Source organism: Ceratosolen solmsi, unplaced genomic scaffold (assembly GCF_000503995.2).
Source record: "Ceratosolen solmsi marchali unplaced genomic scaffold, CerSol_1.0 scaffold2, whole genome shotgun sequence".
Lineage (NCBI taxonomy): Eukaryota > Metazoa > Arthropoda > Insecta > Hymenoptera > Agaonidae > Ceratosolen > Ceratosolen solmsi.
Genome location: NW_011948422.1, coordinates 1,429,856 through 1,501,944, shown reverse-complemented (window position 1 = coordinate 1,501,944; position 72,089 = coordinate 1,429,856). Strand labels below are relative to the sequence as shown.

Genomic DNA, 72,089 nt, shown 5'->3' with positions numbered 1-72,089 from the left:
CGAGAAAAATTACGGGGCTCGTTCTGCGTGGCCGAGAATTTATTTTGCTAATTTTGCTCTCCCACATTGGCTGACTACCGATCCGCGGACTAGGGCTCCCTGTGCTTTAGATCTTGCGAGATTCTACGGGATCCCGTGATTAATTAGCTTTTTCGTCTATTACGACCAGGATGCGGATGAGGTGGTGTTTTTTTTTTCCCCCTTTCCTTGTCTCTTCCTACGATATTACGTAACAATACGCACAACAATAAACCGAAAAAAGTCTCTTACTTCTTATCTTATTCGGCGTTTTTTATTCGTAAAAGTATTTACAGGATGTTTATAAATTATTATCATTACTTGTGCATTAGCTGACTTTTTAATTTGGGAGCTGGAAATGAAAGTCATGCTGTTTTACATTAATGCTGGAAATGTTTGTTCAATTTTTATCGCCTTCAAATACATTTACAAATACATTTAAACAAGTAATTTTAACGATCATCAAAGTTTGCCTGCCATTCATCGTTATTTTTATTAAATTTCAATTTATTAATTTTTAATAATTTTAATCGTTTTATTTCCTATTAAGATTTGCTGAAAGATATGATTATACATTTTCCTTTGGAATTATATCGGTTAAAGGAAATATTTAAAGGAACGTAGAAATATTTATGAACAATGCGTAATAATAACATTGACGATTGAAAAAGTTTTCCATAGTTACGAACATTTGGAAATGTTTGTTTGCCCTCGATAATAATTATTTTTAAATTACAAAAAAAAATTAAATCTTACAAAGATACTTATCAATATAATTTATTTATATATTTATAAATAGAATTAAAAGACATAGTAAAAGTTAATTCATTATATGTTAATTGATCGGAGTTGGATATATTTTAATTAGTGCCGAGACTAATCGTTTGTAATGCACTTATAAAGGCTCAATTTAATTAAAATAACAATTACATTATTACTGTTAAAAGGACCAATTTAAAAAAAAAAAAGAAAAATTGGAAACCACTTTGAAGCCCCGCAATGCTCTAGAATTATGATGTACATCAAGATGAAATTACAAGTTTCCTCTTCTAATAAATCAACCTATTTATTAAAGAATTATATACTCTTTATTTTTAGCTATTAATTTTGTTGTTACCGTTGTTACTGTTGTTGACATTAAGATATAGGCTATTATTGGGTACTTTCTCATTAGACTTTGCATTAAATAATCCAAGAGATTGGAAGATAATGAACGGCACGATTTAATCTTGATGCGTTAGAAAATACTTGAAATTCGTTCGAAGCTCGCGAGCGGGAGATACGATACTTTCCTCGTTAATTTGTCAGCAATATCGGGAGCACGAAAACACAGGATATTCAATAAACTCGTTTCACAAGCAGCGGCTTAAAATATAATGTAAACCCCTCCCCCTCCCACAAATTAAGATCGCCGATAGTATGCACCCGGCTTGATTATCAATTTGCGCATAAAATTAAAATCCTCGACGCAGTGTCGAAGTCGCACCCGAGTCCATCGTCGGCTAAGTAACGAGAGTCTCGTGGCGAAGGTTCCATTCTTTCCATTTCTTTCTTCGCAGGGGAAGCATTGACCTCGCGCGAAAATTTCTTGTTGAAAAGTGAGAACAGACGATGAGCCGCATAGCAAGAAAACAAAAACAACAACACCAACAACAACAACCCCTTTACCGCAAGAGCTCGAGAGCGTGATTCGCGGCAAATTGAGCGTCCCGCTGTATTTTTACACGGCTTGGGCCCATAGCGAGTTGGTCGGTTTTCTTCACTTTTTTCTCTTTTCCTTTTTTTTTGTTTTTTTTTTGTTTGTTTTGTTTCGTCGCTTAAAAATAGATCTCGACTTGCACCGAGGAATAGGATGAGGAAGTGATAAACAATGACAGGTGGACTTCGGAGTAATTTTACTGGATTTACGCTGCGCTTAGCGCCTGTACATGCGGACCATCGCAGGATCGAGTGAACCGTGAGAAGAAATGAGGGGGAATGAAAATGAAGGAGCGGAGGGATGAGAAGTTTTAAGAAGGTATTACGAAGTACGATTACAAAAGTGAAGAAGGATGTCTGTGATTATTATAATTTTTATATAACATGCTGCGCTACCTGGAGCTAATTGCAAAATTAATTTTACTACTGCCGACATCTCTTTATTGGTCGCTTAAAATTCCATTTGAGTCTATTGTCCTTCGCTTTGATGAAAATATCCTTGTTAGTATTGCACTTCTCGTAAATTCTGCTACGTTAATGAATTGTAACTGATTTTGCGTTTCTAAAATTTTATACTTTCTCTTATGTAATAAGCGAACGACAAAAAACATTGTCCGTAAACATTCGATTACAGAAAAATATTTGTATTGAAGCACTCACTGTAATCACTGTAGTTCTTTTAAAAATATAGTTATGAATTTACAGTATGATTAAAACTATAGAAATAAATAATAAATAATGCTTATTTTAGAAACCTTTTTTTTTTTTTAGCTACAATCTAGTATTTACAAGAATTTTCTCTCGATCGCGGGATAATACAAATTTACAGCTGATAAGTTGTGATGACTGGAACACTACATAAGACAACCATTTATTTTATTTTGAATACATAATATGTACAATGTTTTTATTATTCTTCATCTATTAAATAATATTATTTGAAATATATATATATATATATATATATATATATATAAATGCATAATATTTAAACAATGGGGTAATTGTTATAGGCTGGATATCCATTTCGTCTTGTTGTGTTTCATTTCAATAAAGTACTATTTGGTTATCATTTTATTATAGTGTTGAAGTGAAATATTTTTCATAGCTTTAGATTTGAAAATATTCCATAGTAATGAATACACATAGAATTGAAAATTAAGCGAAAGAGCGTAATGAAAGAAAATTTTCTGCAAGTTTAAAAAAGCTAATAATCTTTTTCAAATTTAAATTTATAGTTGTGATATTAATTTTGACAGTATTGATAGAAAGATAAAATATTAATTCAAGTGAATATAAAGTTAGTAATATTTATCCAACTTAGAATTATTATTAAACTTAATTTTAATTGCAAATAAGATAATACAAAATATAAAAACCTTTTTTTTTTTTATCAATTTATATGAAAAGCTCGTGTTATAGTAAAATATTTTCAAAATAATTTAGTACAGTAAGGGAGTTACGAAGAAAAATAATAAATTGTCTTTATTAGCTGGTGCTGCCAACTAGAGGCATTACTAGTCGAAATTGAAAATTAATTTAAATTTAGATAATTGAAATTAGTAAAGCAGATTATCATCTAAATACTTATAAATCCATCTATGTTGTATAATATTATGGCTTTATGAAGGTCCTAAGAGCTTTGCAAGTTAAATTCTATTCTTCCTTCCGATTTTGGCAAACTGATTGACACTAGAGAAATTGCGAATTGATATAAAAGTCTTTATTAAGCAAAAGATCGAAAGTAATTATATGCTATATTATAAAAATACAGTCAGTAGTTGTGTTTATTAATAAATATGCGAATGTACTGAAATACTAAAAAAATATTTGCTACAATTCGAATTGCAGATGGACGAAAATTTGATACTTTCTCATTGGATTTTTTATATAATAATTTTATAAGAGTAATAACGTAATATTAATGTTATAGCATGTAATAGTGTTGCAGCCGATTAAATTATTAAATATTATCTTAATTAAATATTTAAAAGTTATTTTTAAAAATTCCAATGATAAATACTAAAGCTTGTAAAGTTAAAAAAGTTTCGATAAAAAATGAATATCATTCGGTAATTTTGAGATTCTCGTTAATTATCAAAATTATATACTAAATTCGGTGATGTCTGTGTCGCTATGAGCCTTGAAATTTCTTGTATTCCACAAGACAGAGTTTTACAACGCAAGGGGAAATCAAAAATTTGCCACACCAATACAATGATATGCTTTTACATCACTACACTGTAACAAATTATTGAGTCAGAAGATTTGAAAGATTTTTTTGTATCAAAAAAAAAAAAGAAAAAGAAAAAAAGTAAGAGTCATGGGACGTCGTGCGATTTGGTCTTTGTGACTAGTGTAAGAATAGCGTTTGTTTAAAAATAGAACGAGAGCGGAATGAGGAAATTTAATAACATTTACTTTAGCTGAGTATATAAAATATGTATTTAATGATAAATATATTAATACACATAGAGAAAACTGAATTGTTATAAATAATAAATAAAATGGGAAAAAATTTCAAAGACATTTTATGAAGCTCTGCTATATCATTAATTTGATTATTGCAATTACAAACTATAATTTTTAATTCTTTATTAATTGTATTGTTCGTCATAAAATAAATGAAAATGATTTTTTCTTATTTCCCTTATCTAAATATTAATAGGAAAGATATTGATAATCAAGCCTTTTTTTTTTAAATATTATTATATCATTGTCATAAATGAAATGACTTATTAAACGTAAATTAATGCACTTAAATAATTATTATGATTATTCTACATCATAATATAAATTCACTTGTAAAAGATGTAATAGGTTGTTAATATTTTAATAATATTTTACATATTAGAGTCGTGCTAATATAAGAATTAAAAAGAGCGTTTTCTTTGCCATTTTCTTTTGAGTTTATAAATATAACACTTATAAATAAACATTTTTTTAATCAATTTTTACATTAAAATATGCATGTCCTTTAAACGTCTTACAAATTCTAAATTTTAATTTTGCCTCAAGCATAGCCTCACCCTTGAAAATTCAACATTCTACACTGAACGACTTGTATAAAATTTCCATGCAGTTATTTGATTTTTGATCGATTTTTTTTCTCGTCGATTAATCATCGATACAAAAATCTTTTACTAAAACGCGTGAAGCTTTCAGCAGCGATTCAGCTTTGTCATCCGATAATTGCTTTAACGCACGAGTAGTTTGAAAGGAAACTGTGCCGTTTCGTACGTTATAATGTCGAGAACAGAAAAGTTTTTATGAACTGACTTTTATTTTTACGCTACAGAAACTTTTAAGAACTTGATCATGTTTATATAGAAAAATTTGTACATAGATTTTATCTGTATCATAAGAACTTACATGCGAAAATAAAAACGACAAGTTACCAAAGCAACATGAGCAGCATAATGATGTTGATACTTTTTTAATTACATAATGTGTTTTATAAAATACGCTCGCGAAAGATACGCCGACAAAGATTTTTTACGATTACAGTAAAATTTAATTATGTTGTAGAACATATGGTAAATTATTGCGTCCATAATTTTTTAATCGAATAAAATATATATTGTTTTATTAAGATGCTACGCTACTAACGCGGCACGTTTATTAATATAACGAGAGAAAATAAAAGAAAATTGGAAACCGTTTGCATGGATCAACATCACATACAATTTACTTGCTCTATGAATCATGCTAGAATATAATTCTGATAAGTTACATTAAACTAAGTTTCAAGTGATATAGTAATATATCGGAGAAATATCGGATGAGTATTCTCTAGTTCTGTGTTGTCAGTGTATTCACGATTCAAGTATTAATATCAATTACTATTTATCATTGGGTAATTATTATTAGCCAGTTAATGCTTATGTCATTTATAGCGCTTCTTAATGATTTACATTTTTTTGGGGAAAGAGAAATTCTATACTCTATTATTATCGAGTTTGTGTGAGTAATATTGAAGTGCTGTGTAGGATCGAAGTAATGCCGAATAATGCACGAAATTTTGCATTAATATTGCCAAATGTGGCAATTAGCGAGATTGCGGATGCAATGAATTAATGTATTACAAGCGTCTTTCGTCATTATCGTGTGCATTAGTCATACGTCGCGCATACAAGGCATTCAAACGTTAAAATAATTATTATTGGATGACAAAGCTAAACGGTTTTCATGAGTTTCATGTAGTTTAACAAGGACTTCACGGCTCGATAATGCATTAATTACAAGGTACGAGCAATGAGCCGATTACGGTTTTTTTCTTTTTTTTCTCTCTTTTTTTTTTTATTTTAACGCAAGCTCTACAGCAGCTCAATCCGATAGGAAAATCTCTACGGCCAAAGTTCAAGCTCGTGATATCATGAAACCATGATTGATAAAGTTATATTACGGGCATCCTTAACACCAAGCGAACAAAGAAGTCTCTCGAATGAGCAGCCTAATCAGTATACAAAAAAAAAAAAAAAAAAAAGATTAAAGCGCTAAATTTGATATGGACATTGATGATTATGGTGAATAATTATGGTGTGCGCGCTATCTGCGAGGGACATAGCGGGAACGGAATTGGCGTAGGCTTCGGTTGGATACCGTCACAAAGTGAAGAGTAGACACGGAACTCAAAGACTACGACATATGGTTTCCGTATTAAAGAGTCAAACTGACGCGAATGTCCTACACGCCGTGTCTGCGATAATGGCGATTCTCGCTCGCTAAGGGCCGTGTTGTTATCAGGCGTTTTGTAGAAAAGCGCGACTTGCTGTCGGGACAGTTACTTTTAAAACATTCGAGTTGGAATGCAAAATGAGTTGTAGCGCGATCTCTTTCGTTTCTTTGGCCATGCGTCTTTTCCGGAAGATAAGCCTCGCAGTTTATTGTTGTTAGAATTCAGATATTTCCATTCGTTACACTAAAATGTGCTCTGCGATAAGTTACCTTGTATCATTGAAATTTTCAAATGAAGCGTGAATTAAAATGACGAAGGGTGTATTTCGCGTAGCCAGATTGCAGTGCAATTGTCGTGCGCTTAACGTTGATATTAATTAAAAAAATTACTCGATAATTCGACACGAAATGATTACTGCTCATGATTTATATAAATACTGCGTTTGCATATAATTGCAATTAATGCACATTGCTTGTGAAAATTATTAAGAATTATGTTACAATTGTTACTTTGTCGAAATAAAATAATATCATAAAGTAAAGTATACTATCAGTAGTTTTAATTATCGGTAATAAAGTTATTTTATAGAATCATAATATATATTACATCTCGTCACATTGCGGATATGAAATATAATTTAATGCTTTTATTTTAGATGTAGAACGTTATATTTATAGATATATATATATACAGCGAAAGCTGACATAATTAATCAGATGCATACATCTGAAAATAAGAGAAAGGAAGGGAGCAGTATGTAAGTCAAAATCTAATTAAAATTATGCGATTTGTGCTTTGATTTTTATTATATTTAAAAGTTTCGTTCATATTACAGCCCAAAAATACACTCGAGATAAAAATTATTACGCAATTATTTAAAGTCGACAGATAATAAATCGCTTTTTTGATCAATTTTACTTTAAATTTAATTGTAATTGCCACCCGAGAGCAGACAGTTGGCCATATTTATGAAATACGAATATTATTCATGTGAAAAGGAGAAGATGAGAAGAGAGAGAGAGAGAGAGAGAGAGAGAGAGAGAGAGAGAGAGAGAGAGAGAAGAGACAGAGTAAAAGAGAGGTTCGTGAAAGGATTTTAATACGATAAAAAGCGTGTAATTTTATCAGTTAAACAAGTCCGGCATATTGTATTTAACTGGAAAACGATTAAGACGCCTCAAAATATCCTCGAGACGCACACACGTGCACTAAGTCCTGATCCAAACAAAGTTTGATTGACGCTGGCCCTTCAGACATGATTCAAGAGCCTGCATTATTCATATATCTTTATTGGAAATGACAATTTAAGAGCGATGCGCTTTCCCTTACACTCGGTGCTATCCTGCGCGCGCAGCTTTTAACAACATTCGACGAGTCCGCCCTTGCAAACTTTAATTCTCACGTCCTTCGAGCGCCCCTCGCGATTAGTCGAGCCTCGATTCCGATAATTTTCTGAACTACGAAGGTCCGGTTCGCACTTTATCCTGCCCGGCGACGTCTTCTTCAATTCGCCACTGCCACTTCGGCTCGGGCGAGACAAGGAGGTCAGAAAACAGGTTGGCAGACTACCGTCTCCCAATAACCTCTACATCACCTCAGCCTCACTCCCTTACCCAAGATCTCCACGAGGCACGCCACTAGCGTCTTTCATTTTTCCCGCAGGATTTTACAACCTCATGTCCGAAAAGCGATTGTTTATTCATCGTACAATCTCGATAGGGCCACGAGGATGATGGCGATGGCGGCGGTGACCAGCCCCCTTTTCTTATATTCTTTTCTGGTCCATCTCTTTTTTGTCGCTGCTCCTCGAGCCAGACAAACCATGCCCCTTCCTTCCCTTTAATTCTTCTTGGCCGGGTGCGCGCGCGCCCGCGCGCTCCTCTCAGATGGCCGTCGCTTAGAAATCGCGCCACCATAAATTACGGGGAAGGGAGAGGGGTTCAGTGTGTAAAAGAGCCCGGGCCCAATGGTGATGCGAGATGCGAAGGGACGGAACGCGATATATTTTATCGATCAGCGAGAACGAGGGCGACGGCGACTGCGACGACCTGTAACGCGACAAACCCGCGCCCCTTACATCCCTGCCACGTCCGTTCCTCCATCCTCTCCTTTTTTTACTTTCGCCGGAGATATTATTCGTGATTCATACAGGTCTCAATTTATGTGTATGCGCGTCGGGGCAATGTGAAATATATCGCAGGGCCGGAAATTTTAAACTATTCGCCCGTCGCCGCCGAGCGGACAAACGTTGCGCAGAAAGGAGTATGGCGAGGCGTTTTATCCGAGTGTGTAAAATCGATTCTATTGGATTTAGTTTAATGAAATATCTATGACGGCGGTCGCTCGCTCTGATCCACTGAATCTTTTGCATAGGTGCGCCCTCTCGCCTCCCCACCCCCTCCTCGCTCTCTCACTCTCTCTCTCTATCTCTCTCTCTCTCTCTCTCTCTCTCTCTCGACCTCCCTCCCTGGCTCTCTGGCTCTCTGACTGTCGATGTAAAAGCGAATAGCAACAATTTTTACTTGTCACGTTTTTCAAGAATTGCCACATGATGATTGATGACGAGAATTTTACTTTTCATAGAGACCAATATGGCTCGTAGTGGCTTTAAAAAAATAAAAAAATTAAAAAAAAAACGTAAAATAAATTTTGTTAGCCGAATTAGAAGATGGCTTTTTATGATCGAAACCAAATACTCATTTTCAGCTACCGAAATAATCTTAAGTGGAAAATGATATTCTTATTCAGTTCGTAGCTTTATTTTTAAAACTCCTCGAGGTTTTAATTTTCTAATAAATAATAGTAATCGATCGATACTTAAAAAAGGATTAGCTTCCTTACAATAGCTGTGCCGACACAAAAACTTATAAAGTAATTCGTAATAAGAGCATTGATAAAATCAATATCTACTTGTACATCTTAGGAATTACATAATTTGTTGTTTTTCTTTTTAAAAATTTAATCCACCTTGCATATATTGTACAATTATTTATATATTAATTTGACTCTTAATTTGCAAAAGCAAGCATTATCGTAATGAAAATTTCATATTTAATTTTAGTTACGTAATCATGAATAATGTTGAAACGAGCTTGAACAACGAATTTTGCAACTCGTGTACGAAAGACAACTACTATGCTCATAAATGTCGATGAAATGTTCGATGGCGATTTTACTGAAACGAATATTAATGATAAATTAAGAAAGAGTTGATAATATTTTGTAATTGTCAGTCGAACCGTAGAAGTTTGTATTAAAGACCACAAGAATGAAAATCCATTTGAAGCATATCGATAAACTCAAAATGTCTCTACAACTATTTGCATGGATCATCTCACCAACCTGGTTCAAATTGTAAACGATAATTTACAAGATGTAACGGTAAATACGACATTACCGAAATGTCAGATAAATCAGCAAAAATCATTTGCTTTTATCGGAGGCACCGACTTCCTTCTATTCATTTTTCCATTAAGCAATAATAGTATATTTAAGCCGCGTTCCGTGAATAAGTGGAGATACAAGTTTGTCAATGGGCATAGGCCTCGATCTTAAATTTTGGCTTTATCAATTAGTTCGGCCTGCGAGCTAAGATTCAACATTCCACGGAGCGGGCATCAACACGTTCTCCGCCTTAATTTATTATCGGCCGAGCGCTTTTTGCTAGAGAATTTCGGCGCACCGTTCGCACAACGCACGTCGCATTAATGACCTGCCCTGGGAGAGAAAAATACGGCGAGCAGCGGTCGACGTGCGTCAATGTAAAAGGACCTCGACGAAAATCAATTCGATCGTTAATTAAAAGCGCGTCATCCCTCGGACCTCGACGTAAAAAACGCGACATTCCTCGTGCAAGGCATATTAGGCTGTCGCAGTGTAAAAACGGGCCAAGCCACGTGCGTTACCGATTCACTACGCACGCTCTATCAGAGTTCCCGCTAATTTTGTGCAATAATGGGGTGAAGTGGGGTGGGGTGGGATGGAGTGGGACGAGATTAGGAGCGGAGGGAGTAGTGGGAGGAGAGTTTGTTGGGGAAGCCGGTATGGAGGGAGAGAAACGGAGAAAATTATGATAAGCGGCCCTCGTGCATGCATAAAATTTCATGTCCTGAATTGAAAGGACAATTAATGAAATTCGCTTTCTTAATGCTTAAACTACTTGGGTAGACGCCTGTAGCTTTCAAATTAAATCGTAAAGTATTGTGACGCTGAGGAGTGTATGGAATATCCTTCGGCAATGATTGGATCGGTATCGATACGACTATATGAGCGAGAAATTTGTTGCGTTAAGATAATGATTTGATAACAGCTATAAATACTCTGAAAGTAGTCGCTATTTTAATTAACTTGCAATCAATATTATCAGCAGTAGGACGAATTTCCAAAGGGATTTTAAACGTTGAAATAAATTATACAGACGCTTGGAAAAGTACATATCTAACGTGATTATATTTATTTGAATACAATGCTCTATTATGTATACGTATACCATATATTTTTACGTGTGCCTCTACATTATGACTCTGCTATATAATACATGTAATTCAATTTTCATGCAAGTGATTTGATTCTTATAGGTAGAGTTCGAATGATTTGAAAACTTATTTTCAAAATGTAGCAACGTATGTAGCGATGATGATCGCATTATATTGCCAATGATAGTCGGCAATACGAACGATTAAATAGAAATTAAAAATCCTATTCATTAATTGGATTGAGCGATAATTTCTGTACATGTAAATTCCTTTTGTGTCTGCGGCTGCATACTTATTCCTGGAAAGATATAGAACGAAGAAACGCCAGCTGCTTTAGCATATCTACGCTCGACGCCATTGTACCAAATAAGAAGGAATAAAAGCACGCGGAGACGAGAGAATGAGAGAGGGTGAGAGAGAGAGAGAAAGAGGGGGGGGGGAGAGCTCGAGAGACGTAAAAAAGTAAAGGGAAAGGAGAGAAAGACGATCTCTGTCTTTCGTGTAAGCTTGGGCGCGTACGTCTCGAGTTCGGTCCTCGTATGCCTCTATATTTCTACATACATATGCAGAGTCAGATTTTTATCATTTGCATTAGGAGATATGTTAATACTGGCAGAATTGACGACAAGTGTACGTGTGTGCGCGCCTCGGGCCCTCGTCCCGTTCTTTTGCACTGGAATCGATCGCGGCTGCGCACTCGCGTATGCCAACGCTTATGAATTATTACCGTCTGTAGCTCCAACTCGGATCATTTTAATCGCGTTTATGTCGAATGGCAACATTAATTAGAGTGACAAACGACGAAGGTCCCATCGAGCAACAACTTTAGTCTGCGTATTAATTATGTCGGGGAAGAAAAAAGTATCGGCGATAACTGTCGATAAACAGATCCATAAAATGTTACTCTCCTTTCTTTTTCTTTGGCCATTGGATAAAGTTGCACTTATGCCAATGGCTTCAACTGTATTGTAGAGACATTTATAATGCCGCTAAAGAGTTAATAAGTGCTCTTCTTTGTCATTTTCAAGTTTTCAAGAGAGCCATTTTTATCGCATTCATAAAAATGATGGAGATCTGTTTTATTGTGATTTAAATATATGAAAAATCAACGACTTTAGTTACTTGCCAATGACAAAAGTGCGTAATAGCGATTTTCAATGTACATTGGATACGATTAGCCAGCTCCTTTATCTCATATTATTGATAGTAAGCGCACGTATTGTAATTTATAAATTAAAAAAGACCAATGGAGACTTCATTTATTATTTTTTTTTTTAATCAAGTTATTTGCACAGCCAATTGATAGTTCATAAAATTCTACGAAAACGTTCCTCTTTAATGTACTAATATCATCATTTATAATATTAAATCTTTGCTGATCGTTGTTGCTGTTGTTGAAAATTTACATATTAAACAAAAAGAATTCGAATTAAATAACACGATATCGTACTAATGAAAAGAAAATTTTAATTAATATTAAGTTTTTTAAATTCAAAATTCACCTATAATAATGTATGTAATTTTGGACAGGAATATTTTTGTCAATTTTAATTCACATCTCTACATTAAGTTCAAACTATCGTTCAGATTGTCCTTTGTCCATTCAAATATAATTACATAAAGTATAATTTAGTACATTGAAATTTGATAAATAAAGTCGAAAAAAAGTATTTTTTCCAAGTGGATAAATAAAAAGTCCATTTTAACTACAATAGGATCCATTAAATGCTTTTCAAATGAAAAATATTGTATTTTTATTATTTTTATTATATTGTGTACTTACGTTTCTAGTTCAATACATATATTTATGTGTGCGTTTATGGATGTGTGCGCGTGCGTTGTTTTGTATGTGTGTATTATACTTATAGAATATACCGACAGTAAATCATCTATTACATGTTATTTCTTCAGTTTGATTAAAATTTATCGAAATTAATTTAATGAAAGGGTTGAAAATTTATCTTTGAATAGCATATCGATTTATACTACTTTACTGCAATGGATTTCCTAATTCAAAAGTAGATTAAAGTTACTTCAATCTCTTTTAAATTTATTTAACGGGATTAATACATTTCAAATACTTGCATGGTCTGACGAGTGATTTATATATTTAGATTTTGTAAGTTAATTACCAGAATGTTAATACAATGTTTACCTCAATTGTCATCCGATGGTCAATACATTTGAGGACTTAATGCTTCCGTATAATATAAAAGTAACTTTATTTTTCACGCATCGACACAAAATCATTTATTAATTGCACAAACATTTTCTAACACATTCAAACATAGTTGCCACCGCAATATACAATATATAATTTATTATCGCAGCGCTAAAATAGAACATATGCCCACATTGCATATTTGTGTCTGCGCTTTTGTGTGTCTGTCTGTCTGCGCGCGCGCGCGCGCGTGAATGAATATTAATGTACATTTTTCAAAATAATGAATATGCAAAGAATGCATTAATCATCGGTTATTTGTTAATTTTTTCTTGCCTTTTTAAATTTCTTTCGAATGATATTGTCAATTTAGCAGAGGAAAGATTTGTCTGCCTCTGCATTAGGGTGATATAATTAAAGTAAAACCAAAGACTTATAATCATAACTGTCTGGCAATTATGCATCTTAAAATTGCCTTTGAGAAGATGCGGCACATAAAATTACGATATTTCATTTTATTTGCTGAATTACAATATGACAGATTATTTATATTCACGCAAAGATATCCAAATAATTTTAAGATTAAAAATGAAAATTCATTAAGCGAAATGTAAACTTCGGTGGATAAAACATTCCTGAAATTTAAGCTCACTTCTTTAAAAAAAAATGTATATGAACAAAGAGGATTCCAGATATTCATAAATAAAACATATACATAAAGCTCTTACAGTAAACTAGTTTGTAATTGCCTACTGCTTACATTTAGATGAGCTAAAACTATTATTGTACTTTTACGTTATTACGGGCTTATAAATATTAAAAGATAAGGCATTTAGTATTCGTAAACTGAATAGTCCTTGGTTTCAAATAAGGACAAAATTAAAAACTTTTAGAAATAAAGACACAATACAATGCGAATTCTTTAGGAATGAAAAACTTTTAAAAATAAAAACACAATATGAATTCGTCAGACCCTATTTTACAGCATTAGATTTATGAATTAAGCGACAAGGTAAGTAGAAACTTGTGTGACTTATAGAAAGCTTAAAAATTATGTCTTGGTTGGTGTTTTAATTTTCAATAAAACTTGGAAGTGATGTTTGCACTTCTATAATTATGTGTTTTTAAAGGATACATTCAATATAAAAAATTATTGTTTATTTAGATTGCTTAGTAAGTACTTTGTTGTAATTTTGTTAATAACATGGAATATTGGGCACGTACATACAATTGTGACAAACGTGTAACTTTAAAAGTTGTTGTTGTTTTCTTTTATTTAATTTTTTTCTTCTTTTTTGTCTTTTAAAGTAATGTGAAAATAAAAATATATATTTTTGTCGCTCTCTCTTAATTTAGCTTCCTATCAAGTTCACTTAGCAAATGTCAGGGCATTTGGTCATTAATTTTAAATCTTTCTGAAATATACTTCATCCACTACTTATATTTAACAAAGTTCAATTTAAATCTTGGATATAAAACTCATTATTATATAAAGAAGGCGAACATATATGATTAACTAGTCTTAATAATTGACCGATAATAATTGAAATGCAAGTTAATATTTTCCTGAATTCATCGAAGTAAAAAATTACGAAAGTAGCGCAATACTATTCACAATTATTTTTATTATTAATAATACAGATTTTTCTAATGAAGTATTTAAAATTATTCTTTTTCATTTATTTCTCATCGAATAGAAGTAATTGATTGTGAAAATTGCCAGAATTTTCTAAACGCCAAGATCAGCTTCAATTCAGAAAAGTTCTAGTTTGTAATTGATGGAAAATCATAATTATCAATAATCATTTATCAAAGAATAATAGAATTTTCAATTATTACTAACTATACGCTACTTTAATGCTTGATATTGTTTTTAATACATTTATTGCTTAATGCATAATCTTACAAGGCTTCTTGCCCCAATAGCATGTGCCGCGAACAAGCTGTAGCGTAAAATTATTTACTCCAACGATGTCCAAATAGTATTAATAATTAAAAGTATTTCCGTATAATGTTATCCATGAGAACTACGATGTGCATTTATTGAAAAAAATTTGCACGTTCCGTTCGCTCTATCTCCCGATATTGAAATCCGTCGGTTTTGCCTTGGCGTGCGATTATTGCTGCCGAGGCTCATCAAAGAATGCCGCGTTAAAAAATTAACGATATTACCATTGGATACCGTTTATACCAAATATTTTGAATAATAACAGTGCGCTCCATACGTACGAGTGCGTTATCACATTAAATTAAAAAAACAACTTGGATAAATAAAATCGAGGCTACAATAATTGAGTCGCAGCGGGCAACTCACGTCGACGGCACCGCATTCACGCACAAGTACAAATTAATAATGTTCGTTAACGTTATAAACGTGAACTGCCGGCTCGGGCGAACGTGTCTCAACTGCTAACCACAAGCAAAAAGTCATTCTACACGGAGATGAATTTCAGCATACGTCCATTGGAAAATCCATATTGGAAAAACACAGTACCGGTCGCTTCAGTCGGCACAATATCTCACGGCACGCGTTTCGCTATTCCACGTTCCGCACAAATCACCGCCCTATTATTTTTTCATTACTTACTTAAGGGTGGATGGGGCGAGCGGGTGGGAAAGGGCGAGCGGGTGGGAAAGGGCGAGGCAGCGATTGCGCGGGGCCAATTCGTGCGGTCGAATTGGTAGTTGGCGGAGTAGCCGACGGCCGCGGCGCTTTTATCGACGCACCAAATGAATAAATTAACAAAATCAATCGAGCGCGTTTAACCGGTGATAAATAGAAATAGCTCGACCTAGCGTTACAATAATCGATATTCCGCGTAATTAATTTTCTCGCGGCAATAAACTGGCGCGACGCGTACTCCCGTGTAACCGAAAGGATAATTACAGTGCCTGCACAGCTAATAAAATCGACGCTACCATGCATGCAGCCACCATTTATGACTCGGCCTCCTCGCGCACGTACCTGCACGAAATTCTCGGCTAACGAGACCGTTATTTAAGGGCAACGAGTCGACGGCGCTGCATCCGAGGCAACTCATCAGCGCTCGACGCTTTCTTGCGGCGCGACCGTCGCCGACGGCCCCGATCTCTCATCCAAATTAGAGATGAATTATATACGATGGCGTTCGCCACGCCAGCCGATCAAGGAGAGAATGAATAATAAGGGCAGTGCACGTGCGCAGCTGTTCCAGGATAAGCGCTGCTACCCGCGGCTCCCTTATCACCGCCAAATTATAGCGGAACCGCGTGTAGCGCTAACGTATCAGAGCTGCGCACCTGGACGCGCTACGACTCCCTCGATAACGTGACTACTCGGACTGCTCGAGGCGATCGCGCGTAAGAATAAGAATTCGGCCCTCCGATCAATCCGGCCCACTCGAGGTCGCCTTTTTACCGATGAATTACCGTGCGCCTAATGACGGACCCGCGGCTCGGCGGGCCTACAGCGATCGATTTCCGCCGCTGTTGCTGGCCGCTCGTGGCTACCGCGCCGATCGCCATACTCACAATACCATCGAATAAATTACTTTTATTAATTGCCGTGAATGTAGTAGTCGATTTGCCGAATCATATTCGCTCGTGAAAAATTAATCGGCCCCTGGCATCTCACGCCTCGTTTTTCAATCTCGCGAGCTCGATAATTTCCGCGGTACCGATCGCCAAATTCTCTACGTCGATACTTTACGGAGCGTGAAGAATTTCCTCGTTTGCTCGAAAATTGCGAGTTTATCCCCAAAGTTTATCCCTTAATTTTGTAAGCCATTCCATTTCGCTACGCGTGTCATAAATAATTACTTGATTTAAGTGTTTGCCGGTTAAGTTGAGCGCTCAATTATTCATTAGTAGTCGATTAAATTAACGTGGACGCCTCGTTGCTAAAAGAGATGTTGTATGGGAAGTCAAGGAGGACTAGGACTCGCCGAGCTATCGTGTCCTGCGTAGCTCATAGTTTCCCGAGTCTTTGTACTCATCCACAAATAATAACGACGCATCTTTGGCGCATTGGTGTCGCGGATGTGCGCGAGCGCGAGGGAGGGGGTTGGCGCACGAGCGAACCGGGGCCAGACGACCGCTCGATTCAGCCTTCGGTGTAGCAGAATGGCATAAAGTAAACGGTGACGGTGACGGCGGTGGTGACGGTGGCGATGGCGGTGGCGGTGACGATGGCGGTGGCGATAGCGGTGGCGATAGCGGTGGCGATGGCGGTGGAGGTGGTGGCGACGGGGCGGCGGCGTCGACGTCGGTGTCGGGAAGGGCTCGTGAATTCCGGGGCACTCATAGTCATCTCGAAAATTTGGCTACTCGCTAAGGATAATTCGTCAGCCGCCTTCGCTGGAAAGCCGCAAACGTTTTCTGAGCCGCTGGAGTACGCATTATCTGGCTCGCGTTAATCATCCAGGCACGGGCGAAACAACGGGCGCATCCGCGCCAGTGAGCAGCCGCAAATTCCAGACATCGGGGGACGCGAAATTAACTGCGCGCGAGCAGCATCTTGCGCGCGACGCGTCTGCCTCGTCGATCTCACCGACACACACGTCCATTGACGCGGCGCGTCATGTGCATGTGTGCATTGCTTACGCGTCATAAAGACGCGTGGCGCGGGATAATATTGCGGAGACAGGCGTAGTCGAGTGGCTGGCGGGGACGCGAGGTTGCTGATGCCAGTGGATGTTCCCTTGGTTGCGTAGCTAGGCTAATGATCCGAGGGGGAGGCGTCGCCCGATGACTTTGTACTCGTGGCTGTCGAGAAGCAATTCGAAGTAATGAATGTTGGAGCGTGATTGGAGCGTGGTTGGAGCGTGGTTGGAGCGTAGTTGGAACGTGGTTGGAACGTGGTTGGAGCGTGACTACATGCTGAATGCATATTCGATCGGTTTGGTAGTGAGGAGGCCAACATTTATGCATCTTCGTCTGTGAAATAGACGCTGTTATTGCGCACCAATGTCGCAATTAATCCTTCATTGTTTGAGTAATTTCTACGTTAGCTTTCAAATTACAATGTGCATATGGCGTAACTCATGTTGGAATTAAATTTAAAGGGTAAAAGATATTGCGGACGCGAAGTGTTTGTTTTTGCAAATGAACGTCTGTACGAATGTTTAGACTGAATTTTCATTATGTCACATGGCTTTCTTTATTATCATCGTATCTTTTCTTGCTTCTTCTTCTTCATTGTCTTCTTTTACATGTACTTCTCCGTTCCGCATTTTTTGTTGCTGCTATTTTTATTTATCATTTCGTTTCGAATAATTATCAAGACCATTGTATGGAATATTGCGAATAATAAGGTGAACCTAAGATCCAAATATTCTGAAATTATTCTTTTAATAACCGAGTGTAATCATCGCTGCATTACTTAGCGTAAGTAGTAAAAGAAAAAGCATGGCAAAATATAAATGCAATTTGCACTTCTTGCGATTCCTTAAATAACTCGCTGGGAATGAATGAACCGTTGGCAGAGGAGAAATACGAAAGCTCGGCTTTACCATTTTACGCAGCCCTAAACAAAGCTGAAAACGTCGCAGGAAAATGTTAAAACCTAAAACAGTTTTGGCCTTAATCGCCGTCTAAGCAAGACCTTAGCAATTTTCTGCTTGGTTTACGCGATGTGGGCGCAGTGAAACGTATATTCGTGGGCGTCTGCGTAGACACATCCGGAGAGCTTTTGGTCCCGGCCACGTGCCGGGCGAGCTTGCGGTTAAAATATTTGCCGCTTTCGTTTAAATTCGAGATGGACGCGCTCGAGCGTTCCTTCGCCCATTACCACACACGCACGCGCAATTATACATAGAAAGAGGTCCGAGGCTCTCGGAGAATCTCGCCGAGGGCGAATCACTCGCCGGCGATGTCGGCGGAAGGGTAGCGGACGGCAAACGGGACGGGGGCGGGGAGGCGTGTCCGGGGGGAGGGGGGGTACGGCTAGATAGGACGAGATAGAGGCGGCAGTGGCGTAGTAACTAGCGCCCCACGACGCCACCACAATGACTAATTAAAGAGGATGGCTAAGCAAGCTTTGGAGTCTGGCGCCAGCGGCGACTCCTCCCGGCCTTATACACTTGAAAACGGCAGTTAGGAAGAACGAGGACTGAGGGTGGGCGCGGCGCGGCGCGGGGCAAAGACGATGGGGTAGTATTCTAGGCCGCGAAGCGGCGCACGACGGCGACGAGTCTCGAGTTTCTGGACTCGGCAGATTGTAATGGCACTTTCCACCCCCGCCGTCCCGTCTGAACCCTCCGCGCCGCCATCGCTACCGCTGCCGCTGCCGCCGCCGCCGCCGCCGCCGCCGCCGCTCAGTCTGTACGTGCGCTCGGTATCGCGGAGTGGACTGCAGAATCGACTGCACCGGGAACGAGGACGACGGAGACAGCTCGGGCGAGGAGCGGCGGGCGAGAAGGGACTAGGAAGAGGGTGAGGCGACAGCTCCAATGTGCGACACAAAAGCAAACTAACGTTTCCACTAATTACTCGCTTGTAATTAGCCGCCAATTTGGTCGCCGGCAAGCGTGAAATAAGGGGGTGCATTCGACCGCCGCTGTTCCGTATACTGTCGCTCACTCGCCGACTACTGAGCCTCCCTCTCTTTCTCATTCTCGGGCTCTCGGTCCTCTTCCGCTGCGCACAGGACGCGACGAGTATTGATTCCTCGTTTCAAAGGCTCGGAAGGCATCGGAGTCTAGATGGAGCACCGGCGAAAGGGGCTGAAATGGGGCCGAGGCACGGGGAAAACGAGTGACCCATAAGTCGGGTCTCCCATTAGGTATAATGCAATGCCTTATGTCCCCGAGTCCCCGTGTGCTGTTGTTACGCAATGGGAAACGGCAATCTCGGAGCTATTAAACTTGTAACTTTATATGCCACCGCACATCGTTACGTACTTTGCCGACTGACAGACGTCGTTCTTCTTCTTCTTCTTCTTTTCCCCCTCCTCCTCCTTTTTCTCCTTCCTTTTATGTTTCTTTTCCACTTTCTTGCTGTTCCCCGTCTCGTTCTACGCTTCCATCTCTTACTAATCATCCACGCTCCCTCCCACTTTTTATCGTTTCTTTATGCGTGGCCCATTCATCGCCCCCGCGTGCATATATACGAATATATGTGTGTATGTACGATGATGAAAGTTGGCAAGCGGAGGACGGGATAAACCACATTGCTGAGTGTTTATTATGAATATGCGACAGTGCGAAGTAAACCGCGATTGATGTATATATATATATATATATATATATATGTACATATTTATACATATGTGTATGCGTGTACGTAGATGCGCGTCAGTTATTGTGCTGAGGGATAAAGTTTTGAAGTGACTGGTATGTGCTAGTCGAGATATAACGTTTAATGCCCGGGATGAATTTCGACTCGAGTGCACTTCGGGATGTAATTCCCTATGTAACTTTGTTATTACACGATTCCGACTTACAGAAGGCTGTTTCGTATTTGAGTAATGATTATACGGGAGTAGGATTTTGTAATTTCTTTTAATGAAAATACCGTAAGCACGGCGAAGAGGTGAGGCATTAACATTTTTGCGTTAATTCGGCGCGCGACTGCTTCAATCTTTATTACATCAGTTATTCCTTTAAATCACCCCATTGGCTATCATTTATTTTTCTCTTATCTTATTATGCATTCTACTGCTACTCGCTCTCAGCCATCGCGCCACATTAAACGTCAAAATCTATTTTAGCGCATTTAGCAAAGGCATTCCGAAACTTTAAATTACTATTTTACAACCTTGGTGAATTTAGTTTATAAAGCGATAAAATCAATTTTGGCGCTCCAAGTGTGCGAAGCTATTTATATGTTTGACCTCGAATTATCGAAGTCGCTCGGAGTCCCTTGGCCCAGGTCGCAGGATTTAAGTAATGCAAATATCTCCTGCCTACATTTCTTTTCGAAAGCTCGCACTCAAAGTCAACTAGCTATTTCACGTCAATTATAATTATTTGTCCGCAAACATTCTCACCCCACGGCTCGTACAGAGAAACGAAGAGTAGCTCTCATAAAACCTCCTCGCCTCTTATCGATGAACGAAGGAAGAACCCTGGACTACAGCGATGGCGAGAGCGTCGCTGAGGCCGGGAGCCGAGTGAAAGAAATGGATGGCGAAGATGCCCAAGTGGGACGGGGAGAGGAGAAAAAATAGCACGGAACCGGTAAGCCTCGCCTCTGTTCTCAAACGATATCTCGGTATATTTAGCATTACAGAGGTGGTCTCGGTACTCGAGGTACTCATCGTCCTTGTCTCGCATTATAACGAGGACTGGAGGAAGAGAGATGAGAGAGAGGTGGATAAAGAGACGAGCGCGCGGCATTGCGGAACACCGCGGAATTGGTAACCGACTCTATAATCTTGGTGGCCCATTTCTGCCATCCTATCCACCCTACCTCCCCATCTTTCCACTTCCCATCGACCCCATGGTCCATCAACTATTGCCAGGCTGCAGTAGCTGTTGCGGCTCGGACTAACCGCCCTTGTAATTGTCCTCTAGTGTAGGTGCACCCGGGTCGCTATGGGCACCACGAGTATTACGCAGAGGACGTAATCGAGTGCGCATCTATGCGTGCGTGCGCGCGCATGCGGTGACGAATGAAAATCCGACCGTTGGCGAGCGCGTATGTGCCCGGGCGAAAGTTTATTCCATCGGTGGGGCGGTGGGAGTGGAACGGGTATATGCGATGAGTATCTTAGCTAGCCTGGCTTGGCCGAGGCAATCCAAGCCAGAATTCCATCAGGAATGGGGATAACTATGCGAGTTGGTTCGCTTCTTTCCTCTCTCCGTTCGCTCTTTGCCCGCGGACCCTTCCTTCCCGCGGCTCCTCTCGATTGGCTTCGCTTCTCTCGATCATCCAGCTTGCCCGTCCCTTGGCTTCAATTGAGCATTGTGTGCCACGGATGCTGCGGCGCATAGAATGACCGCTACGTTCGGTAAGTTACTCGTGGCGAAAAAGTGACGAGCTCCCGGCGCACACCGTTCAAGGACAAAAGAGCACGCAAGAGTGTCCCATTATAAATTGATTCGTCGCACGGGACGATGTTGTGGGTGGCGGTGAGCGAGTAGCGCCAACATCAGCGTAATCGCATGTATTTACGTGGCCAATTGGGGCTACTTTGTGTTGAGTAGCATAGCGGGCTGCGGTACACGCACAGTGGCTCCCGTAAATAAAATTTATTTCACGTGAGCGCGCAATGTTTATCAATTTACCTTTATGAGCAATATTTATCGTGCAATCATCTTCTCTTATTTGATTGGACTAGTCGCGAGTCAAATAAAGTAACGCCAAGGCAAATACCCGAGTTAAGTACCGGCCTTTTTAATCTCCCCGCGTATTTATTTACGACTATATCCTCGGCTTATCCGATTATCATTCGAGCTTGGGAACGAGATTGAGTATGACGTATGGCGCGCGGTGCGCAACTATTTCGAAACATCATTGCCACGCTGAGAGAGATAAAAATACGGTACAATAATTACTTATCCCCCGGTGTTTGTTGTAATAATAGGCGAGTGGCCGCGGGCGAGAACAACGTTGGCGCTGCCAGTGTGGCGCAATGTGCGCTTCGTCTCGAGCGAAGAGCCCAAGTCCGTACCGTTATTACCGCGGATTAATCATTGCTTTAAGTGTATCATTACGCAGGGTAAAAGAGCCGAATGTAGCTTTCTTCTCCCTATAGCATAGTGATCGAGTGGAAATTAATGCGCTTTCAATCTCAATCGGAGATGCAACGAACGAGCCATCCGCGATTGGTTAAAAAAGTTATTTATCATTCTTTTTAAATTGAAGTGGACCTGCTTATCGGCACCTCCCAATGCAAAGCAAAATGCTCGTCCTTACTTAGCAGCGCATTAACTGAAATATAAGCCGAGTGCGCGCCTCGTACGTAACAGAAAGCACGGGGAGGCCGTGAGCACGGCGATCGCCTGATTTAAGTGGAATATACTTCTGCAAAACATCGGTAAATAATAATGCATCTCAGAACGCGATAAGTAAGAAGATTGTGTACGAAGATCTTGGGGGTTTGAAAAATGAAACGTGCCTGCGGAGCCTCCTGGATCCCCGACAGTAGCAGCATCAACAACAGAATCATCATATCTCGGCGCATCGCGGCATCGCGCGCGTACGCTCTCGGCCTACACGCGCCTTTCGTCCCTCACCCCTCGCCAACAGCTCCGTTCAGCCTAGTAATCCCCCCCTCCCCCCTCCCCCCTCCCTCCCTCCCTCCGACCACCACTTCCACCACCTGTGATTCACGTAGCCTCGGTCTTATCGTATTTACATACGCTCGTATCTTAATATTATTCCATCTGGGTTGGCACGGGTGGGGGTGGCTGGAAGCGGGACTCCTCGATTGCTCTTTTAGCCGGGGGCCCGATCGCGGCAACACTCGCGCACGCGCGACTACAAAAACCTGCCAGAAGCGCACGCCTCGATGATAAGAACTCCCCAGACGTGCGGAGAGGCTGGCAAAACTCATTTCTTTACGGTATTGCGGCAGTAGAAAGACCAGCAGTGACGCGGAGGACGACAACGGCTACGAGACGCTCGTACGATGGTCCGCTTATGTGGAAGATAACACAGAGAAGATGGAGAAACGAAATTCCTTTATTCGCATAAGTCATTCTGTCGGGGGCATTTTTTATGTCGCGGGCAACAATCTTATCCCCCGGGCTGGTTTTATAAGGTGGCGAAAGCGATCTTAGACCATGGGAATACGTGCCCATGAAATTCAGCATTTGTTCGGAATATCCCGCGTCCTCTCCTCTGCGCCCAGCTCGGAAACTCCATTTTTATCGCATCGGTGGCTAGCTTCTTCTTTTATTTACAATTCGTGGAATTAGGTTTTCCAACGCAACTCGGAGCCGGCAATTGCAATAAAAAGTTATTGCCTTCAGGTTGTTTTGTGCCTGGAATGCTAACGTAGACTTGAAATGCGATACGATCTTTTCATCATGGATAATTAAAAGTTGGATGTTAAAGGTGAATTTATTTTCCATCCGTCGCGTCAGCTCTCGATCTGAAATTCCTGTAGAACAATCGTGGTTCCGTTTACGAAGAATCTCAATCTCGCGCCTTTTATCTATTGAAATATTAGTAATTTCAACTCGACTTGCCCACTTCGTCTCTTAAGATTTCTATAACACCGATCTCTGATAATGGTGATAAAAATTGCCAACTTCTCTAAATATAGTTATTTGCGTTGAATGTGCGTCCACTGTGGCAGGAAAGCGCAATGAAATCCAGCTAAATAATCATAGCGATCTTATGGCCAATTTTCACCGCATAATCAATGGAAAAATATTGTGCGCGCGTCGTCACATCTCGTGTCCATAGGCTTCAATGCAGGGCCCTGTGGCGTGGGGGGTCGGTGCTGTTCGTGATATCCTTCGATCCTTAAGCGAGAACATAATCACTTGATGTGTATGCTACTTTCTCCATACTTCACGAATACCGTTCTTGTTTATTCATCCTAACCAATCGAATCAGACATGTAAGTAATTATTGTGCAATTTCATCGTATTTTGTCGACCGGGTAGTCGTCGATGGAAAATCATACTTAATGCTTAATATTTCATACCATTAGACGGTATTTTTAGAATTTAAGTCGATCGAATGGAATTATTTCGAACCCTGTAATATGTGTACTCGAGATCGCTCTTATCGTATTTCCAAGCTTTCATAAAAGTTAAAAATGTAATTGTAAAAATGGATAATCCTTCGAGTATTATAACAGTAGATTATCAATGGGCGTAATTTTCTGGTAATCACCTGTACTATTAGATTCACAAGATACTAACACTTCACCTAACATTATAAGAAAGTTTATGGTGAACAATGTTAAACAAAGCTATTTAGCAGAATTACGAATGACAAAGTAGATAAAATATTACCTAATTTGTCATTTAGCTTCTTTCATTCATAAATATTATTCTATAAGCATGAAAATATTAGATAATCATTCGGATTATCCCTTTCCTACAAAATTTAATATTGAATTTAAGTTCATTTACTTGCACCATTGCATTCGCATATTTTTATCCTTACATTATGCAAAGAGACGTTGTCCTTGTCCCAAATAACAAAACAAAACTTGTATATTAATTTATTAATAATAATGATAAGTGCATTAATAACAGGTATGGCAAAGCCCTTTCGCACATAAATTGAATGGTATATTTTAAAATATTTGTAATGATTTTTATTGTGCTATATAGAATAGAACTTTTCAATCGCAAATAAAATTCGAAGTCAAAGTTGTACAAAGATCTTAAACAGATAAAGAAAAATACGAGAAAGGGCTTGAGCATTATTGAAAAAAACTTTCTAAAAATAGGTACAAAGTGATAAAGAAAGTGCTTCAAGTACTTCAGTTGTTACAGTTGGTCCACTTACTTCTCCTGGTTCATCAATAAGTGAGGAAAAGATTTGAAGTTTTAATCAAAATTTTGAAGCGGCATACACGAATGGCAGTATCAATTACAAATTTAATAAAATTCTTGAAGAATTTTTCTTAGTTCTAATAAATTATTTCATACATTGAAATAATGAGTAGCGAGATAGCAAATAGAATACATTTCATTAACATTTATACAGCTTTTCTTTGCATTTAACGTATTATTCCAATTCGTTGTAAAAGTAACGAAAAAAAGAAGAAAAAAATAATGCCAAACAAAAAAAACATAAAATATTTTTCAAGAATCTAATAAAATTCAAACTAATATTCAGACTGTAAACAGCATTATTAACGATAAACTACTCAACTATTAAGTATAAAATTTTGAATTTTACAATCTGGTAATTTTGATCAATATGATATAATATGCATTGAGAATGATAAAATTAAAAAATCGTTAATCGACGGATAAATGATAAATACTCTATGTTAACTTTGCGAAAAAGATTATAATTTCATTACATACTTAATAATTTTGTATGTTATAATAATAAATGTATTAAAATTTATCGCATATGATATAATATCAACTTGCTGGATATTCTTATTATATTAAAACAAAAGCGGATTGAAAAGTTTTTGAGTGATCGTGTAAAATAATACAACAATTGTTTTTGTAACTTATTCCGTAGGAATATTTCGTGTAACGAGAGCTATTAAAAAATTTTAATCTAAATATCTTATTTCATTGTTTGCTTCATAATTCATATCATTAATGATGCATCTATTTTATAGCCGGAAAATATATTTTTAACTTTGATGTGAATATTTATTAAATTATATACATTTATATAGTATTTAGTATATTTAGTATTATTTTCCAAGTTTTTTCTCCATTGTATTAACGTTAGTGTATAATTTACGTTTACAAACTTAAACTTTCGTCACTCTCGCTTATCACTTCAATAATATTCCCGTAATAATAAGTACTTCCCCCTTATATTCCATGAAATCTACAATTTTGGCACGTTACAGCCACTAGACCTAAATACCATCAGTCTTTAAATAAAATCAGCAATAAAATCAATAAACATTCAACCTAAATCGCTCGTCTATAACAGTATTCGATAAATTAACTATTAATAAACCGTTGGCATTGAAGTATGCAACTATTGAACTACAAATAACATCCATAATGACTGCGGTGTTATTGCATGAAACTGGAGTAAAAAAAAAAAAAAGAAAGAAAGAACGAAAAAAAAAAAACGAAGTAGAAAGAAAAAAGAGTATAGAAATTCTTGCATAAGCCGCGAGCTACATTTCATTCTAAATCATTTATTCATTTTGTGCGCAATGCGCAAATGGAAAGCCGCGAACGAACATGCGAAAAGTATAAGCCTCTCTCAAGTATTTTCAATATTCCTCGGTTATTGACTGAATTAATAGCCAGCGTCTCGCTTACTCAAAACTATCTTTTAATAAAGTTATAACTTATGCATTCGTCGCGCGACGTTGCTCAATGCTTAATTTATTTCACAGAGGAAGCAGAGAGAAAATTACTGAAAAATTGCAATTCTCTCAATTTTATCGAAATCGATGAAACGAGGTGGAGCATCACGATGAGCCTATCGAGCAAACCCCATGAAATGTGTGACCATGAAATGGTAATTCGTATTTATTTGTCACGAGTCTGGATTCCGGATCATGCGAGTAATTACGTAGCAAAGATATGGCAAAGTCCCGTGGATGTAAAAATTCCGGGCACTTTGTTGGCAATCGGCAAAGATTAGTGGAAATGAGCGAGGGGAAAAGGCGAAGGAGGCAGTGCTCACCTTGACGAGTGCCGTGGAAGCCAACGTGCCTTCGGCGAGGAAGTCGGCTCCTAGCAAAGCCTCCGTAGCGTAATAGAGACAGCGATGCTTGCGTAATGGATAATCTAGCGGAGGGATGAGAATAAGGGCCGAAGGGTCTTCGGGACTGGCATCGTCCGCTAGGTCGTAGGCGCGAGCGGTCGGTCCGCGTCGACCGTTGTTGCAATAATCTCAAATCTCGCGCACTTTGTCACCCATCCCTCTTGTTCGGAGAAGCGGCGCCGCGATCCAGGAGGGAGATAGGAAGCTGCTGGCACGGTTGGTGGTCGCGTAAAAAAAGACGTCGTACCGAGGTCTCGGGCAATCGCGCGCCTATCTCGAGCGCATCGGCATCATGTCCGCGGTCCGGATGGCGACGCCCTTACGCATCGGCGGCCCCGGAATCGGGACTGGCCGCGTATGACGACCGGGGACAGCCGGCTCAGGAGAGTCCCTGCGATTTCACGGCTCCTGAATTAAGTCGCCCTTTATGGCCGATGACGTCTTTTTTCCCTATTAGCCTCGACTTAATTATCGCAGGGGCTCCCGCCTGCTGCCACGACTAGGTTGTAAGGCGGATGGTGGGGTGGTGGTCGGGTCGCGATGGGGATTGTGGAAGGGAGGAGTCGAGGGGACGCGAAGATATAAGTATGACAAAGGAAGATAATTTTTACGTGAAACTGTCGCCTATGGGGAATGTTATGGTTTGTGTTGGCTGGGATTGGTAGAATAGGATCAGTAGAGCGACACAATGGCTCTAACGAATTTTTCTTTTCACGCGGGATATGAGAAGCGAAGGTAGCGAGGCCGCTATTGAGAATTACACGTGAATAGTATTTTTTTATTTTTATTATTTTTTTTTTTTATTAAATATAGATGTGCTTATTTCGGAAAATGGGATGAGTGGCTCGAGATGAGAGATCGTCGTTGCGTCCGAGTTAAATAAATTTTTATCCCGCGCTCTTTACCCAAATAGTCGTGCTTTTTTTCTCATTCATTTTAATACCTTAAATTTCCATAAATATTACCGTACTCGTTGAACGCATTTTCATAAATTATATGTATTTCGCTGCGATCAATTGTCAGGTTAAGGATGAAGCTTGTTGTTTGTTTACAGAGAGGCTTTCGAAAGCCAAAAGCCAGCGGGATTCGTAAGCCTTTGTGGCAAAGCGCACACGTTTTTGAAATAATTAAGTTCTCGGAGGTGCGCTTTTATGCTGAATTCGCGGACATAAGTAGACACTTGAAACTTGCTTTCAAAAGCTTAAAATTAATTACTGAAAATTGCAAGCCGCGAAAATAGGATTATCAAGAATTAATGACAGTGATGAATGGTAAATTTTTCCACTGAATTTTCACGACAATAGTAGTAAAAAAAAAATTAATCATTTTATTATACAGCTAATCCTTAAATTATCCTGATTCCTGATTCGACGAGGACGTTATTAAACTTTATTAAGTTTTATTAAACATTCGGAACGGCTAGCAGTGAGTCCTGAGTTCTACTAAACAACCATGGATAATCTTTAGTTCGCACGTGTTCGAATAGTAGAAATGACTGTGACCACTATTACTTTTTCGATAGTTAATAGTTGGAAATATAACTTAGAGAGCAGACATTCGTTCCTAATAAGCAAACTTGTAAACACTATTCCTTCGTACGACAGAGCCAGTTACATAAACATTTACATAACGTCTCGTAAGCTTAGCCAAAACTCGCCCTTGCCACACTTACGTAAGGTCCCGCGGATATATCGTTAGAGCGACAACTTCACACGCGAAACCGTTGAACCATATTATATACAGGGAATAACCATACCAACTGCAAGACCATTCCTCATTCTCCCTTTAGTATACGGAGAGTATTACCGGAGTAATTGCATTGATTGAAATAAATCACGTTTCGCAGGGGACCTGTATATTCCTTTTTTCTTCCTTCTATCTCTCCGAACAAACAATCCCCATTACAGCAGCTTCCTTCGCCCCCCCCCCTTATCACCGCCACCCTTCTTCCTCTCTCTCTCTCTCTCTCTCTCTTTATCATTCCGTTTCCTTCCTTTTCTTCTTTGTCGCGAAATTGGAAAAATAAATATCAGCGGGATTCCCCAGAGTTGAAACTCTCCTCGATGTAGCCGATAGATGGCTACTGCCGATAAATGAAAGTCTCACCGAGGCATTTGTCTGAATCTCTCCAACAGGTCGGATAAAAAGAGAGCGCGCTTATATATTTTACCATGCACTCATCCCTTGTCTAGTAATAGTTATAACGATATACGAGCCTCGGATAAGATGGCGGGGGTGGGGGGCCGATATATAGATACGCGAGAGATATATACGTGTCATGGCGGATTATAGAGATATTAGTTCGCCATAAAAATTCGCGCGCCTCATGGTAGTCGTGGCGTAGGAGAGCCGACAAATTTATCGCGCTCTCGTGACTCATAGATATCTCTAACTCGAAGCACCCACTCGTCTTTCGCCCTTCGGCCCTCGCCCCTTAAATCACGCACCCTCGGCAGGTCGCGAGCGATCGCGAAACTCTCTGCTGAATTTTCTCGCGGCCCACGTTTCCCTCGACGAATTTCGATGTCGCGCTCGAGAGATCTGAAAAAAGAATCTCATCCACGTGATATACGCTGATGCTGCGGTATGACCGACAATCGCTTCGAACCCTCGATGTGCCTGCCGTACGTGGTGGGCTCGAGGCTCGAGTGCGCGTTTGTACGAGGCTTTGCGAAAATATGCCTCGTTTTTCCCGTATTTCCCCGTTTTTCCCATGCCTCGCTTTTCCTTCATAATGGTATTCGGGCGAGTGATTTATATATATATATTTTTTTTTTTTTTTTTTTTTTTCGTTGACGTTCAAGCGTTCATCTCAAGATATGAAATAAATTTTTAGGATTAATTTTTGCACAGACAAATACTCTTTGTTGCTAAATTCTGACAACTAAACGAAGAAAACGTGATTACGCACGCGGACACACACACACACACACACACACGCGCGCGCGCGCGGATTGCTATGTAATTGAATGATAATATTTTGAAACTTAAAATAGTTTTAAACTCATTAATATGGGTATTTACGTGTATTATCGATGGTAATAAATACTAAAATGAGTATTTCTCATAAATAATAATATTGTTCGAAGGTAAATATTCCGCAGCATCTTGGATTATAGTATAATACATTTGATAGTTCCAGACACGCAAAAATTATCATCATCGAGCAAACATCCGTCTCGAGAGCATCAAATATGTGAATGCGAGCAACACTCTTGAAAATCACGACCATTCTTTGCAAAGTACCGCATCTCCTCCCCCTTCCACATCTCGATTACACCCTTTCGATGAATCACAATCCCAATTCAACGCCGACGTCGCGTGCGCCGAGCGCACTTTCCTCAGGAACGCAGACTCGCGGATTTTTTAAATTTCCCTATCTCCCGTCGGCTATAAAATTTCTCTCTCAGCGCTCCTTTGCTTCCCTTAGTGTTCCCTTGACTACAGCCGCGCCGAAAAAGGGGGAGCCCGACAGGCACTACCTCTCAGGATCTTTCACGCCCGCGTGCCTCGAAACTTTTGGCTGCGTCTCCGAGATTCTCCGGAAAATACGGGGTGGAGAGAAGCCGCGCCTGCGAGTAACATGAATCAGTTCCCATGTCTTAGCCACCCTGTTATTCTCTCTCACTATCTATCTCTCTCTCTCTCTCTCTCTCAATCTCTCAATCTCTCAATCTCTCTCTCTCTCTCTCTCTGTCTCTCTCTCTCCCTCACGAGTACAAACTCACACAGTGTATGTCCGTATGCACGCGAGCATCTACACGCACGCATTAGCCATAAACACACGTATGCGTGAATTTGTGTGAGTGCGCGCACGTACGTATGCGCGTGTGTTTTTATGTACAAACCCCTTGTGCGACAGGGGAAAGAAATCGCATAAGCCTTTTGGAAAAGCTAGCGATATCTCGGACTGTCATCTGACGGTATTTCATGGCTGCGTCGCCGCCGAGTCATACAATGGCTTCCTCGTGCGCCCCGTCACCTGGAAAGAAAAAGGGTTGCCGAATATTTCCTTTGTCCCATATAGCGGCTTAGATTTATCAGTGCAAGCGCTGCACCGCGAGCTCATGCCAAGATTTAAGAGATATTTAGGCTTTTCTCTTCTTCCTTTTTTTTTCGGTCCTCTTGTCATGTGCGCGTAAATGGCCCTGGGAGTGGGAGAGGGACAGCGGGAGTGGAGAGGCTAATGAAAAAAGAAATATAGGATTTACTGGATTTGCCATTGTGACACTCGCTTTATGCGCGCGCGTGTATATGTGCACACATACGTATGCACCTCTTTTTCTCCTGGGCGTCGTTCACCTTTCGGAGAAGCGAATGCTAACGATTTTAGATAGTTTTTACGCTTCGATTGAATTGGGATTATGAGGAGGAAGAAGGAAGAGAGGAATGCCGCATCGGTAACGTTCGTGCAGCCGATATCCATCATTCGGTCCTTACCCTAATCCATTATACCAAATCCATTCTTTATCACCGCCGCCGCCATCTCTTTCTCTCTCCCCCCCTATCTATCTATCTATCTATCTATCTATCTATCTCTATCTCTCGCTCTTCAAACTTAGAGTTACAAACTCTAAAGCCGCTAAAGGGAATGAACGGATGTTGATTGCTTCTCCTGTACAATTCTTTTTCGGCTTTGTAAATTTATGCCTTTCTTTGATTATATTTGCGTGTGTTAAAAACCGAAGTGAATTACGAGTGAATCGCTTTTCTGAATCTCGCATTCGGCGAGAAGAAGAAAAAAATATCTTTTATCGCTGTCTTAAATATCGCTAATCCATTAAATATATTTTCTACTCCCCACAATATAAATACATTGTAAGCCGAGCGCACCAACTCCTTATTTCATTAGCTGTCACAATCACCGCTACATAATTCCTACTTACGGGAATAATTCTCTATCCGTTCCCATGCTGCTACGGCACTCTTTACTATCATGTCCAAAGTAATAATAAATGTGGCGCGACACAATTCGGTAGATTGCATTGCTCTAGAAGGGCTCCATGCAACTTACTAAATATTATCAAATGATGCGAAAAGGAAATATTAATTGACCCGGAGAGCAAAAGAGCAAATAAACTTGCTCGACATTAATAAGCCTAACGTCACCTTCTATTTCAGTATGCCTGGGCCAACTCAACTTTGACGTTGAAACGCAGAAGCGGTAAATATTTCACAGAGGAATTTAAGATTCGTAGCTGCGCGAATTTAGGAAAAATAAAGAGTGCCGCGAACCATTGGGCGTACACTTGTCAACTCCTAGCCAACTTGCAAAGCTCGCGAACTCAAGTAACCAAGTCTACACACTCGGGGAAGACAGCAGCCATCGTTTCCGAACATTTATCAGGCGGAGCGTCGATAATGCGAGATACGATGATTCATGTTATTCGGGGTGGCGTGCGATAAGGGGAAATCGAGATGACGGCGCCCCGGCCGAATTAAACGCACGGCCTCGGGAATTCCTCGTAATGGCTCCAATTTACATTTCGGGAGGCATGTCCGCGAGAGTAATTTCATTTCCCCGTAGCTACATCTCATGCCGCCTACACTCAGCCCCAACCCCCCGCCCCTGTCCAACGACCGCCAAGAACTTTGTCTCTCCAACGTTTTTTATCGTTTTTTATCGGTCGCGAGTCCGACCGTGGCACTCGGCCAAAATTATAATATACGCGAGGAATTCGAGATTTTCTTTCGCACTTGCTCTTACACTTATGCTCAGTTTGGCTGGAGCCCCTATCTGGAGGACGCCCAAATAGTCGAACGTTAATGCAAGTGCCGTTTAGTTTGCGAGAGGGGAAAGCGTCGAAGCTCGAATGCGCATTACACCATTTTCACTCAAGCCTCGCGTCACTGTGTCGCCCCGTTGGGCGTGAATTTTCCGATTTACCAGTCGCCAAATTTCCTCACTCAATCGGATATACCTTTTGAAATATCCCCGTTGCCGCCTCCGAATCCATCGTGCCGTCCAGTACTACTACGATAAATAACTCAAAGATCAACAAAGTACCGTCATGTTCTCTTTCTCCCGACTTCATTCCTCATTTAATGATTGAATTGCTCAATATCGCAGGAGTTCGCACACTACGACTGTAATCGAACAAGAAGATCAGACGGAGAAACGCTCCGGCCGTAGATCGTAGTGAAAGAGACGAGAAAATTTGATAATTCGGAAGACCGACAGTGCTTGTCGCGCGGATCGTCGGTGCTCATTGCCGCTAACTGTCACTGTCCGCATCCCTTCGGTCAAAGTGCGAGGTTCGGTCGCGTTGGTGGAGACGTCCACGTGGTCGCGCGGTTTTGTTCGCGGTAGGCAGCGAGCGAGTGAACGTCGAGGAGTCTCCCTATAATCCAATTACGTAAGTTGCCATCTACGCTTTACTTATTTGTCTACGTATTTTGTCGTTTTCTCGATTGCAAATTCGGCCAATACAGTAGCAACTGCTGTTTCGACGTTTTTTCTGGGTGGGAAGTCTTGTTACCGAGTGAGCTCGTTGATCTTCCAGCAACGAGTGCTTAAATGCTGGAACTCTGTATAAACAGACAAGTATTTTAAATTACAGGGGTGGAATGTTTCGAAAGTATGGACGACTAATTGACGCGATTGTAAAAATAGTTGCGCAGAATATGAAAATGTAGTTATTATTATATTTCCAAGCAACACTGCAACATTTGATTATTAGGGTTGCTATGACAATGAGCGATTATTGATAAAGTAATTTTGCCATAATAAGCTCGTTCAAACTTGTGTGATTTACTTCTAAAAGTCTATGTGTAAAAGGGCTTGAGAAATCATGTCAATCCGAATTGATGTAACAATTTTAACGTCTTATATAATAAATTTTATGTTGTATTATGGGTAGACTTTATGCTTATATGTTCCAAAAATTTTAAGTAGATTTTTAATTTACACTATTGTCTAATGAATAAAACTGTAGAATAGTTTAAGCTTATATAATACAGTATAAGTATAAGCGTATTTATGTTATATAATATAACATATATTATATAACATAAGTTATATATAAGCATATAGTATAAGCATTTTTATGCTTTATTTTTTATTATTGCATAATTTAACAATACACAACGTAATGATCTCGTTATCGTTTGGCATAATTATTATAATATTATAATACATCCATATTACCTAAACATTCTTATATATGACATTACGTTTATATCGATAATGAAACGAATTCTTATAGTTTTGTGTGTGCCATTACACATTAATGCGGCAAATCCGTTCTGGAATTTCATAGGTACAATACTTTTCCGACAACAATCGTAACAATCGAAATAACAGGAAGTTACTCAGAGCGAATATGCAACTTATTTTACTTCGTTCAGTTAACGCTTTCCAACTTCGTAACAACCTTAGCAAATGACAAATTCAGATCCAGTAATAACTTGGGGTTAAAGTGAACTCTCAATAACAGTAGTTATACAAAATTTACTTGGAAATTATAGTGGTTGGTGAACCATGTGTTATTTTCTTATTCATTATATATATATTTATACACGTTTGCCAAATTCGGTAAAAAATATTAAAAATAAAATTAAATACTTAAAATGGTAGGTTCGTGTGAGTGTATAGAATATTAAAGGTATTTATTGACAGTTGGTTTTATCATTTTTTTGTTTGTTTGTTTGTTTATTTATTTAATCGACTTAAGATATTAAACGGAAGTAACAAAATTTTTCCATCGTCATAAAAATATTTTGATAAAATTACTATAAAAAGTTAAACATCACTTTTCATATAATTTAACTACTAATAATATCTACTGTTTCGTCTTTGCAAGTTTAGCAAACTCGATTTAATCCCTATAATAAATAAATAATATACAAAATCAATAGTGACTTTATTTTATTTGAATTTTGAATGACAAACGTCCAGTGTATTATTCATTATATAAATATATTATAATATTGACAAAGCATTTCATTTCTTTTTGGAAATTGACCAAAATGCTAGATAAACTCTGTAACCAAACTAAAATATTGATTCATCTAATAGTAAATTGATTTTAAACATTTATTGGACTTTCTCAGATTTTCAGGGTATTTTATTTTATTATACACCATCAGATATTTAATATTTTATTATTTATATTTCAATGAACTATTACGATATATTTAAATAAATTTTGTAAATGGCTAAAACAATTATATGCTTTCATACATGAGAAGAAGTAATGAGAATTACATGAGAATATCAATAATATAGATTTAGCAAGAATATTTTTGTTTTAAAAAAAATTTAAAAAATTGTTCCTTTATTTATTTGTTTGGAAACACCATTTTCACTTATTAGTTTATTTTCAATAATTATAATTTATAAATACGATTAATCTAATATTATTTTTGTCATAAAACTGTACGATCATTGTATTACGAAACTTCTATATGCAACCTGAAACAATCATTAACAAGTTATGGGTTTAAATAATTGATAGAAATACGTTGTAAATTATTGTTTATAACTGGAAAATATGTATGAATGTATATAAAAAATAATGTTGCTCATTTTCAAAAACTTATGCTACATGTGTGAGCAATCATTGAGATCTGAAAAAGACATTATTAAAAAAAAATATAGAGAATGTCATTTGAAAATCAAACTTATTTTCCATTAATTTTTCGATGAAATTTATTATAAATCAAAATTTAAAATCTGTATATTGAAGAATTAAATTAAAGAACTATTCATTTTGATGTCATATTTAATATTCATTGCAAAAAATTTTATTACATTTTATAAAGAATTTGTAAATAATAATAACATAATACTAACGTCTTTTGGCATTGAATTTGTGTATTGCAGTACTAAAAATATAATGAAAAATATATCATAATTCGACTTGACTACAATCAATTATTAATTATTCTAATATTTAATTATTGTCAGCGCTGATAATGCCATGACAGAAAAAACTATAATAATTAAATTTTAATGGTGATGCAAATATATGCAATTAGAAATCATAACAGAGTTATTATGCATTTAATGAGTTGTAAAATAACATTATCATCATTATTATTATTAATTTCTACATGACTGCGCTGAATACAGAATACGGAACTGTGACTTAGGAATCGAGTGTGCGAATTTGCTCGGTCATGAATCGAAGCAAGAACCTTTCGTTTTTGCAAGGGTCCTTCGATACTATTGACCGATGTGTACATACTTTCTCAATAAATTCCAATTGTTCGACTCGTTCTTAGATTATAATTGCAAAGTGTACTGCGTCCCATATATAGTAATGTATAATTTAATTGAGCGTTATTTTAAAAAATTTACTACTATTTAAAAATCAATAATTTAAAAAAATGAATTTCGATTGTATTTCAGAACTGTATTGATATATATATATATATATATATATATATATATATATTTAATAAATATAATTTGTATTTAAGACAAAAGTAGAGAAGCATATCTCATATTGAGCAATATTTTTGCCAATTTAAAGTTTTTCAAATATTATATCTATTAATTTAAATAATACAAAAGTCTTTTTAATAAAATGTTATTTTTTAATAATTATAAATGTATCTCTATCGCATACTAAGATTTGTCTGCTTTCGATATTGGAGACAAAAATTCACCCAACGCCATGCACTTTGTGCAATATTTTCAATCAAATTAATAAATTAACAGAACAAGTAAAAAAAAAAATCATCGCTTACATTTTCCTTTTATTATATGTATTTGGCCAAGTCTGCCTGGTAGGTGATTTTCCTTTTATTCCATAGGATATTAAGAATTAAGTAAATGCATAAGTTTTCAGTATATATTATGACATTAACTTACCGGAAATTATTATAATAAAGCTTAACAATATTAATATAAATAGGAAAAATAAATGATATTTTATAAACATGTTGTTTAAATTTTCATATGGAATTACAATACTAAATATATCTTTATATACCATTCAATTCGTGCCTGTGTAATAACCATTATTTTTTTAATGCCACTATTTAATGTGAATTTAGGAAATATATGATAAATAATATATTTTTATTATTACACTTTTATTAAATATAAATTTATTAAATATTTTATCGACAAAATCTGAGACTTTTTCAAGAAAGCCATTAATCAATAGCTCGTCTCGGAATAATTTTTTTTTTTTTCAACAACCTCGTAATAGTCATTAAAAATATTCGAAAAATAATACCCTCTGAAACCATAAATATATATATATATATATATATATATATATATATATGTATAATACAAATAGATATAGACATGTGCAAGCGTGCACACATACTCATATATATATATAATATTAACTTATAGAAAAAAAATTTTCTACAAAGCTGTAGGAATTTAATAAAAATTGTCGACATCAATCTTGAACATTATTACTCTTTATTTATTTTTACAAATAAGACATATAAGGTAGCATGAAAATTTAAGATTTTTGTACAATAAGAATAATAATTTACAAAATTTTATTACTGCAATATTTATTTTATATTGATATAAATTTTATAATATAACTATACAGTTGATAAGATACGATACAACTGCGTAAATATAAATGATAAAATTTATTTTATATGCAATTTATAAGTTATTAAATAGTAGATAGTTTTTATTTCAAATAATATATAGCAGGCTCTCCTTCTAATTATTATTATATAGTTTAAAATGTTTATAATTTAATAAATAAATACGTTTTCTTTATTTTAAGCTATTTCGTGTTGGTGTTATGTGTCAATAAGTAGATAAATAATTGTGAAACTTTCTACATTACAAATACATTATTCCACAATACATTTTATTATTTGTATAGAAACAAAAATGCCTTTTTTTATCAAATTCAAATATGCCTATATAATTTTGAAGTTTTTCAGTTGAAAGTACACATATATCTTAGGTTCCTTCTTTTTGTTGTTTTATTATATTATATCTGATACAATGATTTATATACCCCAATTAAAATAATATTAATAAATAATTTTCAAGTGTATATTTTGTTTTGTCTATGTAGATAATAATTTTACAATATGGAATTATGTAGAAAAATGTTAAAATTCTAATTAATATATTATCTTATTAATCATATTAGTATATTCAAAAATTATAAATTAATTAACATAAGTGTTTAAAGACAAATTTTAAATAAACAGGTTAAAATTTATTTTCATTAAAATATAAATTCATATTACTGTCAGTTTTATCGAAAAAGCAGATAATTTTACAATATTTGTAGACCAAGAAAATAAAATTCTACTTTATTAGAATTTAACTAAATTGTTATTAACATATTGACTAAACTATTATATATTTATACAATTTGTATTAGCTATATATATTAGCTTATATCATTATAAACATACTACAAAATAAATGTGTAAAATAAATTATTATGTCTTTCGTTTTGATATGATATTACATACATCTTATATATATATATATATATATATATATATATATATATAATATATAGATGTGTGTGTGTGTGTGTGTGTGTGTGTGTGTGTATAAAAAAATTATTTCTTTAAGGAAAGAGGAAAAAATTTAACATATATCTTTCAATATTAAAATTAAGACAATTTTTATTAGTGAATATAATTATTACAATAATAGAGTTTATCAACAGTTATACTTGATAGATATGTTGTAACAATTATAATTTCTATACTTATCCAACAATTATAATAATCTATAATTAATGAAAAAATATATATAAATTGCTTTAAGTCAAATTTTTAAAATAAACTATGAATGTAAGTAGAGTATTTTATTATTCAGCCTATTATTCAAATTATAATTGTATACTGGTACTTTAATTCATTTGAATACAGCTATTTCATTATTTTGACTACTTCTTATTACAGATGTTTATAAAGCAAAAAGTTTTAAATATCAGAATTTTTTAAGCTGTTTTATTTTCTATATTTTTTAATTTATATTATTACATAACTATACTGTATAATAATTATAAGCTTATCTTTTAAACATAACTAATATAATTGTACTTTTGTATTTTTGTAATATAATTGTATGCCATATTAGAATAATGTATTATCCGTATGTTCAAAAGTTATCAAATTACAATCATTGTAAATATAACATATTGCTTATCTTTGAAATTTATTGGATAAACATTTAAGTAAACTTTTTGTAACGTCCTTATACCGCACGATATAGTGTAAATATATAAAGTAAATCTATATTATCAATATATTATGTATATTATGAGTAGAGTAAAACATGAACTTATTTTCAATGGATAATGTATAATACCTCATTGTTAATAAGATTAATAAAAAATTTTAAATTTTAAATTAATATTAATATGTAGATATTATAAGGACCATATATTTATGAAAGCTCTTTGGGTAATCGGTGTGTTGATTTATTTTATTGTTACAGTTTTATCTTAGTTAGGTAATGTTTATTATTGTTATTCGATAGTTGGTAATGAGAAATTTAATGATGAGGGAATATATTGTCACAATTATTATTGATTATACTTTTATTTCAGTTAATAATAATGAAATTAGTCAAGAAACTAAATTATTAAAATGTAAACTATATTGTATTAAAAATATTACATGATATTAATAATATAATTTTTTTGATATAAATGTTAATATAAATTCAGCTTATATATAATATATGATATTGAAATGTTAAAACTGAAAGTTATATAATAGGATATAGTAGGTAGCCTACTTACGTAATGATATATCATAGAATTATTTTTAATTACGTATGTAATTAAATATTGTAAATAGATAAATTTGTAAATTTCACAAAATGATATACATGTATATTAACACAGCTCCATTATTTTTTCATTAAACATGAATTTGTACTAATAACACTTTAGTACTGAAGAATAACAAACTAATCTTTTTTTATCAGGATACGATTATTCTTTACATTTATTACAATACATAAAGAAATTTTATATAGGATGTATAATATAATATATATAATAATTGATTTTTATAAATCATTTATTATATTTTATAAAATTAAAAAACTACCTTGAAATTAGCAGTTGTATTATATAATGATAAATTTAAATTTATTAGAATGCTATTGTATTAAATATTTTATTAATATATAAAAATTCATTTTACTTAATAATTACTCAATAACTCGAATAATTTTTTATTAAGTAGGTGAGTATGACTTGCAGTAATTGATATTACTAATAAATTGTTTGAAAACATGTTTTCAAAAATATCTTTATGTTGAAGAATTAATTTGTATTCTATAATTTATAATATTTAATTTATATTTCTATTTTTAACATTTATCTTCTGAATGTTAAAAAGCACGAAATATTGAAATTGTATATTTTTTTAAATAAACAAGTATGTCGTTTTAATCAGAAGCAATATTAAAATATTGATAATAGAATTTTAATAAATATAACTTTAATAATGTATATCGTACAAAGTGTAAAGCACCGAGAAAGAAATATTGAAACATTTACACATAACACAAGTAACAAGATTTAATACAATTCAAGCATAGTTTACCAAAGTAATTTATCATATTTTTTTGCACAAGATATAAATACAATAGATTGGCAGCTAAAGCATTAAAATAGTTCTTGAATAAATATTTTAAAATAAACTTCGTATTAGAGGATTAGATTTTATATGAACTGCTATTATATTGCAGAATAAAAGCTGTATATTTTGTTATTTCAATAAAATATAAGCGATATCCTGGAGATACAATTAATTATTCGATAACAATTAACTATTAATTCTTATAACTTAAAATTTTTTATGTAATAACTTGTTATAAATATTATGAAATGTGCTAAAGTTGTTACTTTATACTAATAAGAGTTTCATAATAACATTCATTTCATGACGTAAAATAACAAAAAATATACATACATATATATATATATATATATATATATATATATATATAATTTTGTTATTATATTTGTTTAATCCAGAGTTTCAGGATGTTCCGTAGCAATTAAATTGATTAAGAATCGGAAGGATTTGAAATTTAAATTAATATATATAGGATTATATTTAATTATAATTTCATGTCTTTAATACCTACTCGTAACAATCCATGTCAAAAGTTATGATTTACTTTATAGTATTTTTATTTGCGTTTCTATTGCTGTATCCTAGTGACTAAGGATTATCATTATTGATGGAATTTTTCTGACGTTTACATAGACAACACTAAAATTCATTTGCTGTTAAAATAAAAGAAAGTGTAGGTTTAAGAAAGTTTGTTTATTGGTAAGATGATAATTTATATCACGGTCGAAGCATATATAAAGGTATCAAGTAAAACTCAATAGGGTCACACATTATCCATAAGAATATTAAAATGTGTTCTTTTATTTTCTATATAAACTTTAGATCGTAAAATTTCGATAATAAATTTACCCATAGTATTGAAGAAATCTTCAGTCAGCCGACAATTAACTCTAATAAAATCTACTTTAATGTTTTTCCATGACATGGTGATGAAAAATTATGATTATTATTGAATTTTAAAAAAATATTATTTGTCAAATCACATTCGTCCAAATATCTTCTGTTTTTCATACAAATTATATATAATTATTTTGCATTTTGAACACCTTCCAAATGCTATTAATAATCAAATTCATATAAGGAATTTTATTTATATATGATATATGATGTTTTTAATTTTTACATATTTTGTATTATTTTTTAATTTAATGTTTTATGAAAAATACTATAAAATATTTTATATTAAAGTAAAACCGTCAAATGCTAAAAGAATATTGATTTAATTATATCAAATTATTTTCAATTTATGTTTCAAGTATAAGTTCAAGAAATCTCTATATATGTGGGGTATTTTCGGGAATTTTACTATATATTATTTATATAAACTTTATTCAATCATAAACTTATAATAAATTTTACAATGTCATTTTCATGTACTGAAATATTAATGACTGCCAGCTAATCTTTAATTTATGCAAAATCTGTAACTGAAACTTATTTAAGTAGTAATTATGGCTTAGTTAAAAAATAATTTCAATTATTATGTGTGATATTTACATTTGAAAAAAAAATATATTTATGAAAATAGTTCAAGTGATCCGTCGGTAAAAAACTAATTTTAAAACTTTCTCGTAAACAAGTGCTAACCGTTTAAAAATAAAATTGACAAGTATAAAACTTACCAAAGCACTAAAAAAAGCAATAAACTTTTAATAAATCATCATTTTTATAAAATATTATTGTTCATAGTGTACAAATGAAAAGCAAAATAAACTTGGAAGTTTATTAACGTACATATGCTAAAGAATTAAGTTTTATTCATTATTTATGGGGACACTTGACAACAATTAATAGATTATTGAATATAATGCAGAGCAGTTTGCAACTTTCCTACACTGATCGATTTCATATTGTAGAGAGGATATTATTCAATTACAAATTTTGCTTACCATTATTATTAGATGTGCTTGTATATATAAAAAAAAAAAAAAAAAAAAGGTTTCTATGTTTATATGCTTGGAATTTAATGTTATAAATATTATTTGATTTTCATACCTACACACGATTTACAAATATTTCTATTTCAAAATAATTATTTAATTTTCAATTATTTAGATGAAAATTGATATAATTGATGTTATATATCACATATGTTGTATTTAGAAATTGTCATAGAAAAACATAGTAAGAAATATTTATTGTATTTGCTTTATTTTATGGGAGCTTGAAACGTAGTTGCGAACATTTTAAAATATTTATATAATAAATGATTACTGGAGAGTGTCTCAAGTAAATATTCCAAGTATATTATTTGTAGTTAGACATCTACTGGGTATACTTTTTGAACTGTAAGAAAAATAAAAAAATTTTAATGTGAAAATTTATTTAAAATCGATTGAAAAATTTTGGTATATAAATTATAATATTATACTGCCATTTATATTTTGTGTAGACAATAATTTAAACCAAAACTTTTATATAAACTGCACTTCATAAATTCATTAATTTTTTATGAAATATCGCAAGATCAATCGAAAGATATTCAAACATTATTGACTCATTACTATCTGGTTATGAATTTTCAACGTAATGTTATTTCTATACGATAACGTTATTTTAATCTTTTGAAATATTTCATAATCATATATAATATTAATTATTCGCAGCTTTGATAATATAATTCAATATTATATATTAAAATTTACTTGTCGTCATCACAATAATAATATAAATATTAGTTATGCCGATATATACTTACACTTTCGAAATAGACAACCAGAGGGAGGTCTTGCACTACTGGTAGATCTATAAAATAAATGTAATTTTTTAAACTAAATTACCGTTTGAATGAAAATTCAAATAAACGAGAATCAAAATTATAATATTTGTATGTCTATTTTTTGTAATTCAAATTTAAATCTAATATGAGAAAATGTTATTTACATTATTCAGGTCGAGGTTGATTTATTTGTAACTTTTAATCATTTTTAACGAGTTTTAAAGAGTCTCCTGATTAAAAATTTTATCAGTAAAATAAATTTGTCATTACTTTTTATATTTCTAGAACTAATATATGTTTTTGTTTTTTGTTCTTTTTTTTTTTATTTTAATAAATACTAAAATTACTGTATTTTTTTTGTAAGCCTTCTAGCAACTATTAAATTATACTTAACGAAAAATTTTATGCAGTTATTATTTTTATATTAATGCGACTATACTTGTAATTTTAGAAAAAAATTTCATTTCTGCATTTCAAGAAGATACAACCACCACTAAAACAAAACAAAAGCTTAACTTACGTTGTAACTACTCTAACTGGAGTTGTATCAAAAATCCAACGTGTTGCCGTGGACGCACCTTGATAATACAAAATTAATAAATTAGTAAATTTCTAATTATGAATATATGCGTTTAATTATAAGCAAACCTAAAGAGTTTTCCACAGCACATATGAAAATTGTGAGAACTAATATGAGGAATTTCATTTTTTTAACTCAATAATGTTGTTTAAAAAATTGTACTTAGTGCTATACCGTTATAGATATATTATATTGTTATGTCGGATGTCTTTTTGTTTTATAGGAAAAAAAACATTATTCTAAAACTTACAGATGTACTTTAAATTTAAATTTATGTGCACATAAGATAGTCTTTAATCTAGTGTGCATGTTTACTTATTGTCATACACGATAAATTATTATACACTACTAATATTACTCATGTGTGATGAAACCGATGATTTATTTCTATAACGAATAATTGATAATTTTTTGCAGCAATAAAATTCTAGAATAATCCGATAATACAAATGTATATTTCGATTTTTTGTATTTTATATGTTAATTTATAGATAATATATTAAAGAAAACATTTTTTTCTTTAACAATTTAATATTCTGAAGTTCGTAACTACATTGATTTTTACATGTTTAGGCTTTACTTAGGAAAATTACTGTTAACTATTTAAATAAGCAGGTGTTACTTTAAAGTATCATGTTTTTGTGAATTTATTTATTTAATATTATGCGATCGAAAAGTCGACATTAATGCTGAATAAACAGATAGAAGGACGTTAGTGGTAGCAGATTAAATAATTAATTGTGACTGTGATTAATTAAAATAATACATAATAATATAGAACTTATTATTTTACCTTTGATAAAATTAATTTTATCCATATAATATTGCTTCTTGCGAGAAGGAGATATCAATAATTTATAATTTTAATAATAATTGTATTCTATTATGTATTGGTAAAGTTTATATTTTGAAGTATTGGAATATAATCTAATTAGTAAAAACAATTAATATTAAGTACAATACAAAAACCATTGTATAAATCGATAATAAATAGTAACAATAATTATTATTTAAATTATTATTTTGTCTATGCTTATTAAAGTATGCGTGCATGCGTGAGTTTTTTTTTTAAATGTACTTGGACAGATTGGATACAAATTGGAGTCTAATTCGTGTAAATTTAATTGCTTAATATTGTTTTTTTTATAATTGTTACTTTGAAAAATTACGTACAATGTATATTATTTAAATTAGATATATCGATAGCATTTTACAAAGACAAATTGTCTTAGATAAATTATTAGTAAATATTATCACATAATTTTCCATTTTTGTAATTAAAATTAGATAAAGTAGATTCAGTCGGGTATTTATTTTTTGTTTATTTTCAATTTGTCTCTTTATTTATCTTTACAATTGAGCGCACATGTAGCCGAAAGCGCTCGAGCGTCCGTGATCATGTGCGCGCGCAAGAACAAAATAAGTTTTAATCAACTTATTGGAGATAATAGAAAAATTAGATTCGAATGTATGAGATATAATTAATAAAATGCAATTGTATATAAAAATTGCATTATTTAAAACTTGATTATTTATAGAATTTATAGACCGTACAATAAAGCGACTTTATGATGATATTCATGACATTATTCACGCCATTACAGTACAGATAGATAGTACAATTTATTATTTTGTTGAAGAAAAAATTCGAATTATTACTATTTCTAATAAAAGCATCGAGCGACAGCATGTAATGAAATATCGAGGGAATAAGAACATCTCTCGATATTAGTAATGATAACGGTAGAAGAGAGTTTGAAAAACTGAGCCAGGAGACTAAAGAATATTTGAGTGCTTAAGTGTGGAGTTCGTGACGGTTGCAAGTATTTTGCAACGCAAACGCACGTCAAAAGAAATTTCAGCGATCTATTTGTTTAAGTATTTATGGCTAATAGGCCTTATCGCTCTAAAAATGCCCGCATGTTGCGCGTGTAATTACAAGCATTGAATGCGAATCCCTGCCATTGGCGATATCCAGTCGGGCAGCAAAAAAGATGTGGGCTCGTCGTCATCGTGTCCAACATTAAAAGTAAAAATGAAAACACAAGATAAGCTCGTTCGAAATCACAAGATAAGATCGGCTCACCAGCGAGACCAGCGAGATATAAAGGAATAGCACAGTGGAGGATGGTTGAATGGCAGGCGATGGTTAGAGCGATGGGCGTTGGGCGTTGGGCGGACGGGCAGGTGTGTGTGCGCGCGTCTCTCTCTCTCTCTCTCTCTCTCTCTGTGTGTGTGTGTGTGTGTGTGTGTGTGTGTGTGTGTGTGTGTGTGTGTGTGTGGATGGTTGGGTGGGTGGGTGGGTGTGTGGGTGGGTGGAAGGGACACGGGTCAAGGAGCTTGGCTCCCGTAAAGATCAAATGCGACGCGCAGCTGAAGAAATGGTTGGGTGGGTGGGTGGGTGGGTGGGTGGGTGGAAGGGACACGGGTCAAGGAGCTTGGCTCCCGTAAAGATCAAATGCGACGCGCAGCTGAAGAAACGCGGCACAGGATGCGAGTGCAGCTATCGTCAGCATCTGAAAGTAGTTGGTGGTCGTGAGTCGAGCTTCAGCAGAGACCGGAAAGAGCCACCTGCCATGACGGGATGCGACGCGCGACACGCACATGCCTCCTCCTGAGTGCGTGGGCGTGTGCGTGCGAATGCACTCGCGCTGCTGGAAATTCGGCTTTTTATGCGCAGCTTGAAATGACAAGTCATATTTAATGGCGACCCTTGCTTCGGGTATCTTTCTACTTTCACCATGTAATATTTAAGAGCAGAATGGCTTTGCGCTACATCTTTAATGTCACTCAAAGAGGTTTCATGTCCGTCTTTACATAAATTCTTAATCAAATTTGTACGGACTGTTTTTTATTATTAAAGAGCATTGTTATCGGATTGTAAATTTACACTTGTAAATATCTTCATTTTAATTTCCTCGACATTTGTTGATGCTTGTAATGTCAGGAATGACAGTATCAAAGCCTCGGGCTCGTCATTTCTTTTTTTAATAAAATAAAAATACAACGCAATTTATAAAGTAGTATTTATTAGGCGATATTTTATCGCTCGGTGGAAGTTCCTAGATACTCACTATGGATTTACGTGCTGATTTTTTAAAAACATTATTGATGTTTTAGTATTATGATGAGATGAGTGCATGTGATTCAAATTTACTATAATATTACAGTAAATGGACTCTAAGATGAATAAATTAATATGTATGGATACATAAGATAAAAAGTGATTGTCCGTTTGAGATGAAGTATATACTTTATTCTTCTTATGAGCAGCATGAGAAAACTCGTTCCAGTAATTGTATATTACATTAAATTCTACGTGGGTGAAGAAAATTTGATACTACGGTATGTATATACGTATGTCCATACATACACACATAAATATATAAATATATAAATATGTGTGTTTGCGCGTGCGCGTGCGCGTGCGCGTGTGTGGTTTTACATCGCCTATAAAACATGGATGTGCGTATGATGTTTATACAATACACTCTGCTTACTTTCTATAATATTTAAGATTAAATTGTGCCATTCACTATTTAGGATATGTCCTTTATAAACGAAGTGTTATATATATATATATATATATATATATATATATATATATTGTGCATCTTTTATACATTTTCGTAAAAAAAAAAACTTAGGATATTTGCATACATATATTTTCTGTCATTCCTTTAAAATGATAAATTCTCCTTTCAAGAAATCTTCTATATCATAAATTACACATAAAAAATTCTTACGCTATTAATATTTATATTGTAAAGAATTTAAATATGTTTTGATAATGTTTTATCATAGACTAACATGAATTAATAAAATAAATAAATTAACTTTTACTGATAGCACGTAATGTAATAATATATTACATTTCAGATAACTTGCAAGAATATAATGTACTTTACACATACATAATTATTTTTTAATTAGTAGAATCCTTCAAAGGTATATTAAATACGTAATAATGACATATTTTTAGAATATAAGATAAAAATATGAATAATGAGTGTCCATTTGTTAGACATAAATAGTTATCAAATATTGAATAGTAAAATAAAACATTAAAGCCTTATATAAAATATTGATAAAATATTATTGAATTATATTCTAAAAATACATACGATATTGTACGAAATATAAATTGAATTCTTTCTTAATATTCTGATTAAATAAATTAACTACATTAATTAGAATCTTTTGAAAATATGGTTAATTTAAATTAATAATGTTAAAATCACTTTTCAATCATGAATATGTAAATCTGTCCTTGTAGCATTAATGCATTGGACATGTTAATAATTTATAATTTTGTAGATAATAAATTTTATAGTAATTGCTATTATTGATTAATTATATATTACTTTCGTTATAATTATTTAATAAATTATAATAATCCTCATATAAAATTTTCTAATAAGCTGTTATTCTTGTATAAGTTAATAAATCAAATCTCTCAAAAAATATAAATAATATTTAACTATTTTATACTGTAATTAGGTTAGTTCAAATTCTCGTAACAATTGTTTGTAAGTAATCATTCGAGATATAATTCTTATCCTATAACAATTAATAATTAACAATTAATTACTATATAATGGATCAATATTTCAAGAATTTTTGTTAAATATTTGACAATTCTGATATTCAGTTATTCACATGTCGAATTTCTATTCATTAATTGAATTATAATAACATTTTCATTTGCCTACCAGTATTAATTTAATACTTTGATATAAGATATTTTTGTAATTCTAGCCAGTTTTATTATTAATTATTTTGTTGAATCTTATTAATGACGAATCATTTCATTAATGACTGCGTATTTTTTCACTATTTAACGATAATAAATAGATATATAACTACTTTTATCATTAAGCATATATTTAATGTGAAGAATTATTTAAAAATATTACTATTTGACTAATTTGCATTCATTCTTTTTTTTATTTACGCACACACACACTCACACACATAAAAAATGTGTTATCTAACTATGTTGTTTTAATTGATTGAATTTTATTTATTCTGTTGATATTTTTTAAAATTAATTTGTTAAATAAATCTTTGTTTGATATAGTATATTATCCAATTGTAAATGTATCGTAAAGAAAATTTGATAATTTGAGTGGCTTTGAATATAGTTTCCTCGCTTCGACATTATATCATTTGATCGTACTTTATCTTTGAATAGTTCATCATGAGTAGCATTTTTATTCCACTATAAAGAACCCTCGATACATCATATGAGTTGGCTATTAAAAATGTGGAAATTCTTTTAGAACTTTATGATTAAAGTCTCAAGTTGGTATTAGGTTTAATGTCGATTTGTCAATGTTACAAAGAAGTACTTAATTATTATACTAAAACATAAATAGCATTTGCTTGCTGACGCTTAGTTAATACAACAAATATTATAATTAAATTATTAAGCATTCTTATTTATTTACATATAAAATTAAATTTCTAAAATCAACCTTCGATAATTTTGCTACTTAATAGCTTATCTTATTCTTTGGCATTGATAAATTATAATCCAAATCATAATGGCGATATATAATAACATTAAATTTTCTAAATAATTATTCTTATTCGATTATTAGCGTTGTTCATTATTGGAAATAATAGTTTTTAAGTACTATTGAAAATTAAAATACTCTAACGTAAAATATAATATATTAATTATTCATCAACCACATAATTAATCAATGATTATTCCTAAAGGATTATTTTGTATCATTTTTAATTAATAATTATATATAATTTGATGTAAGTAAATATGCTTTGATCATTAATGTATTTTTTATTTGAATGATCGAAATTATGAATAAAATTATTGAAAAAAATGATACTTGTGTTACAATTAAATAGGTAAATTTAATTGTATTATATAAATTTAATGTCACTCCAAAAAAATAATTAAAATCATTATTTAATATAATAAAAACTTATGTTGATTTATGTATTTAGTAGGTATGTTAATGTATTTTAAAAACAACAAACGACGATACTAATAATGTTTGATATTTATATTATTATCAATTTTTTAATATTTATAATTTTATTGGAGAGCTTAGGTGAAGTACTAAATGAAAGTTTATAGAATTCGATTATTATTCATTACTGAATATTGTAAATTCAATAAATATTGTATGATAAATTAATTATTAAAATAATGTGTACACGCAACACGCGCAATATGTGGCGACACAAAAGAATTTTTACACAAAATGTCTTTTATATAGAATTTCGTTACAATTTGTTTCGTTATATGTTGATATAGTTTTTTAAAATTTATTTCACTATTTCCATATTAATGACCATTCAGAATTTATAATATTATGGACTCTCTTTTACAAAATAATGACTATATTTGTCATAATTATATAATGAAAGAATTGAAGTTTATCAACATTCTGCGTTCCATGGAAAACCATGAATTACCTGACTATTACAAGTTTCTTTGCGATTTTAAAAAGTCTCGGTAAAGTAATCTAATTACATATCCCTAATAAAAGAACATTCATTGAAGCAGATTTCAATAAACATAATCGAGTTATCGTTCTCTTCGAATTTAAGGAAAGTAATGCAATACAAATAGAGCATATTGTAATATCACTCGACTGCCTAATATCCTAATAGTCAGCTCATTTCTTCTAATCAAGTCTCCTTATAAAATAATCCCATTTTCATTCTCGGAATCTAAATGAAACGTATGAAGAGGCAAAAATAACAATCTCAATTCAGTTCACGCACTTGAGTAAGTCGGTTCGCCCGTCGTACAATCGCTTATTGTACGCTCGTTTCGTTAATCTTTTATCGCTGACGCAACGTCACGCCGAAAACCCTTGTCCGGCCTCCGTACAATAACTTCGAGACTCGCCCCACAATGCCCAATTACAATAAAGTCATATCATCAACTAAGAAGAAACCGAGCAGCAAAAAGAACCTCGGCAGCATCCCCATTACTACCCCCAGCAGTGTCTGCTTACGTCAATTATTAGGGCTTTTAATTAGATTTGGTTTTGCGTGCGGCGCATTCTCGATCGCCATCCCATTAAATGCTTTATTCCCTCTCCACTCTTCGTTCTTTATTTTAAAATTTTACGAGTACGATCATCGATGTGTGGATGCGGGCAATTCGGCGCAGATTAAAGGGCCTGAAGCGTGTCCGTCGATGGTCAAAGAGCAAGCCGCGGCTTTTGTTGTGAATTTCTAACGGTCGACGAGCGCTTTTAGCCGTAAAGTAGTCCTGCATTGACCATCCTACTTTTTCAGGTGTACACGTGTGTAGTATTAGCTTTCAATGGCTCACCAAGATGTTAATCTTCAGCTGCGCTTTAGCTAAGCGACACACACAGAGAGAGAGAGAAAGAGAGAGAGAGAGAGAGAGAGAGAGAGAGCGGCGACGAAGGGAAGGACGAAAGGAAGATAAACTGACAAAAGTTTAAGGAGCTCGTTTCTTCGTCTACATTCTCAACGACGTTTAGCGTGTGTCTTGAGTGCTCGCCACTTAGAAAATCAAGGAATCGAAGTCTCGGAGAGACAATATATATTGGGCAGAGGGAAGGGACAATGCTGGGGAAGACATCTCGCGTAATATCGAGGAAATCGTGCGACAGTTAAAGGCTAGATTGGATTGATATTTATATATACGAGGCTGCAAATGCACAGAGTGCTGTAAATATTTTACAACGCAGTACAAGAAGATACTTGGATGTAGATTTTTTTTCTTGATCAGAATTCATAATGAATGAATACTTTCTTTTAACCGCGACCATGTTTCTTCTTATTACAAACGGGAATCGTTTTACGAAAAATTATTGCCACTACCCTCGTATATTTTCATTTCGTGTATGTTTTTGAATAAGTGTTGCGTCGTAGAATTATAGAATACGGAGCGAATAACGCTTGTCGACAAATTGCCGTCCACGTTTGCCCTTTTCCTCATACAATTCTTATATCTATTTGCCATATTGCATCCCAAGAAAAACTGATTTTCAATCTGACCATATAGTGAGAATGTTGGTTCTGTCTTAAAGAAAAAATGATAAGTATCCCAGGAAGCGAGAGCGATGCTCATTTCCAATAATATATAGATTTCAAAGTATATAAAAGCGATGCATTTGCTAGCCCTTAACATTTTTTAGTAAATTTCTCATATCAAAAAGAGCAAATAATTTTGTCCCATTGTAGCTTCCAGAAGTGAACTCGTACAAAAACTTTTCATCTATACGCCGCGTCTCTTATATTACAGAAAATCCAGCAATAATTTCAAGTATAAAGAATATTTAAGGTGCAGAGAATACGAAGATAAGAGGTAAACACGGTAATAAATAACACGCGAACAAGAAATCAGTCTCGATCGCCTTATTTTTGAAGTAATAAAAACGTGGTTAAGGGTGTAAATCTTGGTGCGATGCGTCGTCCTCGTGGTGAGGTACACCCGGGCATACGGGTTAGCTCGGAGTGCGTCCGTCGCCGTTACGCTCGCTCTCACGACTAGCTTTTAGCGTCCAAGAAATAAGACGGTGAGAGAGAGGGGGGGGGGAGGAAGAGAGACAGAGATGCTCTCGCGATGATAAACCCAGCACCGACAGAGAGACAGTTCGTTCCAAACTAGACAGAAATCCTCTCGACTATAACCTTCCATGCTGCCGCCGAAGAGCCAGGATAGCAAAGAGTCAGATAGAGATAGATTTATTTTATATAAAAGAGAAGGAGGGATTTGAGAGAATACGAGGGAGAGACAGTGAAGAAGGCCCGAGTCGCTCGCTCCGAGAGATAAGTGTACAATGGCCGAAGAGAAGCTCCCCCATCCCCCCTCCCCCCGCTTCTCACCGTGCTCCATGTCCACAATCTCCCTCACTCGCACGTACGCACGCTCTCTCTCTCTCTCTCTCTCTCTCTCTCTCTCTCTGACTCACTCACTAAGGATCCCTTCCACTCGGCGAGTTTGATAAGATCGGGCTGGTCATTACGAGTGTCTCGCAGCAGGGGGGATACCGCCTGGACATGTCGGCTTTCGATTCTCATCCGGGCGAACCGAGCACGAATCTTTTATTCCTCGGTCTTACTGCATCATCGTCGTCCCTCTCCTTTCTTCCTTTCTTACTTGCGCGCGGCTCCCGCGAGAAACCCTTTTCACAGATGTACGTGCGCGCGCTCGACGACACCCTGAACTCCTCCCCCGACGATAAAAGTCCTCATTGTTAACTTCTAAGCGGCCGATGGTTTTACGGCTCCCGGTGTCGTTATTGTTAACGCGTAGCTGCGATATCAGCAGCACGAGGCTAAGCACCTCGCCCTTACGGGAAATCAATTTCGCCTGCGAGGCGAGATATCACGTGAAAATCTCGCTGATTAGAGAGATGGGATACGCTTGGCTCTCGCGTCCCTCGGAAATGGCTTCGCCAACGAGAGATCCTCTCTCACTTTCAGATGTGTTGTACGTCGAGATCTGATGTTGCCATCTATACGAGAAGCTGCTTTCTTTTCAGTCATATTCGAAAGCTATCTTGCGAGAGAGTACTCCTTGTTTATTGGAGAAGAACGTTGAAGCTCGCATTTGATAAAGACGTAGTTAGCCAATGTAGCCTCGGGCTCTCTTCTTTTTTTTTTCACAACCGTCTCGATTCTATTGGTCCACTTCAGGTTGGCAGATTCGTGCCTGGACTGACGTTTCTCGATCGATCTGCTTTCCTTTACATGGGAGCAATTTTTGTAGATTTTGTTGTGGATGGACGAAGAGGGAATCGGTGGGAAAGGTAGTGCCCGCCGGAGGGGGGGGGGAGGATAGGCCTTGAACTACGTAGGATCCCGCATCTTGTCACACGAGGCGCAATACGCGTACTTAAACAGCATTAATTTCATCGGAGCGGCAATTAACGTTGCCACAACCATAGGAAGGACAGGGTAGTTTTGTAAAAGATGAAATTATCCTAATATTCGTCTGGAAAGGAGAAAAGGAAGAAAAGAGTAGTTTACGAGGACAAGCGACAGATGTAGTGCGCGAGCGTTGAAGCTTTTCAATATTTCGTGAAGAGGATGCAAAAGCATGTAAATAACGGTGTCTCTGCCTACGGTCTTCCCAAAAGCAGAAATAAAGGAAAGGAATGAAAGGAAGTACATCCTGCAGCTTGTTATCTCAAATACTCCCCGAGTATCTGCATTCGTGTCTGAAGGCGAGGACACTGGTTTTCACTCATGAGTGCATACGCACACAGGCCCCGTCGTACCTGGAGAGCGGCGGTAGCTCCAATGTCTCGCGTTGTCTCCCCCTTTTGCCGAGCAGCGAGAGGGAAAAAATGCGAGAACGTAGACGTGAGTGTCTCTTTTCTCTCTCTCTCTCTCTCTCTCTCTATCTCTCTCTCTCTCTCTCTATCTCTCTCTATCTATCTATCTATCTATCTCTCTCTATCTCTCTATCTCTATCTCTATCTCGTTCTCTCTTCGTCTCGACGGGCTGGCAGGAGAGGGTTAAAATTTCGAAAGGACTAGGAAGGAAGCGGCGAGCCGAGAGCGGATAGACAGGAGCCCTTCGCCTCATTTAAGCCCCTCGACGCGATGTCGCCCAGGCATAATCCGGCATTAGATCTCACGGCGAAGAAAGAGATTACATCTGCAGTTTAGTCGCATTTTATAAAAGATGCAAGCCCGGACCCCTCCTGCCTTACCCTTCTTTTCTTCTTTTCTACGATCTACTCCAAGTTGAGTCCGCGCCGAGTCGCGGAGCGAGAAAACGAGGGGGGAAACGCCGCTACAAGCCTTTGATGCGATGAGCTCATTTTTCTTGTCACTCACTCACTTTTATACTTGGTAATCTCGTGCGCACTCCGCGTGTAATGCGCACTTTTCCATGCGGAATTTAAGTTCGATCTATCTTGCCCGGCCCGTATTAGCGTCCCGGTTGGGGCACGGCCGAGCCCCATTCCCTTCCCCTTTTAATTATCGCGGCTTCGGAATGTCATTTCTATGCGGAATTTCTGTGCGCGAGTACGGGCGCGTGTGCGCGGTCGTAATTGAATCCTGCAGATTTCCGAGGCCGAGTTAGCGTTAAACCGAGCGACAAATGCGCGAGATGAATATTAAAGGCCGGATGTGATCCATCACAATATTTAAATAGCCCGTTACGGCGCTTCCTTTTTTCTTTTTTTTCTTCTTTTTTTTTTTACACCTTCTTCTTCTCTCTGCTCACTCTCTCGTTAAAATAATAAAAAGCCGAGAAGAGTGCGTCCGGAGAACGGGGTATAGCGAATCTTATCGCAGCGCTGAAAAAGTAATGCGAACCGAGACTTTGGATGCTTTCTATTGTATTCTGTTTTTAGTGGTGGAGTACTTTGTGCCGCCAAAGCGATTCGTGCATTTTTCACTCGCAATTTCAAATGTCGAGATTCTTTACTTTTACAATGATAATATGCATTTTAATAAGTATGCTTTTTTGCAAGTGATACGGCAAATCTGTGCAATGTTCGACATTTTTAAAGTTAATAATACTGTCTACTGCCATTGTGTACGATGATGATTTTCCCCTTTCGTTTCCTGTTTTTCTCTGCTTTTTTTTCTTTTCTTCTATTTTCTTGTTTTTTTTTTCTTTTTTCATATTGATTGCAATAATTTAGAAAATAATTTTTTCTTTACATTAAGTTTCATAAAATCTATTTTTATAATCGTAATTATTATTATTAATATTTCTCTTAGCTAGCTCCCTTGTTCAATATGCACTCAATGTGCTAAGTGTTCGGTGCTAAATGTGCGCGTTGGCGCTCAACCGCATTACAGAAAGAATAAGCCACAACTTGACGTAGAAAGATACGCTAAAGCGAGTAAAAGACAAATAAAGGACTGGATATCATGCGTTACCGAGAGATATTGTGAGCCGCGATAAATAAACACCGATTGGTGCATGGCAGCAAATTTCGAGAGTAACAAATGACGTCAGCAGTATATAAGGCAGACGCTAATTCAGGTGAATATAAAATTGTAAGCATTTCCGGAATACGTTCTTTCACTTTAACCAAAGTACTCATTTCTAATTGACAACAGCCAACGCCACACTTCACCATACTTAACGGGTACTGATAATCTCAAATACGCTTCTCAAGAGAGCCGAAGGAGAAAAGACCAAAGTAAGATAAAGAGACGCTTAACGTCGTGTAATTTTCGAGGCTCCGAACACCCACCTGCGAGCATCAACTCGCGCGGGCGTACTTACAAAGCTCGCGGATAATAGAAGATCGAGGTGAGATGAGTGAAGGATCGTAGGGTGGGCGGCGGTGGGGGAGATGACGGGTGGTATGGGGATTTACTGGCGGGGGGACGGGGGAAGATTACGAGTTGGAGGAGAGGACCGAAAGGTTATAAAGCGCAGGGAGGAAAGGTGTCGGAAAGTCAATGGCTTGTGTGTTGGTGGAGAGGGGACGGTGAAAGGGAAGTCGTAGGTGGCTGAGAGATCCCTTTAAATCGGGGAGAGACGATTCTCACGCTCACTAAGACGGGGCTAATAATTGCCTTTGATTGATCGGGAACGTCTACGGCCAATGCATCGATACTTACACTCTCACCAAACGAAGTGTGGCGTGGTTCTGCTTATCGGTACGCCAATTGATCTTCTTCCGCTTTTACGTTACGTGGCACTTCCCCCGTGCTTTCCAACATATAACATAGTCCCGCTGCTTGGGTGTAGAGTAGTACCGTTGACAGGGTTGGAAGATTTTACGCTTCGAGGGCAATAGATGGGGTGGTTTTGCCACTAAGGGAATGAGACCGAGAGGTTCGTTTCTTCCCGTGGGATATTATGTTGTTGACTTATAAACAAACATATATCAAAACACTGTTTGTTTTTCGATGCTCTCTCTCTCTCTCTCTCGTTTTCTTACTATTTCTGGTTGTAGATGTAGGGATGATGACGTTAGTCATGATTGTTGGTTCACTTATTAAGTAATGATTTGTTGAATATTAGACGCACGAGTACCATCGCTGTACTGATACAAAGTACAGCAGTATATTAGTTGCTTATAAAAAATGCCATGTAAGATATCATTCAGCATTAGGTTTTCCCAGTTGCTGTGGACTATAAGAAAGTTTTGAGTTTAGGTTTAAAATACCAAAAAAAAAAAAATTAGAAAAAAGATAAAACTATACTCAAACGATTTTGAATTTCCGGTCTTTTTTTATCCGTCACTCATTACTTTTCAACGCGTGTAAGTATATAATCCAACCCAATGAAGTTTCTTATTGAAGTTGAAAAGAAATTAATGGCATATAAAAGTGAAGTAAACCAACTTTAAAGATACTGACGGTACGACTAATTCGACATATAACCTCAACATTTTATAATTCTTTTGTATCTTTTATTCTTCTCCTCTGCAGTTTGTATAATTTTTTAGTAATATCGATCATCGTATTAATAAATAAATAGGATGAATATTAGATATTAGAGAACTTCAAATTCATAAATAAGTATAATACTTATGCTGAAATAAAGCAGAAAAATGGATTTCTTTGGATTATTATATCTCATTTTTCCAGTTGAGAGTTTCAAATTCCAAGAATAAAAATTATATTGAATGCTTGGGTAATCCAAGTATTTATAACGGATAATTCCATTACAAGTATATAATTGTTTCCGCAATGTTGCGTTTTTATATTCATTGGAATGATACTGTAAAATATGTATTGTCTATTTTATAATTCTGTTTGTATAAAAGATTAAATAAATAAGCCATTTTTAGAGCATAAAGAAATATTTCAGCTTAAAGCACAATGAATTAAAGGGTTGATAATGCGATATTCGAAAAAAAAAAAAAAGAAAGAAATGGTGCATCGAAAGCAAGTTCCTATGGAAAGTACAATTTGTGTTGTCTATACCTACGGAAAATCGCATCCTCGAAGTTTTCATTTCATACGAGAGTCTATCCAGCGTCATTCGTCAAACGAGTAAATCCCCGTTTGAATCTCTCTCTCTCTCTCTCTCTCTCTCTCTCTCTCATTCTCTCTCTCACTCTCCTTCTTGTTCATTCGTTCGCTCTTTGACCGAACAATGAACCTCATATATACCCATGTAATATTAACAGATTTGAAATTGTTCTTCCTCCGTAATAATGATTTGCAACGTCCGCGTCTGGCGAGCCCTCGAGTACGGCAACGAGTCTAGTCGTTTCCATATCCCAATAAGGACGACAAAATATCCGAGCATCTCCACGAGAGGCATATCTCTCAAGCATAAATTCGCTCGTTCGGTTACTTGGGGTGAAGGACACTCTCTGCTCGGGGTACGGAGTTCGGGCATTAGCGCGAGTATTTTCCTGACTAATCGGCGTCTGGTTGTGCTCGTATATATACAATTGCATGAAATATCCTTAGGCGTTTGACGGAGTGGATGGGTAAGGAGCAAAGTGACTCATACTCATGTCTACGCGACGGAAGCGTTTTGATTCGGAGATGAAGAAGGCACGCAGGTATTAACATTGACAATAGCCGTCGATGGTGATGCGGTGGGTGGAGAGCAGAACGATAAACAGCATGGGAGTAGAGGGGGTGGGGTGGGAGCGAGGACACAAAAGAAAGGCCGATTCTTCAGGCTGCCTTATAGGCTTTAAAGATCCGTAAAAGGTATAAGCTACTAAATACTATTGTATACATATATATATATATATATATATATATATATATACATGGACATGTTTGATATTGCGCTGGTAGCTTATATAGGCAATAGCTGTTTTTCGCGGAGAAGGAAAAAACTTAGGACGATAGAGGCGACAGCGAGGATTTCCACAGTATCACTTGTGCGCGATGCGGAAGTAAGTCATCCACGTGGCAGAGATGGTCGAGGGGACGCCGACCGTGGTAACTTGGCCGGTCGGTGGGTGGACGAGAGGGACCGCGAGGTAGAAAGAATATAAGAAAAACAGCCGAGACTCATCCGGAAGCAAATCCCGGCGGCCAATACAATGGTATATATATATATATATATACGTATGTATGAGTGAACTTGGCGGGAGTTTACGAGAAAATATAAGCCGTGTGCGGTAATCTTAAGAAATAAGTGGATTTACGGCGTGCGAAAAAAGAGCGAACCAGGGTAAGACGGTAGCAGTCTGCGTTACTTCCTTTGGAGAAGCAACGCTGGCAGAAGAAAAAAGCCGAAGGAAGGTGGACACGCGGAGGGCTTTCAGGTGCTCCGAGTTTGGGCTGCAAGTCATTGTGACGCGGCTCAACGTCCCTCCATGTCGAGGAACGCCTCCTCTCGCGGCATCTCTTCGCCGCCTTTATCTCGGGAATGAGGGAAAAACAAACAGCGCCGGCCCCGTTGATTTTCTATAATCGTAATTGGCCATCGTCGTGGTCGTCGCGCCAGCCTTAGCGAACTTTAATCTCGATTGTTTCCGAGTACTCGCCGCTAAAGCCGCAATTAAGCTCCCGCCGGCCGAGCCATTGACAATCTCGCAGGCCGATTTTTGCTTTATCAGGCCCCTGGAAAACCGTCTTCTCCTCGGCTTGTTCATTTTTCATCTTTGTCTTCCTTTCTCGCCCGCCCCCACCGACGGTATCCGCCACTCCACCCGCGCCGTTTAGCATTTGTTCTATTTAGGAAGACGAAGTAGATTTAGATTTAGATTCGTAGGTCGGCTTGAAATTTTACGCGGCAGGTGCGTTTGAGGTCGAACGGATTTTCACCTGCGCACCGATGAACGTTATGGCCAAATTCGTTTTCGCTGACTAATCTTCGGGATTTCGCACTGCCTTTCAAGTATTTTTTCGTGCTCTTTCTTCTTTTTTTCTTTTGTTTTTGCTTTATTTCGTCTGGTTTTGTTGTTTTTTCGTTCAGAGTAGTAAATTTGTTACGAATTTTTATCGATTAGTAAGCGTAGCGCGCGGCGCCTTGTCTTGAATTTAAATTACTTTTTTGGAAAAAAAATAGCACAAGAAATTTCTGTACAAACACGTGTGCTGCCTTTTTACACGACATTGTACAATTATTATGTATCCCGATGAAGCGAATCGTAGAAAAATATTATTTGCAATATTATTTCAGGAGGAACAATTTGCTTTGTTGATGTGCGATCGAATGGAGCTTGCGTTGTTCGGGAGGCATTCGCATATGATCACGAGATCCTTTAAATAAGTGTATTTAAAGCTTTATACAGCCAAACATTAACATATTTTAAACATAACGTCATATTTTACATAATTCTATGCAATTAGTATACATAAGTCGGTTTAAAGGAAATTTCCGAGTATTTCATGCAATTAACATTATGTTTTCCATTCTCAGAGTAAAGTGTATTTTCTTATTTCTTTACCTTCTTGTTCTTTCGTTTTTTTTTTTTTTTTTTGTTTTTTATTTTTTGATCCCCAAAACTATAATGCAAAGCTGTCAACCCAATGAAGTTGTACGCCGGTTATTCGACCGGTCCTCCACTTAAAAACATACTCAATTTTTCGGCGATTACGAGAGAATCCGTAATCGCCGGGAAGCCGACTGATATTTTCAAAAAATAACTTTCGTCGCACAAGATAATTCATGTATCGTCCAAAACTTGCCCGAAGTACCTTACCGAACTCTCTCCCTCGTGCTTTTTATTTCCCGGCCACTTTATCTCCTACCTCCTACCTCTCATTCTCGGTGCGTAACGACGGTTGTTCTCTCGCTCCCTCCACCGCGAGGGAATCACTAATTTGTTTAATGGCGTTCTCGCGCACAGGTCCGTGGAAGTACCGTATTATGGATCGTTAAGAAAAATGACGGATGCGCCCGCGGCGGCACGTACAGCTTTACTCGCCGAGCCAACGTAATCCAAATCGTTGATTATGGAATTGGGTGATTTAATTTAATCGGCTGGTGGAGTGCCGCTCACTTCTTCGCGTCGATTGAAATGTCGATGGGAGTAATTGAGAGGGAAATCATAAGCTGCGTGCCGCGGGAGAGTTAAGAAAATAAAGGAAGATATAAATAATAATAAAATTACTAAGATGGCCTGGCCGACGTACGAGTACGCTCGTGCTCTATGAGCTGTATATCCTATGCGAAGAAACTCTCCTTGTCATTATTATTATTATTATTATTATTATTATTATTATTATTATTATTATTATTATTATTATTATTTATTATTGTAAATCGTCGCCTCTCAAGCTCGGCTACTCTACATTTGATTAATTCACCTATATCCTCCTCCGCGAAGCGAATCTGGAAAGCACCCGAGTCCACTCTCAATTATTAGGTTCAACAGACTCTTAATGCTTCATTTGCTGAAAATAAAAGTTAGCTGAAAAGCTTTTAAATTTGAAATTTTAATGACGTCATATCTCGTTGTATAATCGCGCGTTAAAAGTCTTAAATTTACTGTTCAAGTAGCGACAGAGAGAGAGAGAGAGAGAGAGAGAGAGAGAGAGACACACACACACACACACACACACACACACACACACACATATATATATATATATATATATATATATATATATACACAGACAGAGTCGGCATTGAATGGGCAAGGGAAGGATAAACAGAATATAAAAACAAAACGAAAAATAAAAAAGAAAAAGGATAAGGAAAGAAAAGTACAAAGAAAAAGAGTAAATGAAAAGGTAAGAAGAGGCAAAGGAAGCGCCTATTTAGGCATTCAGCATTAATGTCTGTATCACGCCTATCTCATATTGCCGAAATGCAAATTGTCCGGGGAATTTTAATGTCGGCGGCGGAAGAGTTGCGAGTGTTATTTGCTAATACACCCACATCATGTTCCACGAGAGTCACTTGCTTGGCGCGAGAGCGCGTGTACGTGTGTGTAGTGTGCCTGTGCGAGCGCGTACGCGCGTATATCTCGGCTATCTACTCGTATAAAAATTAACGGTTTGAAATAATTAGACGGCAGTGTTGTATAGGGAAAAACTGGTTTAAAAAAATCTGGCTTCTCCAGCGAGCAAACCATGTGTGGAGAGAGAGAGAGAGAGAGAGAGGGAGAGCGAGAGAGAGAGAGAGAGAGAGAGAGAGAGAAAAGTGGGAGGGAGGCGTATATGAGGGCTATATACGTATGTACTTTTATACATACACATGTTTAAGGAACATCGAAGCGGCTACTTCGCGTAATTATGCAAAAGCGAGCGCGCATTCTCTCGATCTATGGGCTCATTAACGTTCGCCATAAACACGTTATACCATTTATCTAAATCGCGTCTTTCGTGATTCCCGAAACGATACCTATTCGCTTTGTGTATACTAATAATTTATAAAAAAAAATATCGAACGACATTTACACTCCAAAAAATGTATTTCTTTTCTCGTTTTATGTATTTTGCCTGGTAGCGGTCCCAAATAGAATGCACATTACTCTTCTCGGCCATTTTTATAACTGTTGCTTAATTCATGGCACTTAAGAAATTTGCATTATTAGAGTCAACGTACTGGAACTCCTTCGTCATTAATTTAAAGAGGATGGCTGCGGCTCTTCTATTACCAGACCGATTCTTTCGACGAGTTTACTCAATTAAACAATGTTTTATCTTAACGCTGCATTGCGCGAGCGCGTGCACGATTGCAGAATTATTTATAAATTAATGAAAGAGCGGCATCAGCAGCTCGTTTCATAAAGCTCTAAATACAATAAAAAATATTTGGCCCTTTTAAACGTTAAAATTATTGCAAATGAGCCAATGCTATAAGTGCACATATAATAAAGCGATAAAATCCGAGAAAATCACTTAACCAAGTCACAGTATCTAAACAATCGCTTATGAACTTTAAACGCTCTTAATAATATTATGTTGAATATTTATATTGTAGCCAAGGTGTAAAGCCAAGGTGTGACGATTAAAATTCATGCAGCACATAAAATATAAATGTTTATTTTGTAGTGATTATATGCATTTAATAGCCGAGTGCAGAAAATATCTTAATGTTCACGAAGTAACAGAATTGGATAACATATGGTTATTTGGCTGGATTCGCTGGTAAAGAAAAGATGGAAAAGAAAACTTTCGACTAACTGAGCTAATCACTGTTTTTCTTAACATTTATAAATAATGCCTAAATCTGAAAACGACACGGCAACATAACGACACGCTCTTCAATCGTCTTTGTACGCGACACAAGTGAACGTCGTTGGATTTGGCCAACCTGAACATCTGAGACCATTGCGTCGGCTCACGTCAACTCCTTCGAGCCCCTTCATCCGCATCCCATTGGCACAGAAGTAGCCAAAACAATTGGAGCACCATGGATCGAGAAGAAAGCAACATCAAGGGAAAATTCCCGATAGGCTCCCGTAATCTCAATGCGCATAGTCACACGTACGATAATGCCAATTGCCAATACACCGAGGGTACTCGTGAAGTCGATGAGAAATGTAAATCGTCGGCCCGCGAAACTTTCTTATCAGTCGGAGCCGATAGAGTGGCCATGGCAAATCATACCTTCGTCCTTCTTTATCCACCTGCTAAATTGTACGGCTATTAGCCCGAACCATTGAATATAAATCGAGCCATTACTTGAAGAACGAAGAGCGAGGCCTTCTTTTTCTCCCCATTCTTGCATCGCAGACTCCAAGCGTGAATGTTAACTGTCTACTGCGCGCGAATGTTTGCCGTTGGAAAAGAAAGACGTGCGTGCGTGCGTGCGTGCGCGCGTGTGCGTGTCGGTGCGTCAAGAATTCCCGGCTCGAAGGCAATGTGGGAAACACTCGGATTAAATGTCTCCCTCAATGATAAATGGATTTTAATGTAATGGGGTCGATGTCCAAGATCCGTTGCACACACGTACGTCTAGTTTCGTCTTCTTTTTCTACAATTTTTTTACTTTTCCCTTTTCTAATTAAAAATTTTTTAACTATTAGGCTGGAATTATAATGGTACATTATTCGATTGTAAAGCAATATGGTATTCCAACTCAATATGGAGCGAAGAAGGATCTACAGCTCCATTATCTTTACGTTACACTTTACAAACATCTCCTTCTACCGTCATTATTATTATTATTGATAATGCTGTTTCAATTAAGAGAATAGTATTTATTCAATATCTGCATCAGGGGACGAGCAAATTAATATCATTTCTTAATTAATCAAAATCTGCTTTTCAGCTTTAGCATTTAGGTAAAAATTTAAATAATACTCCTAAGATATTGAATATTGCTTAATAAAAAGGAATGTCAAGTAAAGTCATTGCAATGTAATTAGTAATCTGAAATTTCCTTTCTTTTTTCATTTTGTCTTGGTAAATATAAGGTAAAAATAATATAATAAGAAGATATTCATTTGTAATCCGAGGTCGGCTGTGTGCACGATAAGGATTAGTCCTGTAATTTAATAGAAACGTAGAATTTAGTCTTTAGAATAGTTTAAATAGTCTTTTTACTCTATCTATGTGTATCTTGTATATTTTAATTGAATGGGATGTATCCGCAAGAAGACTGTCCCACCTGTAAAGTATTAAACTAGTTTAAGCACAAAACATCCGGTAATATTTAGATAAGAATATAAGAGTATCCATTGTTGATTAATTTTTGTTAATTAATATTACATCCGCATAAACGAATCTTCTTATACATAGGCATTGGTAAAAAAACTTTTTACAAAGATTCTAAATACTTCATCTACAAATACTAGACGATTGTTGTAAATTTTTATTCTGTCAAATAAAGTAGGTTGCTCTATTAGAAAAATTGTACATTTAAATCATACTATAAAATAAAATACTTATTGGTTGATAATGTATCATTTTTAAATATGAGTATATTTAAATATATGTACATGTTAGTTTACCTTTTCAACTTATCTTTCCAAATTTATAATTAATAATGTGTTAAGGCTCAATGGATATATTAAGCGAGTAGAGTAGATTACAAGTTGGTGACTTATGTAAGATTAATAATACAGTTATTGAACTGAAAATTTTAATAATACCAACTAGTTACATTTAGAAAAACTCATATAAAACAATTGAAATTTTTTTATATTTACCTGAATACACAATGCAACAAAAAAAAATTTTTTTTTTTTTTTTTTCAATAGTACTTAGTCTACGCTTATATTCAATAATAAAGATACGATAATTTTGAAAGAGATTAAGCAAAATTTCTGTCATTTTCATTTATTTTATCTATGATAAAATACACCCATAAGTATATACAATGAATTTATCATTATATTCAATACGCACAATTTTGATAATCCATACATTGTTTCAATCTATAATATTAAATATAATAGATATTCAGAGTAAAAAAAAAAAAAAAAAAAAAAAAAAAAAAAAAAAAAAAAAGAAAAAAAAAAAATAGGATCGCTTATATTTTCACTTGACCGAGTATTGTTATGCATATCGTTATTGCTATTAACCATATCAAAAATTCTCCTATATCCTCAATGCTTTCTCTATACGGTCGTTTTATCCAAGCGTACATCTACATTCAAGCACGAATGATTCCACAACGACGTCCTTATTCAATAACAAACGAATGCTCTTTCCAAAGCATATTTATCTTTTCAAGGAGCACGGAAATGAAATAAGTTAGGCTTTGTGCGACGAAGAAAAGGGAAGATTCGCTTCAATTACACTATCCCTCGGAAATACTAATTATCGCGCCGTCGAAACAATTTATCCTCATTACCTTATTCAGGCTTATCCCTCTCGAGCCAAGCGCACATATCCGCAAATGCAGGCGCAGCTGCCTTGTATCCGGGAATTTCTATCGGGATGCACAGGCCTCTCGTAACCTCGAGCATTAACGTCGGTCGCCTAATTTTCCCGGGCCCGGTATTGCATCCCGAGGAGTCGATCGGTCCCACGATATCCGGCTGTTCTCCTTATCGCTCGTATTTCTCACAAGCGGAACGGCTTCGCAAGTAAATTCGTTAAAGTAAATTCGGGCTCCTGGAGTCGCGTGGCGTCGACGAGAGCGACGTTGCGTACATCGGAGAAGACGAAGCGTCGCCATTCATATTGAGCCTCGCGCGGATACTCGTGAACCAAGGTCGAGAGAAACGAGAGTCTCCCAGACAATCCCAGGGTGATCTACGGGCTGGGCTCGCGAGAGCGCTTGCGCGAGTTTGTCTATCCCAGGGATGTGGAGACGATGCTGGACACGTTTGGGCTGAAGGATGTAGTTTGTGGGCGCGGGCCGTTACTAGTGAATTTAGACTGTCCGGGATGCGCTGAGCGATGACGCGGGGAATTACGCGTTTTAATTTGGAAATTCCTGGAGGGCGGATAAGTGAGAGTGACAAAGGGAGAATGGAAGAGAGGCGACGAGCGAGATGGAAGAGGAAGTGGTGAGTGGCTTATTGTTTTAAGTCACTTGTTTCACTTTGTTTTCCCTTCATAATAATTAAGGTCCTTCTGTCAGATAGTTGGATCTGAAGTTACATTCCTGATTTAGTAATGCAGGAAATTGAAATTAGAATATGAAAAATATTACTGGAGCAGCTTTCTTTTATAAATTGCTCTTTGTCGATCTTTGCGTCAATGTCGCTGTGCCGGAAATGTGAATAAAGCAGCTTCTCGTTGTTTATGTATTTACGAATGATATTTCAGTAGTCGAGTGATAAATAAATGATTACAATCAATCAATTAACTAGATTTGAAAGAAAATGCATATAGTTTAATTGCAATATTTAATATCCTTTAAGATTCCTCAGGATGTAATCGATGTAATTAACAATGGTCATGTTTTCAATATTATACGATGAAGATTATATTATATTGATAATTTCGTCAACGGAATATGTTGAATTTTAAGCATAGTAATAACTGACTGTTTATATCGATTTTTTAAGATATACGTAAATATTTTGAAAGCATTGTTTACCATCTTAAATGATAAATAAAAAACAAATATTTGTAATATGTTTTATTCGTTGTAAAGTGTTTCCGTGTTTATTTTACTTCACCCATTTTCATCTATGTATTTTTGACGAATAAAGCATGTCTATATTGATGTGACAGAGTCATACATTACAGAAGCTATTCTAATAATTTATGTAAACGAGGTTTTTAAATTTTCATGATAATGAACAAAGACTGTTGTGAGACATTGTATTATTCAATAAAATCGATTAATTTGATTATTTTAGTACATCGATTGAAATGAATTTAATTTTTCAATGCACAAATAAAGTGATTAATAAGAATTTTATCATAATCAATTCAAATTCATTGTTTTTTAAATTATATAAACTATTCCAAGTCATAACAAGTATGAAAAGTGAAAAGGGCAATGTAATGCTAATTATTGAATATTGATAAATAGATATTGATATATTAATAGGAAGGGAAAAAATGATAAAGGATCAACAATTATAATAACAATAATATTAAATGGAATATAATGTAATTAATTGTAAATTTTAGGCGACAGCTGAAATTTATAACGACTGAATATACGTATATATGTGTGTGTGTGTGTGCGCGCGCGCGCGCGCGCGTGTGTATACATATATGCATACGTATAAGTATTTATTAATGAAATATGATACTTGACTTGAGAAGTTTTGGTAATAATAGAGCGAATTTTGGCAGCTTACCATATTTCAAATTTCATCCCTGTTATAGCTTAGTTAAAACTCAGGCATCAGCAAAACGTTCCATCCTAAACGTGACAGTTACAACATCAACTTCATTTCCGAAATTAACGACAGCTACTAAGGCCAGAAAATGCCTCCCTCGCTCGGTCAATTAAGGCGAATCAGGCAACTCCAATCAATTCTGATTTCACAGCGTCATACACTAATAGCCGAGCACACGCTATTTCTCAACTATGAGAAAAGGAGGTCCGCAGCTCTCACATCATTTCCCCCTTTCATTCCCGGCCGATACAAGAGAGCCGCTGCCACCACATGCGACGCCGTCGGGACGGAAGGAGATCCTGGAGCGTATTTTTCGCCTCCTGGTACATTTGGCCGCGATTACGGAGGAGCGAAATTGTTACAAGGCAGTGGCCATCGTCACGCCCCCCCCCCCCCCCCCAAACCACCCTTCGCCTTTTTCCCGCTGTGCAAATTGTTCTACATGTCTTTTTCTACTCACGTGCGACGGTTAGCGGCGAAACTCGAGGTACTCAATCATCCTGGCCAAGCTCGGAGTAAGAAATGAAGCAAACGAGAAAGAGAGGTAGAAGAAAAGAAGCTCCGTGAGTTTTACGCAAGCGTTTTGGTCTTATCTCGCCGTCTTCCGGAATAAAAATATATACAGAAGGTAGGTGCGTGCGCGTGTGTGTTCGTTGCCCAGGTTCATTCTCCATGGCTTCGGTGAATTCTTAACTGGCACTACGGGACGTTTGATAATGCGCCTGGGAATCATGATTTTATACGAAGATTATATAACGCTCTCGTATTTGAACAATGAAGTATTTTATTATTTACTTTTTTATCTCCCGACTCTCTTTTACTTTTTTACTATTTAATTTGTCTATTTTCTTTCATTATTTTTAACATTTCTATGAGGAACAGAAAGAGAGAGAGAGAGAGAGAGAGAGAGAGAGAGAGAGAGAGCATATTTATAGAGCAATGAAAAGTAATATCTACTATGAGATAACGTATTTTAATGGATCCTTATTTATATAAATATAGATAAACACCCGCACACAGACACACACAAACACAAACACAAACACAAACACACACACATATAGATATATACAGTATTACCGGTGCATAAATGCACTGGTAATTGAGTCAGTCTAAATTCACTAACGCATCGTTGAAGGTGCGCCATATTTTTTCCAATGCCTTCGCAACATAATTCCATTGAATTTATGCTCGAACAGTTGGTGAAAATTTAAAGTCGTTTCCTAAAACAATATTGATCGCTGATTCAATCGCAATTTAATAAGTTAAATACATAAGTAGAGCTTATTAAATTCTCTTCAACTTCTACTTACAAGTTGTTAATTAGAAAAGTATTATAGATTCATATTGCGATTATAAACAACATCGAAGTCGGAAAAATATATTAAGTCATTAAAGACTTAATAATTAAGCTTATTATTAAAATGTTGAACAAAATTCTAGTCTAATTATTATGTAAAAGTAACGCAACAATTAATTATTAACTTGTAATAATGATGGGCTGAAAGCTTGATTTATCATCGGGATATTGATTTATCGGAGCCGAGACAAAGACTTATAATGGCCATTTCACATGGGGTGAAAAATTGAATGGCCTCGTCTGCCGTGCGCTAATAAAATATCAAGTTTAATTGTATAATTACTGGAGAAGTTGAAGTAGGCGGCACGAGTCACACTTATACGTATGTGCACCCTCGCTCACGGAAATCCATCCGGGCACTTGATTTGAAGGTCAAGGTGAATCGCGCGCGATCTGGTTTACTCGCGTCGGCGGCGGCGCTCCCCCCTCCCCACCCGACATTACATTACCTCGCGGCTAGTGTTCTAACCAGATGGAATAACGAGGGATAAGAACGTGTTGTGTCTGACACTACGGGCACTACAAACCGGCGGTTGAAGAGGCTGCGACGCTAATTGACTCTTGTGATGGATGATCGTGAGAGAATATTGAAAACATGCTTTTTTATTAAGTGCGAGCAAACGTCTGAGACTGTAAAACACGCGAACGTCGTGTTGATGCTTTCCGTTTTCCGAATTAAAAAATGACGACGATCGATTACCACTCGGATATCTCAATTATATAATATTTACTCGTGTTCCTTATATTGTATATATTTATTACATACATGTGTATGCATACAAGCAGCCATACACACACACACACACGCACACGCACGCGCACGCACACATATTTATATATTAAGTTTTGTGTCTGTATGCGTATATATTTATATATATATATATATATATATATATATATATATATATATGTATACATACATGTTATTTGCGTGTATTTCTATAATATACTGAATGTGTTATCGGTATATCTGTTTGTTTCTCTCTCTCTCTCTCTCTCTGGGTTTACGTGCGTATTACAGGTGCACGCGCGCGCGTGCTTTATGCCTTATGCCTCGTGCGTGTTTGTAAGTGCGTAAGTCCGAGCGAATATTTAAAAGGGAGAAATAAAAGTTGTTTTGCACGGATGATGTCATCTGGCAAATCTATATTTCCTCTCGATAAAACGAAATGCGGCATTATCGTTTGAATTTAAAATTAGTTTCGAAAGAGACGTCATTATAATGCAATGCGTTTAAATTATCTCTTTCTTAATACATTAATACTATATTAAAAGCTACATTGTATGGTTTGGAAATAAAAAAAAAAATTTTCTCTTTCACTTCCGAGCGCCTCGTGTAATAATTATAAGAGCTCTGCGTATAATCACTTAATGATATATGCGCTCTGTAATTAAATTCCTATATTAAAATTTTATTCACAAAAATTTAATCGACTTTATGTAGTGGATTCAAGGCAATTAAAAGTCTTAAAGCTGAGCTTTATTGATTATTCTTCTATGATAAACCGAGTAACATATTAAAATTCCTTGATACACATTTGTATAATTTATATGAAGACTGTACTGACTTATTCCCGGAAGTATAAAAAATAATAACAGGCCCTGTGCCTAGCAGGTTGCGCCGCAGCTCTGGCTAGTAGATGTTTTCACAGATTTAAGTTATTTGTTGAATCTCGATGGGAAGTTTGGAGCACAGCTGACTTGGGGCAAAGTATAAAAATGGCCGATACCGAAGTTTCCACAATCTCGCGAAAATTCTATTCATTTTAAAAATACTCCGCGTTCGTCAGGATCTCGCACAACAAGCACGAGCGCACCTACGCGAGAACTTCACGCCAAACTTTTATGATTGGCCCCGCTCAGCCGGATAATCAGCCCGTCAACTGCGGGACAGGCCAGCACCAAAGTACATACCCCATCAGGGTTAGAAAAAAACGCATGGAGAAAAAAGTGATTTATCCCTGGGGGCCGGGAGGAGGGGTACGTGTGTCGAAGCAGCGGGCCGAGTCCCTCTAATCTTCTTAACTTTTCAACCTCGTGGTAGACGCGACGCGTACGTTGTGCGGGTGCGGCTACGGCGATGGATCACGGCCCGCCCGCAGCGACAACTTCTACTATTGCACGCGGTTTTTTCGAGGACGGGGCGAGAGGGCCGGGAGAGGGAGTATGGCGAGGAGGGGGATAAGGAAAAGGGGCAGAGATGGATTATTAAGGAAGATTCAATCTGCGCCCGTTGATGTTACTGATCGGCTTATGTGCGTGGCAGCGCTGCAGCCGAAGAAAGATGGATCGGATTCCTGTTCACATATTTTTCGGGAGCGTCACCAGAAGTGATTGGCCTAGCACAATTAGACTTTTATGTATATATATATATATATATATGTACATAAATATATGTACATATGTGTGTGTGTGTGTGTGTATGCGCGCGCGTGAGTGTGGCGAGAGTGTTTTTGGGAAAAGGTGGGTTAGCGGAGGACGAGGGAGCCATGTCTAGTGTCTGGATAGGGTCGGGAGAAGGGGAGGCCAGAAGGAGATAATATATAATATGTCAATTGGGATGACTGGGATCTTTCGAATATAATAAATTCAAATTATTCGGAGAAAGAAAGGTGTTTATGAGCTCCAAGACCTTTTTGATGAAGGCAAAGAAAGGCTAATTTTAAATATAATAAAAGAAATTTAAGGTTGTATGCTTTTAAATAATAAAAGCTGTTTTGCGGTGATATATAAATAAATCATATTTATAACAACGGATATGGATATTTTCATTTGATATAGTGACTGGATCGATTATTTTCTTATTCAACTAGTATTTTCATAAAGCGCATAGCTTATGTATTGTCATCGTATTATGTAATGTAATTTCTTTTCAATGGAATATTCTAAAAATTTTGTCATATTTGTTACAAAAAAGTCTGCGAATTATTAAATTATTGAACCTTTACAAAATCTATTATCCAATGACTTAATAT

General features: G+C 36.0%; 1 long non-coding RNA gene across 1 annotated transcript; it reads right to left on the bottom strand.

Annotated features, from left to right (window-relative positions):
- Positions 1–43,587: 43,587 nt before the first annotated feature.
- Positions 43,588–44,371, bottom strand: LOC105361749 (uncharacterized). The gene is made up of 3 exons (XR_912848.1): positions 44,259–44,371; positions 44,131–44,188; positions 43,588–43,636 (listed from the first exon to the last, which is right to left on the bottom strand). It is a non-coding gene; the product is annotated as an uncharacterized LOC105361749 (long non-coding RNA).
- Between the last annotated feature and the right edge of the window lie 27,718 nt (positions 44,372–72,089).